At 38.1% G+C, this 72,089-nt stretch overlaps 3 protein-coding genes and 2 long non-coding RNA genes across 7 annotated transcripts; 3 read left to right on the top strand and 2 right to left on the bottom strand.

Annotated features, from left to right (window-relative positions):
- The first annotated feature begins 1,650 nt into the window (after positions 1 to 1,650).
- Positions 1,651 to 4,458, top strand: il19l (interleukin 19 like). Its single transcript, XM_017496614.3, has 6 exons — positions 1,651 to 1,785; positions 1,985 to 2,161; positions 2,765 to 2,827; positions 2,986 to 3,138; positions 3,560 to 3,634; positions 3,848 to 4,458. Exons 2-6 carry the CDS (start codon positions 2,006 to 2,008, stop codon positions 3,956 to 3,958), a joined length of 558 nt encoding a protein of 185 aa, XP_017352103.1. The 5' UTR covers positions 1,651 to 1,785; positions 1,985 to 2,005; the 3' UTR covers positions 3,959 to 4,458.
- A 5,296-nt stretch (positions 4,459 to 9,754) lies between these two features.
- On the bottom strand, positions 9,755 to 13,989 carry LOC128628908 (uncharacterized). The gene is made up of 2 exons (XR_008393167.1): positions 13,930 to 13,989; positions 9,755 to 13,156 (listed from the first exon to the last, which is right to left on the bottom strand). It is a non-coding gene; the product is annotated as an uncharacterized LOC128628908 (long non-coding RNA).
- il10 (interleukin 10) lies at positions 12,826 to 15,362 on the top strand. The gene is made up of 5 exons (XM_017450800.3): positions 12,826 to 13,116; positions 13,418 to 13,477; positions 13,734 to 13,895; positions 14,944 to 15,006; positions 15,101 to 15,362. Exons 1-5 carry the CDS (start codon positions 12,826 to 12,828, stop codon positions 15,194 to 15,196), a joined length of 672 nt encoding a protein of 223 aa, XP_017306289.1. The 3' UTR covers positions 15,197 to 15,362.
- A 7,525-nt stretch (positions 15,363 to 22,887) lies between these two features.
- On the bottom strand, positions 22,888 to 67,195 carry mapkapk2a (MAPK activated protein kinase 2a). 3 transcript variants are annotated; one of them, XM_017450802.3, is made up of 10 exons: positions 66,483 to 67,195; positions 33,637 to 33,776; positions 26,653 to 26,717; positions 26,485 to 26,564; positions 26,270 to 26,396; positions 26,066 to 26,141; positions 25,801 to 25,925; positions 25,585 to 25,670; positions 25,407 to 25,484; positions 22,888 to 25,073 (listed from the first exon to the last, which is right to left on the bottom strand). In XM_017450802.3, the coding sequence occupies exons 1-10, from the start codon at positions 66,693 to 66,695 to the stop codon at positions 24,927 to 24,929; spliced, it is 1,137 nt and encodes a 378-aa protein (XP_017306291.1). In that variant the 5' UTR covers positions 66,696 to 67,195; the 3' UTR covers positions 22,888 to 24,926. The 3 variants fall into 3 exon arrangements, with proteins under 3 accessions (XP_017306291.1, XP_017306290.1, XP_017306292.1); XM_017450801.3 differs by having other exon boundaries at positions 25,407 to 25,487; positions 66,483 to 67,194; XM_017450803.3 differs by lacking the exon at positions 66,483 to 67,195 and adding an exon at positions 65,312 to 65,449 and having other exon boundaries at positions 25,407 to 25,487.
- A 1,545-nt stretch (positions 67,196 to 68,740) lies between these two features.
- On the top strand, positions 68,741 to 70,662 carry LOC108281100 (uncharacterized). Its single transcript, XR_001815889.3, has 3 exons — positions 68,741 to 68,885; positions 68,997 to 69,072; positions 69,945 to 70,662. It is a non-coding gene; the product is annotated as an uncharacterized LOC108281100 (long non-coding RNA).
- The last annotated feature ends 1,427 nt before the right edge of the window (positions 70,663 to 72,089 follow it).

Genomic DNA, 72,089 nt, shown 5'->3' with positions numbered 1-72,089 from the left:
ACTAACAATCTGCTTCTGGACAGGATTTTTTTAAAATGAGGAAACCCTAAAAATAGGGCATTTGGTTGCACTGAGACACATTTAGCAATGCAAAATCAAGTCACTTTGAAGAAAAATGTGCCAAATGCATCCATGCAAATGGAATTGGGTTATAGGTGTGTTGCTCAGACCAAATTAGACCTAAATTGAGAATTCTCACTAAAACTGCTCATTTGTCCATAACTACACTTGATATGCGACCAGATTTTGAACATTTAATTTGCCCTTAGTAGTTTAATGTGCTATTTGTATTATATACGTCATAGTCCATACATACTGTGCATTATAGTTATACCCAAAAATCATTCACACGTCAAGTACATAAAATCTTTTAACATTTTAAACTATACATTATAAATTCAAATGGAAATATGAACACATGTAAATCTGTAACACCTCACCACTGTCATAGTAAGAGTACTTCCTGCCAAGTACTTACCACACCTCATTACGAGCATGAAGCAGACAGGTTTGATGAGGAAAGTTAATCAGTGTCATGATGCTTACGTCACTTCAAGTCAGAAAGGAAACCTCTGATCTAAAATCGGTACGGACTTTCACAGCAAGCAATTTAGAATAAGAAGGAAACATATGTCCATATATTAGACTTTACAGTGTGAGGAAATATTTTAAGAGGACATAGTGGTGGCTTAGTGGTTAGCACGTTCGCCAGGGTCGGGGTCCGATTCCCGCGGCTCTGTGTGTGCGGAGTTTGCATGTTCTCCCCGTGCTGTGGGGGTTTCCTCCGGGTACTCCGGTTTCCTCCGCCAGTAGGAGGGAGGTTGCATGGTAGGCTGATTGGCATGTCTAAAGTGTCCGTAGTGTATGAATGGGTGTGTGAATGTGTGTGTGATTGTGTGCCCTGCGAAAGATTGGCACCCTTTCCAGGGTGTACCCCGCCCGATGCTTCCTGGGATAGGCTCCAGGTTCCCCCGCGACCCTGAAAAGGAGTAAGCGGTTGAAGATGGATGGATGGATATATTTTAATATTAATTTATATTGGAAATGGTGTTAGTGATACAATTATACTAGCAGTGATGAAAATATCGCGCCTGGACGATGAGGAACAGACGTACAAAATATGCACAAGTCTAATAACATTAATTGGTACTGTTTCCGTTTTGTACGAATTATGTAAGAGGAAATCATTATAAGCAGGAAATAAAAGTGCTTTGCACAAGTTGTGTGTTTGCATTAGGAGAAAGACTGACAAACAGGTGAGGAAACCGGTTTGGAGGGGAAAAAGAACTCCACGCTTATATTTAAGCGCTTTGACAAGCAGAAATATGGAATGAATGTGTACAGTCATGACAAAATATTTACTTAATATGTATTTAAGTAGTAACTGTGCATCAACTGTAAGGTATATTTCTTTCCTTATATTTATGTTTCATACTTAACAGTTACTTTACATTTTACATGCAGCAAAAAATTCTAAAATTATATATATATATGTACTATATATATATATATATATATATATATATATATATATATATATATATATATACTATGATCAATTTTAAATATTTAAAGAATTTACTAAAGTGTATTATGCATCAGTAGGCTGACAATGGGATTGTCATTGTCTTTCACTTCCTCTTACAGTAAGCAAAGCTGAATTAGAGAAAGGTGAAACACCTGATGAAATTCCCCTTCCATCCTAATATAAAAGAGCCAGCATGGAGACACACAAACACACAGACACATCCATCCTAAGGAGAAACACTCATCAGACACTTCAAGGTAAGAACAAATCATGCACTTCTTTTATAACTATTATCTTTGAGATTTTTCGAGAGTTTATAACTTTTGCATTTTGATGATAATGTTCCACATATTAATAACGCACTTTTTGTATTTTGTTTGTGTATGGTATATTAATGAGATTAATAATTCTATTTACACTGAATTCATTCAATTGAACACCTGTACCATTTTCCAGGTCACACTATCAAATCTAAAGATGAAAACTTCCCTAACGTGCATCCTGGCTATTTGCGCCTTGCTGGCCAGCATTTGGGGCTCAGCCATGGGACGCAGGCTCCATCTGGGTTCCTGTGCGCTGACGGTTCACACTCACGAGCTCAGGCATCACTTCGAGCAGATCCGCCACAATATGGTGAGCAATGTCACTGTCTTAAGAGGCTTTTTTTTTTTTTACCAGGAGCAACATGGCCTGACTTGTAATCCTGACTGTGTAATATAACAAGATGTGAATACGAAAGCTCTTACAAGAACCAAGCAAAAGAGAGATTCACTAGAATAATTAGGTCGGTCAGTCAGTCATTAATGGCAAACCAGGGCATGATATTCATGTTGTTAGAGCAAAAATGTTACATAACCCACCTTAGGTCGTATAATTACGGCAGTTCTGAATCTAATTAAGCTTCATTAGTCTATTATCTAGCATAGAGAGAAGACCCATTCACAATATTCACAAACAATATACTATATATAAAATACAGAGCTGCATAATTACTTAGCACCTCAAAATTATTGAGGGTTTACTTACATAGTTTGTACATTCGGGATATCTGTGCAATACGTTTTATCTGACAGTATAGCTAAGGCTTGAAACTTCAATGCAAGAGTCGTGCGTCACAACATGATCCTCTCAAACATTAAAATAAAAACTGTTAAAGCATTTACTTCTCATTCTGATGTTTGCAGCCATATGTGTATTTGTAATTCACCGAGTACAATCTATTGATGTGATCCACAGATCACACGAGACAACCACAAGGGTGTGAGGTTGCTGAGGGGGGACATGATGAAGAGCTTGCAGGTGAGCCTTGCTACACTTATTTTCACTCAATTCTAGGTTTAAAACATAAAACCGTCCAGTCATTAGTACACAACCAACTGTTAAATAATCATCATTATGTAATTATCAAATCTAAGTGGCAGAATGGAGCTGAGAAACTGACTTGGTCTCTTTTCCAGGCTACAGACAGCTGCTGCTTTCTTAGGCAACTTCTACGCTTCTACATCGAGAAGGTCTTCAGCGGCTACACGAGCAGCCAGTCGCTACACCAGAGAACCACCAGCGTTCTAGCCAACTCTTTTCTCAGCATGACCAAGGACTTGCGAGCATGTGTATGTAGAGTCACTTAATAATTCATTTGATTTAAATACAAGTACAAACAGACCACCTTAGTATATAGGTTTTATACCACAGACGTGGTGAATTCTCGATTCTGATAATAAGGTCATTCTCTATAACAGCAGCTTTGAGAGTAGTTCTGGCTGTAATTCAAATCGCAAGTTTATATTAATGTGCGTGTTTAAAAACGTTATCATTTCTATAGTAACACCCTACACGGGGACCATGTAAACAAGTTTTTGAGGTGGTGAATTTTTCTGTGAGGAGACTTTTTTGTTTATTTAGCATTTTTGGAAGGAGTCTCCAGTGTTAACACTTGGTAATGCTTTGTAGCGCTTTAGATAAGGTCAATACGTCAGATGTGATACAGTTGATTTCTCTACTTGCTAATAATGATCTCTTACTTCCTAATAGCACGCTCAGATGCTCTGCCAGTGCAGCCAGGAAACCAACCTGAAATTTGACGCCATTCAGGAAACCTATGACAAGGTATACAACCCTGTGACTATAAATTAAAACTTTTAAATGCTGGGTGTAGATCAATGTCCTGTTTTTGACACCTTATTGAATATTCTTAGAATTAATGATTCCTTATGGGTCCTTAATTTCCTAGGGAAATTGTTAAGGTTCTTAAGAGATATCATCCTAGATACCTTGCCAGTACTGGCGATGTTTTCTCACTCTCCTCATGTTTTCACACAGCTGGAAGTTGGGGCTGCATCAGTAAAGGCCATAGGAGAGCTGGACTCTCTTCTGGAGTGGCTGGAGAGCTTCCATACGAAAGACCACAAGCACCACCATGATTCAAAATAGGATCACCATGGCATCTAAGTCATTATGCAGTGCTGATTCATGTATAGGAGTGGCATGAAACTTTCATTTAATCTCATAAGTATCATATTTATAGCATTTATAGGATTTTCATTTTTGGTGAAGTGTGATTGGCAGCTTGGGGTTAACTGGGTAGCGTTTTTTGTTACCACATATTGTTGACCACATAGCTGGAACTTGTTTGATGTTAACAGTAGGATGCTTTAAAGGCGTCTACTGAGGATGTATAAACTATGTCTTAATAGTACACTTGTTAAATATTTAATGGTTGCTTTATGCTGTTGTTGTGACAGCGTTATTTCTGACTACAATAATGCCTGTGGCCTTTTAATTTATGTTCATCTGTACGCATGACTCGAAAGAGTTGTGATGGAATGTAGACCTTTGAGGTCATTTTGTCTGAATCATGTTTAAATTCAACTGTAACTTAAACGAAAATAAATGTTTATCATCGTCAGTCCTTGTGTATGGTGTTTCCTGGTGTACAGGTAAGCTTACTGCACTAAACAGGTATACAGTAATTACTTTAAATCTAGAGATCCTGCTTCAAGAGCCCTTTCTAAGAGTGAGAGAAAGAAAAGGAAGCACAGCCAGAGGGACCAATTGAGACTAAGACTCTGTGAGACTCTACTGTCCTCTGGTGGCTAAAGATGGCAAGAGGTTTACCAAAGGTCAAAAAAAAGGTCTCCGGGCATGTAAATACATTAAGAAGGGTGATTTAAAACAAAACAAAACTAGTAAAAAATGTTACCAAGGAAATAAAAACCTGTAGACTTGGTCATTCGTGCAATCATCTGATCAGCCAATAATGTGGCAGCAGCACAATGCATAAACTTGTGCAGATACAAATCAAGAGATTTGGGTAATGTTCACCAAACATCAGTATGCAGAATTTACTGACCTAACGGTGGCATATTTGTTGGTGCTAGATGGGCTGGTTTGAGTAGATTAGAAACTGGTGATCTCCTGGGAATTTCACAAAACAGTCTCTAGCGTTTCCACAGAATGGTGCAACAAACAAAAATCCATTGAACAGCAGCTCGGCAGGTGGAAATGCCTTGTTGGGCCACCTTTAGCCAGATTGGTTTAAGCTGAACGTCTATGGTATCTCAAATAAGTGTCATTTTGAACAGACATGCATCTCAGAACACACATGGCAACCCTTGAGGCATATAGGCTACAACAGCAGAAGACTGCATAAGGTTCTACCTCTGTCTTCAAAAAACAGTAATCTGAGGCTATATTTGGCACAGGCTCACCTAAATTGGACGGTTGAAGATTGTGAAAAAAATGTCACCTAGTCTTTTTCCAGTGTTCAACTAGAGTTTTAATGAGCCTGCGCACAGTTCCACCCACAGAACTGCCGCTCTCTGGATGTTTTTTTTTTTTCCACACTATTCTGTGTGAAGTATAGAAACTACGTTTTCACACCATTCTGCACAATGTGCTGAAATCACAAGAGATCAGCAGTTTCTAAAATACCCCCCTGGCACTAACCACCATGCCATAGTTAAAGTCACAAGATCACATTTGTCCCCAATAATGATGTTTGATGTTAATATTAACTGAAGCTCTTGACCTGTGTCTGCATGAATGTATGCATTGCACCACTGCCACATGACTGGCTGATTGGATAATTGCATGAATGAGCAGGTCTGCAGCTGTTCCTATTAATGTGGTAGGTAAGTATACATTTGAAATGGATAACTATATCTAAGATCAGGCTATTTTAGTTCTGTTGCACAAATGTTTTTCTTAAACTCTTTCTATTCAGTCACTGAATCGCTGATAATATGCAAATAATACCAACAACCTGCAATTACAGTAATTTGCCAGAATAAATGACATTTTTAGATGGTGATATTCGCAGAACAAGGTATTACACAGGATAGCTTTGAAAGCTTTGCAATCTCTGATGACATGGTCAGTAAAACCATTCTTTGAACGATGCATGCTCATTGCCTTGGGTATGATGTGCACTGGTCCTATTTTGTTGAAGTTGTGAAAATGCAGCATGAAATGGGTGTTTTTTTTTTTCCACTTTCAAAACCATTTCCTGAAGTGAAAGTACTAAACGTTCTTTGAAAGACAGCCACATGAACAACTATATCAGCAGCTCATTAAAAACAACAGAGATCAGGGCTCTCTATACTCAAAACCTTTTGTCTGTTTGTTTGCATAGAACCAGACCTACATTAATTTGACTTATGAAATGGACATTTCAACACTCACTCACTGTTCACTGCATAGCAATGAATGAGACGCTGATGGTCTTTTTTATTTGGGGATAAAATGCATGGGGCTTACTGTTATAGGAAAATAATCAATGACAGGGTGGCATAAAACACACAATTGTCTAGACTGTCTTTGTCTGCAACGCACTACTCTCGGTCTTCCCAGCCAGCTCCATCAAACCCCTTCAGATGATTCAGAATGCAGCAGCACGCCTCGTCTTCAACAAGCCCAAAAGAACCCATGTCACACCCCTCTTCATCTCCCTCCACTGGCTTCCTGTAGCCACCCGCATCATATTCAAGACCTTGATGCTCACGTACAAGACCTTGTCTGGATCAGCACCCTCCTACCTCAACTCTCTCCTGAAGGCTTACGTTCCCTCACGCAATCTGCGCTCGGTTAAAGACCGATGCTTAGTAGTACCTACTCAGCGTGGCTCAAGGTCCCTTTCCAGAACCTTCACACTATCTGTCCCTCAGTAGAGGAATGAAATTCCAACCTCAATCCAGACCGCAGAATCTGTCACCTTTGATTGACAATTGCAAGAGTAATGCCATCCCTCCTACCCAGGGCGAACACTTTTATTTTACTTTCTTATACTCAGGATAAGGACATAACCACTAAAAGCTAAAAGACGTTTTTTTCTTTTTTTTTAAGTTGCTAAGGAACTTTTTTAAGGTCTAACCATCACAAAATATTACAATTAGTTAATTAACTAATATGATCACACTGCATTTTATACCTATTATCAGTCACCCTAGAGTTTTTCAACTTTAACAGGAAAAAAAAAACTTGTTTCATAAGAACTGCCTAAGTGAAAGTAGAGTCCTGATTAATAGACAGTATATGACAGTCTGAGTCACTGATAAAGAAATTTAAAAGAAAAGCCTTAAAAGTCATTCTTTCACATTTCACACATTCAAACAGATATTCCGATGAAGTAGGCACAAAATAATCGCAAGTGATAAATGCAGCAAAGAAAAAAAAAAATTTATGAACCTTGCTGGCCTTGCAAGGATTTTATGATTCACTCGCAAGTGAATTTGCATTTGGCAAATGGAAACCTGATGCGTTGTCATGGAGTCAGCTACATTTCAAATTATGTGTGGTTAACACAATCATCAAGTTTGAATCAAGAGCAGAAACTGAAAGATAAGTTTTGTTTTTGGCTAAAATATGTGCGATGATAATTCTATTCAGTGTTAATTGCATTGGTTTTATAGCAGAAATAGTTCTATAATGTTATATAACTACACATACAGCAAAATAACAAACTTTGTCATTGTGGTGATGAGAATAAAGAGCTTATGTCCAGTTTTTTGGTCTGAATATTTTTGAAGCGAGAACTATTGGTCAAAAAAAAAAATTCTTTCATGAGTTCATAACTAAAGGAAATGGGGGTAGTAATGGCTACTGTACTCTTCAACTAAATTGTACAGTAGGGTCACTACTGAGTGTATTAGAGTGCATTAAACCCAAGTGTCCATCTCCATGTTGCCACATATAGCTTGAACCTTTAGTGGCCTCGCACACTCGAACTTCCCCAACTCCTTGTTTTGAAACATGCAGCAGTCACAGGCTACAGGGAGTCCTGCAAGAGGTTTCAGAGGTGTTTGACACATAAATCAGTCCTTCAAACCACATCGAATCGTTCTCGTGTTCAACAGTGTCTGGTGTGAATCCCACAGTTGCAGGCGGAGACGAGCTTTAATTGGTCACTGGAAGTTTAAACCCATGACTTCTGCACACACTAGGATGGCACAAAACATGCTTTTGAGGCGCACCGCATCATGACGACAATCATGCTAGCAAACCGCCGTGCACCATCTTCCACAGACAGGAAACCAAGATTCATGCAAAAACATCACAGAAACATATATGCATGTTTGCATGCTGCAAAACGTATGTTCCCCCCCCCTTTTCTCTTTCTTTTTTTGTCCGAGTCATGTGCTTCAGCGCTGTTTTGTATGTAAGCTGAGACATCCGTTAGTGAACGCTCTCATCTGCGTCACTGGCGACGGAGGCTTTAACACCAGTCAAGTGTTGGTGAAGAAACGGAGATAGAAAAAGACTTGTGAAACTAAAAGACACCACAGAGAGCGATGTGGTATCTGTTACTGTTTAAAAAGATTATTTCCTTTAAAGGCCTTAGCTGAAGCAATTAATACTTCATCATCTGAGACCTACAGAAATACCTGGGAGTTCCTCTTTGTAACATGGCACCTGTAATTTCATTCACTCATTCTACAGTTAATCCAAAATGGCCAACAGCTCAAGAAAAACTAGTGCTCTTGGAATTCTAACCTACTGGTCACTGGCAAATGCTTTTACTTAAGTGGCCATCAATTAATGTTCAGCAACTCAATAGCAATTGTCAGGTAAATTAAAGTTAGCTAATAAAATAAAGACTTTGCTATGTAGAATTGATTAGTAAGAGTCTGGTAAATAGGAAGAACGTCATGACTAATAGTTGACAAATAAGTGTGAAGAAGTGAGTGCGTGTTGTCATGTGGTGGACTGATACCTCTTCCAGGGTACATTCTCTGCTCCCCCCCAGTGTTCCCAGGGTAGGCTCAAGATACACCGTGCCCCTTGTCAAGATAAAGCGGTTGCTGAAGATGAATGAATGAATGATGATGGTCGGCAGAAGTAAGTCATATCAAGAAATATATTTGTTATTTTTTCATACCATGTAACCTGTAGGACCTCTTCTACATTATTTCTCATTATGATGAATCATTAACTTGCTGTGCTGTAATATTCTCAATACCTTATGTTCACTACTGTGCAAGAAACGGCCTTTGCCTAGCAGTCTTTACATGAGTTTAACTTTTCACACTTTCCCATCACAGCTTAACGGACGCTTTTTTAAATTTCTGATGATGATGCACCTGACTCAAGGCTGAACTTATGAAAGTCTTCAAAATAACCTGAAATGGTGTATTGCAACATATTCAACAGCCAATTTTGGCAACCACAGGTTGGTGATTCTAAATTATCTGAGAAACGCTGACACAAAAGGGCATGATTTTCCAACATTACAAAGCTAAACATGGGATACTGAGTTAATCAGCAGCTGAAACAAACAAGTTGGATACATCTGATCTAAATTGGTCATGTCAGACGAAACTTACTGTTGCTTAACAGAAACTAGGCTCCCCTCGACTGGAAATTTGGGACTTCACTCAAGGACCTGAGCCAGTAATAATCGATTTATGCAAAACCTGTGGTGGGCAAGAATAAGTGAAAGTGCAAAGAGCAATTCGAGAGACAAGCTGAGAGTGATTACAGATAAATAAATCAGAGATAATTAGATGGGTTACTGTAAGCTTGTAAACTTATTCAAATAATTAGTTTTATGCTTACATTGAAATTCTCTGTAATTCAATCGGCTTCTGAGAAGCTACTGGCTGCCATCTCATTCTTTACATATTACATAAAAAAACCCATATTATTTAATCAAACCTGCTACACACCATGAACAAATATTTACATGAATAATTATATGCATTATGAGTGACCTTGGAGAGAAAGTGACAGTCATTTCCCGAAGCCAGCAACATATTGATACAGACCGGCAAAAAACACTTTAATCGCATTCATGGATGCCTCAAAGGACATTTGGCATTTAAAAAAACAAACAAACAAACCGAAAAATCCCTCTATTTAAATACAAAATATCCTCTAGTTGATTGCCATTTCTTTGTAAACACACACAGAGTCATCACTTCCACTCATCATGAACTCGCATTAACACATCTGGTGTTATGCATGGAATCGCATGTCCATCGCAACCTAGTGACAGCTTCCTGATCCAGCCATAGGGACGTTTTCAATACGTCCTTCTTTTGTCAAAGGCATTCTTAAAGGCTATCTGGAAAATATATATATTTATATATTATATAATACAAGTAAGAAAAATTTAGGAAGACATTTTGCTTAAAAAAAATAAACAAAACAAAACAAAGTGCTAATTTCCCCTATATATGGAGACTTTAGGACACCTGGTACGGACTGCACACTTTGTGATCTTAATTTCTGATGTAAAGGAAAATCAGTGACATCCTTCCATCCATCTTCTACCGCTTATTCCTTCTTCAGGGTCACGGGGGAACCTGGAGCCAATCCCAGGGAGCATGGGGCACAAGGCGGGGTACACCCTGGACAGGGTGCCAGTCCATCACAGGGCACAATCACATACACACTCACACACCCATTCATACACTACGGACACTTTAGACACGCCAATCAGCCTACCATGCATGTCTTTGGACTGGGGGAGGAAACCGGAGTACCCGGAGGAAACCCCCACAGCACGGGGAGAACATGCAAACTCCGCACACACAGGGCCACGGTGGGAATCGAACCCCAGACCCTGGAGGTGTGAGGCGAACGTGCTAACCAAACGTGAACGTGCTCAAATCAAATTTCTTATGGTCAATCTTTAGGTAAAATAGTCAATTGAGTACAATTCTATGTAAAACAAAGATTTGCTCGGTGAAAATGCGAGCACACGCATTTTCATTTGCTACGCAAAAAAAAAAAAGAAAAGGAAAAAAAAAAAGATGACGCCAGTTGACGCATACATTTGCTGATGCAGTTCATAGATATTCATCATGCTCTGACATTGTTTAAGATCCTTATCAATGTCGGTGCTAATAAATCTGGTTCATACCCTATTAATACACATTCCCATGACACACACTAAAAAAGAAGTATAAAACCACAAAGTTCGTCAAAATTATTCTGTGATTAATGCCTATGCGTTAAAAATGAGTATCTGTCACCATCCTGCTGCCCCTAATACCACCTTTAGCACCAAGCAAGTTCATTTTCATATCGCAACCACCTTGCAGCATTCTTTCAAGTCTCAGATTTGATCAGGAGTGCAAAGAGTCTGACTCATAAGTTATTACTGCAGGTAATATTATGAATGATTAGATTCTTGTAAAGTGTTTGAAATCTTTGTGGTGTTGACACTTGAGAAACACAACCTGATCAAAACAAAAGGTTGAATCTGAGGTTGAATTTTATCAGTGATGGAAAGAATTACTGATAAACTACCTATTCCAAATCCTCTAAAATCCACTACTTAAGAGACTGACAAAGGTGCATGTGGCATACACAGCTTATGACAGAGCAGAATGTGTATTTTTAAAGTTACCTTATTATATGAATCATGGCACAGCTCCAGAGTCCCTGCTTGGCTTTCAAAGATGCAGGAACACGCATCATGGGCACTTTTGCCCCACCAAGTGGCACACCACATAAGAGAGAGAGAGCTAAAAGATGACAAAGGCCTATAACAAATAATAAAAGTGATCTTTTTAAATGTGATGATTTTAAAACACCAAAATGATGGATACTCAACAACTTTGGAAAATGGTTCCTCAAAGGTTCTTTGGGTGGTTAATGGTTCTAAACCTTCTATTTATAACCAGTTGTAGGGTAATACATAGAATCTTTAAGGGAAATAAACTGAAGAGTCCAAAATTAAAAAGCATCAGGAAGTCTGAGTTCTCATACTCACACACACGTGAGCTGTCTTACAATCAGTAGTGGATTACAGTAATCAAAACCAAAGCCTTCGTTGTAAAGACGATTGCTCACCTCAGCACATTTGAGACAGCGGGAAGAGGTGTTTACATCATGGGCTGGGTTCACCACATTACATCTCAGATGCTAGATTTAGGGGTTAACCTGAACAGCGGCTGATTTATCACTAAGATCATGGAACTGCAAGTCATTCACACTCATTCTGTTTACCTAGATGAACTCCACCCTAAACCTCTTTTCTGTAAACTGTCTGCATTTAAGAGAATCAATCATATAGGGCAGATGTGGGAAATAAACAGATGTTTAAAAGGCACACCAATGAAAAAAAATGGCACCAAGTCTAATAATAATTCAGAATCTAATAATAGAACTCTTTATGAATTTGCTTAGCTATCATCCCATACACCATATAAGCTACATAACTGGAATATAAGACTGTTAACTAAATAAACCCTAGTGTCTATCCAAATCCAAGCCAAGTGGTGTATTAGATAACCTGATGCTTTTCAATGCATAAAGTTGTGGTTAATTATAAAACATGAGATCGCTCATTTAATGGTGGTATTCATAATCGAGGAATTATTCAAACATAAATGCCCTATTGTGACTCGGGTTTAAATACCTCCTTATTATCTACACCTGTCGCAAAGGGTGATCACCGGAATGAACAAGACTGTTCATTTATAAAATTAATTATTCATTGTAAAAATGAATAACCTGCTACATACTATGAATAGTTGTCCATTCTGCCATTAGGATTAATAAATCTAATGTAACACCAGTAATTAAGCAGGACAGCCTTTTTAAAAAATAATAAATGAAAGTAGCATCTAGAAAATAAAGGAATATCTAAATATAAATTAAAATGGCATACATCTAGAAAACTCTCTGTAGGTTTATAAAGAACAAGATGAGTTTGCAATTCATTCATGAAAATATTTCCAATGATGCAATACAAAAAATGTAAAATATGCCTCATCAATGAATGATGACGAGCCAAAAAAGAAGAAAAAAAAGAGATAAGTAATCAATTTTCCAGTAAATGCTCACACCTCCAAATGGGAAGGAATTTTTGGGCTATAAAAAAGGCACCTCTGAGCTTTTCTGCACTTCTCCTCCCCCTGAGGATTCAGCTGCAGGCTTACGAAAGGGTTAATACCGGTGTGACGAGATCTTCGAGAATGCTCCTGCTTAGGTTCCTCCTGCTTTCTTTGCTGACTGTTCTGCTGCTTAGGGCCGCTCAGTGCACAAAGATCATCTGCAAAGACAGCTGCTGCTCCTTCGTTGAGGGATTTCCAGTCAGATTGAAAGCACTTCGTTCTTCATACGCCGTGATCCGAGACTACTATGTGAGTAGCTTTCAGTTGCTTTCCTCTTAACAGGTTTCACCTAGTGACAAAAAAAAAAGTAAAGTCCTTCAGATTGGCGAAATGATTTTTACAATAATACTGAAATATTGGATGAGTAGTGGGGGGTGGGGGGTGGGGGGGTGCTGGGGGAGTAAGAACCTCATCTTAGATAGTGTCCATTAGTGTCAGTCATTGAGCGCTTACTGAGGATTTCTTAAGAGTATTTCACTCAGGTGACTCCAGATTATTACAGTATTGTTTGAATGAAGATCTGAACAGTTTTTTTCTACTGTCTGTTTAGGAAGGCAAGGATGACCTGGACACCTCATTATTCAACAGGACAGTTCTTGACCACTTCAAAGTGAGTATCAGACATCTATCCATTGGCTCTACTCCCTAAATACTACCAGTGTTGTAATATTACCAAGGGTGATTAATAAAGTGATTTTATCCAATGCGTAAAAATACTACAAGCATCATATCGAAACTCGGGCGCGCACAAGTGCAGCCAAACGTGCTACTTGAAATCGTTAAGCTTGTTCACCCTCAACATCTGGAAACACACACACACACCCCTGAAAACGGAAACTAACTAATAAGTTTTGTTTCACTTGCAGACCCCTTACGGATGCAGTGTCATGAACGACATTCTGCATTTCTACTTGGAGACAGTGTTGCCCAATGCCATCAGCGGGCACATGAACGGAAAGAATTTCAGAACGCCCATCGACACCATCGGAAGCTTATTTCAAGAGCTCAAGAGGGAGCTGGTCAAATGTGTAAGTAGCTCTACTGTTTGTTTCATCTGTTTACCTTTTTGTTGTTGTTGTTGCGTTAAGTGACTCAAATGAGTCATAAGCAGGCGCAGCTGTGAGCGCGCGCGCAAAATAAAACAAATTGCGTTCATTTGAGCACGTCTTCCGACGTAGCCAGCTATAGGTTGCACAAATACGTTTATTCCCCCTGTGAACCATGCCAGTGAATCACTGGGTAAGATATTGGGCAGTTGGTCATTAGAACGGTTCCTCGACAGCCGCACTAACGACTGTGTGGAAATAGTGTAGGGTGATGAGTAACTGTTTAGCAGCATAAAGGACTGTGAAAGACTCTCTAACTGACTTGTATACCAACACATTCGGTGTAGAAGTCATATCCAGCATGTACAGAAAATCCTCATACACGTGACTAAGAACAGAGCGATTTTTTTGGTTTGTTTTTTTTAAATCGTACTGGGAATGCGCATGCGCTGTAACGACTTTCACTTGGCTAGTTATTCATTATTAAGCTATCAAATACAGCAGGTGTTAAAATGATCTTTACCATAAAAACGAATAATTAAGCTATTAAGTTAATGAGCAAATTCATATAGTACTATTATTATTATTATTATTGTAACTTACCCTAGCGTTCATATTTAATCTATCAAAATTTACAGTGACGCTATTAAGAATCATTTATAATGGACCTAGCACAATTTATAATTAAGCTTCCACTCTCATACAGTAGCTACTTATGTAATGTCAATTTACCCTACAATTCATAATTAATCTATCGGAATTCGTAATTAATGTATTAAAATGTTCATAACTAATAATTATCCTGTCAAAAATTCAGTTAACTATCAACAAAGTACTAAATTCTGTCCTTCCTGTGACTCTTGGTGGGGTGTCAAAGGCTGTTAGTTACTAAATGATTCATAATTAAGCTATTAGAAGCCTGTACTAAACGACTGTTTAGACTTTGGTACAATATCAAAGGCTGTATCTTAGATGTGAATGAATAAATTGCTCATAACATCCGTTTAACACAGAAATTCTTGTGTTACAGAGGAGTTACTTCACATGCCGGAAACCTTTTGAAATCTCCAGCGTCAAGAACTCCTACCATCAAGTAAGAGTTCAAACATCATGCATGAAATGTCCATGATCATGATAGATATGCATGTCAAAAGGAGGTGATTGCTTAATGTGTGCTTTGTGTTTAGATGGGAGGAAAAGGCCTGTACAAAGCCATGGGAGAGCTGGACATGTTGTTCAACTACATTGAAGATTATGTAGCATCTCAGAGACATAAACGCTGAATGAATGGGGATAAGGACACACTTGATAAGCCAACGGGACCCCTATTTGAATAGTGTGGAAACAAGTCTGGAGCATAATATATATGGATATATAAATATCTGCATGCACAAATATTTATTTGTTACTACTTTTAAAAAAAAAAAAAAAAAAAAAAAAAAAACCAAACTGTTTCTGCTGTGCTACCACACTAAATCATTTGAAATTATTTTTTAAAAATTTTTTTTGTACTTGGCTGTTTTTTGCACAGCCCTAGAAAAGTTCCCGATGTGTTTATCTTCCTAGAAGAAGTAAGACCATATTATTTAAGTCATATTGACAATAGCTTTTCTATAATGTTGCTTTTTGCAATGAAGTGTAATAACTCTTTAAAAATGTCGACAAATGTTTATATTTATTAACAATGTAATTGCTACTTCTGCGCTTTTAATTTATTCTTTTGTATGTTGTATTAAATGCTGGTACTCCAGGTTAACTGAAGTATTGTTTGTTGGTTCATATTTCAAATAATAATAATTAAAGTATAAAAAATACATACAGACAAAGTCTATATTGTCTTATTGTTAACTATGTTTTAGGTTGTACTTCAGTTAGACTAAAGTAATTTCTTAAGTCTGGGATAAATAAATAAAAAAAGTCCACTAAACTAGTTAGTCATAAAACAAACCAAAAAGCAGATGGTGTAAAAGATAAATTAAAAAAAACATGCATCTTTATCATGGATCTGGGTGTATGATAGCTGTGTGTGTTAAAACTGGAGTATGTGAAGAATGAACCTCAGGAGTGACCTAAATAGGCCGATTTCCAGCAACGACATTGTCACCTCTTTACAGTAAATTCACACAGCATGCTTCACTTCGCACACGGTATCAGAAAGCAAAACATGAACTGCCATGCAACTCGCGGTTGTGTCAGCAAGACCGAAAAAGAGGTTTCGGTTATGACCGTGCTGAGTAAAGCTCAGAGCAGTTCAATAATGATGCGCTGTAGCAGTGGAAATCGAAAGCTCTCAGCACAAAACACTGTTTTTTTGCACAAACTAAGCCACAGTAACAGTGAAACAGTTGTGTGCACTCGTTTAGGCTACACAAGTCTTTGGACAGTCTAAGAGTCATCATACGTTTGTGTGTGGGTCTTAAATAGAACTGGTGGATGCTTCTTCTCAAGCCCTTAGAGGACGGAAGCAAAAGCACTGCCAGGGTTTGCGTCAGCACACTGCTAGTTTCCTCTATGGCACACATACAAGACATGGCAGATGTACAGTGGTATTTATACAACTTGAACCTTTCCACATTTCATAGTCTTACAGCTTAGACCTGAAATGGACTTAATTGGTTTTGTATGTCATGAATCTACAGTATACAAAACAGTATGATATACTGGGGAGGGAGGTGGGGTAGCTCAATAGTTATATATATAAAAAAAATTCTAACAAATAATAATAATAATTTTTTTTTTAAAAAGTCAAATATATGATTGCTAGTAAACGTGTCACATGATCTCAATATAAATGCATTTGTCAGTGGAAAGCTAGGAGTTTTTTTTAGAACATATGTAAACAAACAGCATCATGAGAAAAAAGCAGCGATCAAAACAAGTCCAGGACAAAGTTCTAGAGAAGATGCTAAGAGGAGGTTGTCCACCAAAAGTCAGTGAGTGAACTGGTCAATGAAACAAGCAAGAGGTCAAGGGTAACTCTGAAGGAGCTGGAGAACGCCACAGCCCAGAATAAGATAACAATCATAGCCCAAATACTCCACAAAGATGAGCTTTATGAAAGCGTGGTGAGAAGAAAGCGATATTGGTGGGGGAAGGATCGGGGAGCCATATGAAATCCCATTTGGAGGCTCAATCATTATTGGTTATTCTGGTCTCGACACAAAGAACATGTTTGATGGAAACCCAGCACTACTCTTCATCCTGAGAACACTTTTCCCCATAGTGAGGCATGATGGTGGTAGCATCATGTTGTAGGGATGCATTTTAATCAAGATGGACCGAGTACCTGGTCAGGGTCAAGGGCAAGATAGACAGAACCCAATACAGGGCAATCCTAGAAGCAAAACTGTTCCAGTCGGATAAGCATGCATCTTCCAACAGGACAATGACACTAATCATACTGTCAAAGTTATGCTGGAGTGGTGAAGACCTAAATCCAATTTGAAGAAGAAAAGACCTGAAAATTTCTGTTTATTAATGGTCTCCATGGAATCTAACCGAGCTTGAGCAATTTTGCTTAGAAAAATGTGCAAAAGCATCAGGAACCAGATGTGCTAAGCTGATAGGAGACATCTTTCAGCTGTAATTGCAGCCAAAGGTGTTACTGACCGCTTTATTGTACCTTGCATATAAATCCACCCATGTTTGGCTACACACAGCAGCATTGCTGGCCACATGGTAAAGACTTCAGCTCATTCTTTTCATGCACAGTAGGATATTCTCTGGTCTTTTATTCATCAGTGTCTGAAGACAACACAGACAGAAACAGCGAATTGCTTTATCCTTGTGTGGGTGTTACTCTGGGCCAATTAGTTTCTATTATAACGTGTTTGCAATTCACACTGAAACCGAAAAAGAGCACTTTTATGGAAAATGATAAGTCGTCAAACAAAAACTGCACACAAAGTTCTTAGAATCTCATATGGTAGTCTTTTCTGAGTATATGGATACTGAATATTGAATAAAGAAGCACTATTTACAATAAGTTAGGAATAAAACACAACGGGAGATGCATTAACACCCAAATAATGTTTATTTTCCAATAACAGCATGGGTTTAGTTATTCGTATACCACTGAAATTGGCCAACTATTTTATTATTTGAAAAATTTTTTTGCAAACAAAGACACTTTTATTCCTTTATAGTTATGTTCAATGTTGTGCAATGTCCAGGAAACAACCGGGTTTCTGTTATCCCTTATAAACAGCTACAAACAAATGTTTATCGGTCTCTCCTTAAAAAGTACTGACACTGGAGACTTTTTCCAAAAACATCTAACAGTCACTTCACCATATCAAAGTTTGTTTGTTTCTTAGCTCCCGTGTGGAGTGTCTGCCTTACAAGTCCCAGTGTAAGCTGTTACTATAACGCATGAATATAAACATTGCAGGCAGAAATAATCAACACCTACTGAGCAATCAGAATCGAGCATTAAACAACACTGTGGTGTCAAGAAATATTAAGCATGCCCTGAATCTTCATATTGCACTGGATTAACTGTTGCATCAGCACAGGATGCAAAAGAAATGAGTACAGAAATATATACACTTGGCTTTAATTCACAGAGCAAATACCAGGCAATCAGACAATTACAACACACACACACACACACACACACACACAGTGCTAGAGGTGTGTAGGTCAGATTAGTAATAGTAATGTAGGTGCAAGTTTCCATTTCACAGGTTCTCTATCCTCACTTCCTTTGAAACCCACTGGTTGGTACTGACGTAGAGTACCTGGCTATGTTTACCAACAATGAAAGTACTTTTGTCCTGTTATGGAAAGAAACCAGTTGCAGAGGTTGCTGTTTCCAGTCAAGCCATCAAAACGAAAGATGACGACGCAAACACTCAGCGACATCGTTTAAACGTTGGCCATCAGCAGTACTACTGATTATTACACATAAAAAGTTCAGTTATACATCAAATCTATTATCTATTCTCTAATTCAGCTAATATAAAAACACTACAGGCCTGTATTACTATAACAGTCATTTCATTTCCTCATTTTAGAATAGCACATGGCAAAAATAAAAAATCCAGAACTTTTACATTTGCATGACCAAGTGCACACTAAGTTTTCATAGACACCATTTATTTGATGCAAGCAAGTTCAGGCAGTGGAAATTTTGGGCAGCCTGTTAACACTTAATCAGCATGTACAGTAAAGTCACTGGAGTTAATGCACTTACCATCACAAACACTTTAAATAGCACAGGGGATAGTATGGGAATCCCTGAAACAAAACCACTCAGTAAGTTCTGATGCATTTTTATAAGATACAAGATAAAAAGAAAAAAAATTATCAGCTAAAGTTCAGATGTGTGACCAGATCTAAAGATGAGGAACTCCTCACAGGAAAGAGCTGCCTTGGTTGAGTAACATGGCGGAAGTTGTTGTTTCTTTAGTACAGATGATGTCATAATTTTATTTATTTATTTTTACATCTACAGACATGACTGCATAAGGAAGGTTCAGTGAAACATAAGACACAATCTTCAATACCACTGCTCACAATTCAAGCTAGTCCTTATACAGTAAGCTAAAGGGCTCATAGGCTTAAATTCGTTTTACAACAGATGCAAACAGAAGTGCGGCTCTGCTTAAAATACGCTTCCTATGTTAATCAACGTGGCATTGGACGCAGATGAGTCCAACGAGCATGCCCAAACCGAATTTCTATCTCGAGTTATATTTCCAGGTAATACAGATACACAATACAATAAATCATGCCATGTTCAATAGTGTATGCTCACAATCAGCCTGTAGCCCTACGATAGCAGAGCACACTCTGGCATCAATTTATAAAATTTATAATGCTCTAACTGCTAAACAACATATAAAAATGTTACTGTATTAACTTTAGATGATTGTATACAGTGGAAATGCATCACATCTGGTGAAATATGAGCTTCCACAGTGTGTGTGTGTGTGTGTAAACTGTGTAAAGGAATTTCTATATCCTCTGTTATAAAGAAATCTCTCAAATTAGTGTTCCACTTTCTCGACTTTTTTGGGAACGGTCAGTATTACAAGAAGGGTGTATTTCAGAACATTCAAATAGAGTTGCTTTCAAATGTGGTACAAAACCATGATGCACATTGACACACTGCCAATATTTCAGGATGAGTTGCAAAAATGCCAAACCCATAAAACCTCACCTCAGTTTACGTGTAACCAATCTACCTTAAGGTTACCCTCGTCATTGCCCGACAACCACTGACATTGGGTAAAGAGCTACCTACCGATCTATCTATATACAGTGTCCTCCACTAATAATGGTACCCTTGTTAAATATGAGCAAAGGCGGCAGTGAAAAATTTTGTTTAACCTTTTGTTAAAGAAAAAAAAAAAAAAAAAAAATCACAATATTCTGCTCTCATGGATATCAAACAATTGCAAGCACTTTTTTTTTTTTTTTTTTTAAAAACAACAAATAAACAAAAACCCCTCTTTGTTAAATATAGATGTGCAACAATTACTGAAGTCCTATGAGAAAAATACAGTTGCAATCAAAATTATTTAACCCTCAGTGCAAATCAGATTTGTCAATATTTACAGACTTTCAGCTGTTTGTAATGAACAAATCAAAGAAAAGAAATAGTTCAACACAACGAATGCTTCAAGTGGTTTCCCCAAATTCAACTGAAAATACAGCTTATAATGACTTCTCCAGTTTCAGAATTATTCAACCTCCTGAAGAGAATCCCTCGCAACGGCACAAATATGCAAAACGGGTGTTGTCTCAAGCACACCTGATGCAGCCAATCAAGGGCTTCATTAGTTGCACCAGGTGTGCTTGAGCTGGAACACATGAAATACCTGAAATGGCTAGGGGTAGAAAATATATTAAATAACCTGGACAGGGCAGTAAAAGGAAGCTGTCAACAGCTGCAACCAGATTTCTGAGAAGGCAGATTTTAAAAAACCCTCAAGTGACCTGCAGCAAGACTTGATGGCAACAGGCACTGAGGTTTCAGTGAGCATAGTAAGAAACGTAGTAAACGCAGAAAGTTTCCATGCCAGAACTCCAAGACGTACACCACTACTGAACTAAAAGCAGAAGAAAAGTCGGCTCAAAATCATAAAAAATAAAGCCAGAAATATTTTGTGGAGCGATGAAAAAACTGGAACTTTTCAGCATGATGGATCAGCAGTATATCTGGAGGAAGAAGAATGAAGAAAGAACACTCTGCCCACAGCCAAGCGTGGTGGTGGCTCGGTGATGCTCTGGGGCTCTGTGATGCGCTGGCTCGGTGATGCGCTGGCTCGGTGATGCGCTGCTTGAATCCTCTGGCAGTGGAAGCCTGCAGCGTGTGGAAGGCAAGATGGATTCATTGAAGTATCAGGAAATCCTAATAGAAAACGTCATGCCGGCTGTGAGGAAGCTGAAGCTTGGGTGTCATTGGACCTTCCAACAGGACAATAATCCCATGCATACCTCAACTTCCACCATGGCTTGGTTGCAGAAGTAGTCCTGGAATATTCTACAGGGCCATCACAGTCACCTGACTTGAACCCCACAGAAGATCTCTGGTGGGATTTGAAGGCGGCGGCTGCTGCACACAAACCCACGAATATTACTGAACTGGAGGCCGTTGCTCATGAGGAATGGGCTAAGATTCCTCAGGAATGCTGCCAGAAGCTGGTGTCTGTCTATGCATCTCGTTTGCAGCAGGTCATAACAGCAAAAGGTGTTCTACTAAGTACTAAAGATGCTTGCCATGAAGGAGTTGAATAATTTTGAAACTGGAGAAATCATTATAAGTTGCATTTTCAGTTGAATTTGGGGAAACCACTTGAAGCATTCACTGTGTTGAACTATTTCAATTGCTTTTGTTTGATTTGTTCAGTCTGTAAATTTAGACAACAAACCCAATTTGCAATGGGAGTTGAATAATTTTGATTGCAACTGTATATTTGAAGTATATTCCCATTGATATTGTAAATTTATTTAAGTACACCTGGGTGACTAGGAACAGGAAATTGTTCAACCATGACTTCCTATTTCACAGGTGTATAAATATGAGGTAACGAATTCCCTTAGTCATTCACAACAATGGGTAAGACCAAGGAATATAGCTGTGATGTGCGGCAAAAGGTTGTTGAGCTTCACAAAATGGGAAGTGGCTATAAGAAAATAACACAAGCATTGAAAATGCCCATTTCCACCATCAGGGTAATAATCAAGGAGTTCCAGTCAACTGGAAAGGTTATAAATCAACCTGGAATTGGACGTGTGTCTATATCATCTCAGCGCACTGTGAAGAGGATGGTTCATGTGGCCAAAAAATCTCCAATGATCACAGCTGGAGAATTGCAGAAGTTAGTTGTGTCTTGGGGTCAGAAACTCTCCAAAACTATAGTACGAAGTCACCTACATCAGTGGTTTTCAAAGTGGGGGCCGCCAAGGGGCCTCAACAAATTGGTGTGCACATCCCTCCCACTAATATGTTTTCTATTTCTCACTCTCAGACAACCACACACAATCAATTCCTAATGTAATGTAATGTAAAGATGTAAGATGTAATTATAACTAAAAAAAAAAAGGGGGAAATATTCAGAAGTCTGTATTTTTTGTGTTTTAAAGACATCTTGCAAAAGGGGGGCCTCAGTCAAATGTTAATGCCATTTGGGGGGCCTTGCCCTGAAAAAGTTTGGGAACCCCTGACCTACATCACCACAAGTTGTGTGGAAGGGTTTCAAGAAAAAAGCCTCTACTCTCATCCAAAAACAAACTCAAGTGTCTTCAGTTTGCCAGACACTACTGGAACTTCAAATGGGATCGGGTTCTATGGTCAGATGAAACCAAAATGGAGCTTTTTGGCAATAAACACCAGAGCTGATTTTGGCACACAGAGAGGTAACCATATGGAAAAGAGAGCAGTGTATAGTGAAGCACACAGAAATATTGCTATAAAGGAAATAAAGGGCAATATACATTCCAAGCTATGAAACATGACAAGGAGTGGTTTGTTTTCATGTTTTAATCAAAGTTGAAGCAGACCAAGACTGGTTGTACAGCAGCTGAACACTAAAAATACATTTTTGGTTCTGTGCTGCAAAAGTTAGCCTGGGACTCATAAATCTCTACATCATGTTTGTCAGATTTATACCCCCCCCAAAAAAACAAAACAAAAAAAAAAACAACCTGCGCTGAGGAAATAAGAAGAAAGTGAGAATGGCTTATAAATGAATAGCAAGGTTATGCAAAAATAAAAAAGGGGGAAATGAGGGCACAGATCTTTTGAATTTGTTAGCGGTCCATTGCTTCTACTCAATACTTTCAACACATTAACTTGTATCCATATTTTTAGATATAAAATCATTTAAAAAAATGAACCAAAAGGATAAATCACTATCCTGCCAATCAGTGCTATAGAAAACAGCAATGGCAGTTCGCTGGGATGATTTCCTATACATATAAAGATACTTTCTACCACCATAGTACTCAAGATGCTGCATTGGGTGGTTTAAACCTGATCTCAACCACAAAAGGGCATATAAAATAAAGAGGAAAAAAAAAACAGCACAACAGTTGCTGACTGAAGTCAGAGGATATGTTTCTCTGATTATTATACAAATGTTTTCACATAAGTTCATTCTTACGAGGTTTAGCATGGACAAAAAAAAACAAAAAAAAAACAAATGCATAACCATTGGAAAGAACAAAACTTTTCATCCATCAGTGTCCATATACAACAAGACATTCCCTTGTCATGCTGATTGATTCCTAAAAGGGTTGTGCATTATAATGATGAGGGCCAAAAACAGTGTAAAACTAACAGTATAACTTTAGATCATTTTAAACAAACACTGACCAAAGCGTGCATATATATATATATATATATATATATATATATATATATATATATATATATATATATATATATATATTATATATATTTTATATATATATATATATATATATATAAAAAGCTGGTGGGTAATATGCATAGCACTGACGAGGCAAACTGCAGAATGCTTAAAGCATAAAAATGAGTGTGAACTGGGTAAAAGACTTCTAAAACTTGCGGGAGAGAGGTCTCCTTGTGTAAACGGAGTCTGTTTAGTTAGGAGCCAAAAGATGTCCCACTGTCAAACCAGCAGAATAACCTCAGCAACACAGGCTACTAAAAACGAAATGTGAATCTCTGAAGAAAGCCGAACCCTTTGAATGACTGGACCTCGAGAGGCAGTGTGAGAGAGGTGTTCCAAGAGCTTCACAGTCAGGAAGAGAGTTCGTCTACAAGAGAGTTCGTCTACATTCTAGTCATTTCACGAACAAGTTTGCTCTGTCTGCACGTCAGTGATGATAGCTTTACCCTATTTTCAGATTAGCCTTTTAAACGCCGCATACAAGTGCAGGGGTGTTTCTGAGAAAGGGGAGTGAGGTGAAGGGGTAGGGGGTGGACACACTTTGTGAGAAAGCTTGCATAAGGCATGAGTTCCGCCGGTATCACAGGCACCTGAGAAATGCACATGTAAACTGAAGAACCCATCAAAATGGAGTGAAACTTGGTTTGCACATCCAAAACAAATTAATATGAAATTAAATATTAGTGACAAGTGTGCGTGTGATAAATGTAGCAATGGCTTTGATTTGACGGAGGGGTGGGGGAGGACAGAAAAAGCAAAACATTCCTTCACTTCTGTAGTCTCTCCACCAACACATCAAAATACCAAGTGAGAAAACACTAATCGTAAAATATGATCGAGCAACTCATCAGCTCTTTTAGGAATACATAACCTGAATTTCTAAATGCCTTTTCATGACACAGAGTGGTTAAATAGTTACAAAGACTGAGTAATAAAAAGAATTCTGTAGAAAACTGAAAAGGGAAAGAAAAAAAAAAAGGAAAAAAAATCATATGTAAAAGAGAGACGATTAAAATCTGTTTTAATTTCCTTTCCCTCGAATGTTGCCATTTTTCAAAATTAATTATTGCTTCCTTATTATAACCTTTTTGAACCTACACATATATGGATGCATTTGAGACCAACACTGTCCTCAGCTGTTGGATGTCTGATTTTCAGCGGCCATGTTTGCTTTCTTTCTCCTCTTCATCAGCAGTGGATTGGAGGAGTCCTCAATGGTCTTGATTTTGATCTGCTCGTAGTCCACCCTCATGGTGGCCAAGGCACTAGTCATTTCCTCCTGTGGTGAACGGCAATGCAGTGAGCCAAAATTACATATACAAGAAAAAAACAACAGGGTAAAACTGTATACTTAAGTGTTCTGATCATTCTCAAAAACAAAATGGAAACAATCAAATAATTCTATGATACGTAAATAATAAGCCTTTTCTCACAACTGAGCTCAAAGCACTTTGGTACACCAGGGCCAATTCAAATACTTCTGAAGATACTCCATGAAGATACTAATACGTGAAGAGAGTCCATGAAGATACTAATATGTGGAGACACTCCGTCAAGCGCCACAACTGTTATATACTGTCTGTATAAGGGGAAAGAAAAAATAATAATTCACCTTGACTTCCTCCCAGACATCTTTCTCTTCTTTCAGAACACGGCTGGTGTGCAAAGGGGTCTGTGGCACTTCCATCGACTGCTGCGTCACCACAGGCACAAATCCACACAAGTTACTTCATGTAGTCCAATAATTACATAGGACAAATCTGCAATAGTTTGCACACAAATGTCCTTACATTGATCCAGGGATGGTTCATAAACTCTGATATGGTTATCCTCATTGAGGGCTCTGTCTTTAGCAACCTCTTGATGAGATGCTTGGCTTGAAAAAAAAACAACAACCCACAATTAGCAAGAAATTTATTGTGATGATTAAAAGGGTAACAATATTCAAAACAGATACGTCAGCATGCCTTACAGCAGACATTTAAGAATAACATGAGAAAGAATACCTTCTTCTGAGACTTCGGACCATTCGGGATTGGGAAACTCGTATTGTCCCATGCGGATCCTCTTCTTCATCCCAGGTGATATGGCCAGTCCATGATTGGAATAGAAAGGTGGGTAGCCACAGAGCCTGAGAAATTCAAAAGGTGCAAAATCATTAAAATGGACACTGTGGCTCCTGATTAGTCCATTCACGGGTCTTCAAATCAAGATCCAACTGGAAATCAAAGGAAATGTTTGGAAGACAGGCTATGGGGCAGAGTCACTTACAGAATATACATGATGACACCCAAAGACCACATATCACAGGACTTGTCATACTTTTCTGGACCAAGCACCTCAGGGGCTACAACATGAAAACATAGCAGTTACATTTAAAAATGAGAGGATACAAGTAACACACACAAAGTAGAATGAAAAGCATGGAAAACACACACTGCTTTAATGTGAGATCTTGGAGACCATGAACCTTACCGACGTAATAGGGAGTGTAACATGGGGTGGTCAGCGAATTAAGTGTGGTCGTCTCTTTGGCAAACCCAAAGTCTGTGAGCTTGAGGACAGCGTTGGGTCTTTTTGATGTATACAAGAGGTTTTCTGGCTGAAAAACCAAGGAAAGGAATATAAACTGATGTCCAACATGCAGACTGTTCGGCTGAACTGCCGGTTAGAGGGATTAAAGTTCACACCTTGACGTCTCTGTGTGCTATATTGATGGAGTGCAGGAACAGGATGGCTTCTCCAATACTCTTCATGATATCTGAAGCCTCTGTAATGAATTAAGAGGAAAAAACATCAATAACCGTGTTTCAGGACTAGTAGTAGAGGTGGATTTAAAAAAAGAAAACATGCCGTACCTCTCTCAGTGAATGCCTGGTCCCCTCGGTCCTGAATCCGACTGAAAAGCTCCCCGCCATCCATACTGCAACAAACCAGCAACAAAAAAAAAATTAACTTTTTTTTTTTTTTTTTTTTTTAAATCAACCACATAACATATATACTGTACATTATACAACAATTTCGTTCCGACCACGCAATCTGAAAAGCGTTCAAGCTGTGAAGTTATATCTGATAAGGCCGGTTTTTTTTTTTGTTTTGTTTTTTTTTTTAACACGAATCTGCATCATTGTGTTGTTGGGAGGAGGGGGACCAGGGGGGACATAACTGGGACCAGTGAAAGATGTTATAGTTAAGCATAGTTAAGCATGTTAACATAGTTAAGCATGTAATATGCTTAGTTCATGTTTCAACTGTCCCTTGAGGAAGTAAATGAATAGAAATACAATTTTTCATGCATACATTGCTGCTAAAATGTGAACCAATGCAATACCAATTCATTCCCTCGTTAGTTTGTATTAAAAAAGGAAAACCTGTGTCATATTTACAAAGGAAGTTTCTACCCAGTTTGGAACAACTACATGTTCAATTTGTAAAGTGACGCAGTGTTCAGAGAATATAATGTCACTCTGCCTCTTTCTACCAAACATAACTATATTAGCTGATACTGGAGCCAGCTAATGAAGCTTTCCAGCTACAACCAAAATGTAAAATGCTACATATCTGTCCTTCTACAAATACTGTGCACAGTTACTTTGTTCCAGACCAACAAAAAATTGCTGATATAAAAACTACATCTTTTAAACAATTGTTGTAGTTTCTCTGCTTATTAAGTTTTTTTTTTTTTTTTTTTTTTACCTTGTATACAAGTGTATAGAAGCCTGTGTGATAGAACATCACACAGAATGTCATTTCATGGTCATGATGTTATTCACAAGAACACTGCCTCTAATCTTAATTATAGCATATACATCTGTCAAATAGGTTCATCTGGCTCCTGCTAGAGCTGTATTAGGAATGTCCCGATGATCAGACACCCCAGGGAAATCCAGGACCTGCTGGAGAGATTATATCACACAGCTGGTTTGACAACATGTGGGGATCTTCCAGGAGAAGCTGTGGCCATGGATAGAGAAGTCTGAACTGACCTTCTCAGCCACTCAACACCAACAGGAAAAAAAAGTAAAAAGAATGAAAAAAGGAGGCCAAATATAAAATGATGACTATACACATACAAAGTTAATTGGAGATTTTGAATTTCTGTTTCTTCTATGAAGAGGGCTGTATGATGTTTTAGCATGTTTTGTCCACAGGGTGCATTAACTCAACAGAAAACATGTTTTGTTGTTGGGGTTTTTTTCTTCTTCTTCTTCTTCTTCTTCTAGAAGAAAGAATCTGGCTGCATGCTACTTCTAAGGCCAGTAATTAAGTTGTCCATAACCTAGCAGACTAGTAAAGCCCTAAAACTCATAGACCTGCCTCTTACTGTTAATAGGGGAAATAATATAGTTGAACTATGCTCTTGACCTTCCTTTCAAAGAACTGTTCAAAGCAGACAAGAAAACCCAGGTAAGCTCTGCAGATAAAATCTGGCACACACCAATGGGTGTGTTTTCCTGTGCAACACTTATCCTCATCTTTATTCATTGTGGTTTTCAGATGCATAAACCACTCAACAGTGTTAGCCCAGGGGTGGTTGGGTGGGCTGCCCTTCTTGGAAGCCTGCCAGTTAAGAAGAAATGAATGAGGTCATCAAGTCTCCAAAGTTCATTGACAAATAGAGACAGAAATAAATGACACAACATGTAGCAAGATGACTAACGAATATCAGACCGAGTAACTTGCAAGATGCTGCAGTAAAAATGACCAAATTTATAAATTTAATAAAATGTAGAAATGTAAATTTGCCTACTGCCTATAAACTAATTTTATTTTACAAAGTAAGATGATTCATTGAGGGATTGCTACTTTTATCGCTAATGCAATAAAGATAGCCCTGAATATAGCCTTCAAACGAATTAAACGCCTCAGCAGTATTGTAGTGAAGATATATCCTTGATGACCTTTGCAATGTAAGTCTCGTTTTCTCCACCAGTATCCTTTAAAACAGGCAGTTTCAGAAGAAATCATCATTTAGCCGACACAACGAAAGAAATGTATAATATGTGGATACGGATACACTTTGCTAAAACCTCACAAAAAAAAACCCCTGAACAAACCACATGTCACTACTTTCAGTAGTAACTTAAATCTTTTTAGTCAGCTAGCATATTAAACAGAAAAGAGAGAAAAGCTCATGGGTAACATTAAATATAAATGTTAATTATTGAAAGTCTATAAAACATTCATTTTCATTCTCTCTCTCATGTGTGTGTGTGAAAAAATAAAGTACCTAATCACTAGTACTATCACCTTATACATGTGAAAATATAAGTACCTCTTCAGAAATTGTTGCTTTTTTGACAGTTTTACATGCAAACATTTGATCATCTTTGAAACAGTGCCTATTAATAAAGTTGATACACTCAAACAAAACCAGAAGGAAAATGAGCCTTTTCAATCATTTATTCAACAGAAATATCAACAGATGTGATATTCTTCTGTGGAAAAAAGTACATACACCCTTGGCCTCAGAAGCTAGTATTGCCCACTTTAGCAGAAATAACTTCTTGTAGGCTTATAGCATAACTGTCCACCAGTCTCTCACATCGGCTTGCTGGAATTTTTGTCCACTCTTCCATAAAACATTCTTTCAGTTGCAAGAAGTTTTAAGGTTTTCTTGCATGTACTATTTGCTGAATTCACTGGGACGGCCAGTCCTGGACTCGTGGGCAGTCGTTTGAAATCTGTGCCACTTGTAGATGATTTTTCTTACAGTGGAATGATGTATTTCAAATTATTTGCAGATCTTTTTAAATCCCTTGCCAGACTCCGGCATCCACAACTTTTTTTTATGAAAGCCTTACATAACTCTTAAGATCTTGGCATGATGACTCACACACACCTCAATAACAAAGGGAACACAAGACACTAGATATGAGAGAAGTATAAATAAGACAGGTTCCACCTGCACTCCCTAAGCAGGTTCTAATTACTGGCACCCAATCTTCAACACCTGAGATTTTATATATTAGGGCTGGGTATTGTCACCAATTTGGCATTTCGATTCGATTCTTATTTAAATGATTTTGATTCTGTTCAATATCGATTAGTTATCAATATTTCATTTAAAATGTTAGTTTTGCAGACATGGAATATATATTTTAATATAAATGCTGGTAACTGAAACCCTCCTACTTTGCTATATTACTCAAATACACATTTACTTTAACAACTGGGCCCACATGATTATGTTTAATTACTTTTTACTTTTACTTTGAGCAACAAACATTGTAACAAGAAATCATAAATGTGCATACAATGGACACAAGGTAAGCACAAACTGCACAATAATGTAAAAAATATATATATAAAAACATTGTGCAACTGTGAAACTCATTAACAAATTGAAAATGTTTAAGAAATAAAAACCGTTTTCAAAATTCAAAGTGTGAAAGATGGCGGCATCTCAGGACAAGAGGCGAACTACAGATCATATTCACATCTTCTCAAGTAAAGCGCGCGCATTAAGAATCGACATATTAATGTGTGGTGGTTACTTCCATAAATACTTATGCAAGCAAGTTATTTCAGTTTTTATTTTTCCTAAAAAATATTTCCCAACACCCCTAAATATAATACCCGTCATAATGTGGGTTATCCACCTCAAAACAATCAAATCAAAACAAGTCATGGACCCCATAGCTCTGCTTCATGGACCCTCGGACCCCACATTGAGAACAACTGCCTAATACTATGACATCAATGGTGGCACAGGATAGAAATAAAGATGGCTAGAAGTGGACCAGTATCACCATATCAGCCTATAAAATGCGACAGTGATCTCAATCAAGCTTACTGTGCTCCTGACTAAATCTCTCAAAGACCGATACGGACACTGAGAGCCAAAAAGCATCTAATTAACCAGGAAAAACAGCATCGCTCACAAAACTAGTAGGCCCCTTCACCTCTCATCCGGAGAAATTATCAGATGAAAGGACCCCAACACTGCATCCAAATATTAGTTGAATGATTTTAAACTTAAAAAGTAAAACGTCTCCAAGGGGCTGAGTTTTCACCCTGACCTATTATATATTACAAATATATTACTTTTAATATTAGTCACAATGTATATGAAAGCTTTTGTCTGCAATTTATGAAGGGTGCCAAAACTTCAGTATATTTTGGACATTTCCTTGCTCAGAAATGCCTCCTAAAACTGGTAACTCAAGAAATCAGGTCTGAAACTGGGCACCCACATGCTACACCTACAGTCTCTTGGGCATGTGCCTATATTTTGTCTGTATCAAAGAGACAGAATGAATATAAAGTGGTGCGCACACAACATTTTTGACCACATTTTTTAAGTAAATTTCCACATCAAAGGTTTTATGATTCTATTATAGCAAGCTCACAGAGGAAATGTGTGTAAGCACTAAAAAGATAATGTTTGCAGTTTCCATTTCTACCTGTGTGCTGCTTGACTCCTTTGACCTGCACATTCTGTTCCTGTCATACCTCGTGAGTTTGGTTTCTTGTAATCTTTTTGAAGCTGTAATAGATGGCTTCATGGAAGCCTGTGAAAAACCACTGAGGGGTAATCATCTATGTTCGTTTTTTTTGTTACATTTTTGCCATGTCGTACAAACGGTTAAAAGATGCAGCACATGCCTTTTAACCACATGTGCCACATCCGTCAATTTCACATGAAGAAAAAAAATCTCAGTAACCTTCAGATTACTCTGTCTACAGTAATATTACTAGAGTTCTCAATAAATTAAAAAAAAATAAAAATTACTATGAAACTGACAGAGTACCTCGAATATATGAAATGTAAGCAAAAAGCCAAAAAAGAAAGCTAAAGAGTCAATTCACGCGAGCAGCTTTTGCATCGGGGTTTCCAGTTCTGCTTGTTCCCTTTGAACTGGGTTTGCATTATCAGTAAATTTATGATGAATCAGCCATATAATGACAAGCCTCTGGAGTGGGGTAACCACAGAACTCCCACAAAGGGGGAGGACCCGTCAACCCAACGGTCAATCCCCCATAGCGCAAGGATGTCTGGTGATGATGCATCATCGCTCTGCGGGAGAATATCCTTCGTACACGCTTCATGTTGCGAAATGTGTGACATTAAGTAACTGGCGTTACTCTAAGAAGAAAACTCCGATCACCTCAAAAAACACTCTGGAAATGATTGGGAATGCTGAAGGGACACTAACTGCATCAAAACCCTACTGAATGTGTCATCAAGAACAGTGTGTAAAAGCTGGTTCTCAAAATCAGAATCTAAACAAAAGAGTGAGGATTTTTAGACTAATACATAACAGGTTAAAGCTAATAAAAACGTTGCGATTTAGTAACTCTCTATCAAGGAATAATTAAGGAAGTTGGGAACCGAAAGTCAACTGGATGCATTTTTCATTCTCCACATTAAACGCTGAACGGACGATGCAACACTAACACAAATGCTTATTCTGCATTGATTTCTTCTAGAAATGCTCACATTATCGTGCAACCGCAAACTACCCGAGAGAGAGAGAGAGAGAGAGAGAGAGAGAGAGAGAGAGAGAGAGAGAGAGAGAGAGAGAGCGAGCGAGCGAACAACTTTATTTCATTTTATTTTTTAACTGCAGACTAAACTCAAATGGAGAAGTCTAATGAGATGCTGGCTCTCGCTCTCGGTCCCAAAGATTTCCAAGGGAATGGATAAGGGAGGGAACCATGCATCACAACCATTGTGTAGTCCTTCAAACAATGAGTACAGTGTCTAGACATGACCGGACTTGGGAGAAAATACCTGTCATTGGAACTGTATAGAAGGTAAACCGAAGACTTAATAAAGCGTGATGCTTCCCTTCTCTAGTGGGAAAATAAACAAAAAGTGTCAAAACATTTGTGGAAAGTAAGGCGATACTGAAAAAAACTACAATACGCCTCAGCGTACAAGAGTCTAGAAAGGTCATATTTATAAAAATATATTTATAAAAGGGGGGGGGGGGGGTGGGTGGGGTGAGACAGGTACAGCTTGTGAGAATTTTGTGTTCATTGCATTTAAAAGCTCATTATATGTGCAGGTTATGAAGTCTGCAATTCGTAGGCACTAGGGAAAACTGCAGTACTATCAAACATCACTGCAGAAAAGATGCGGGGAAGGGAAAGAAAATACAACAAACATGAAAGATAACCCCCCTTTTTTTGGTCGAATCAGAAATAGGATGTTTCACAATAACATACTGAATTTAAAGCTTCGCACGGTTTCAAGAAAACACCACTTCACGTCTCGTGTACGTCACCGTTCAAAAGTTTGCAGGCTAACATGGATCGATTCGTGGCGCTTCAGAGCATGTGAAACAAGCGTACGTGACAAATTAATCTTGTTTGTTGTGTGTACTATATGGAGAAGAGGTCACGCTCTCAGGAAACATGCGTTTCTATATGCTAAAACTGAGGGGGCCTGTTTTTTCCCCTACCTCACTTATGCTAACAGCAGTTCCAGATCATGCATTTACTATAAATCGGTGGTTATAAACATCTGCTAGTACTTGTTTTACGCAGACAGCACAGTGAAACCTCCTGACAGCAACATGGCACCAGAGATGAGTTGGTTCAGAATTGATAATCAGGTACCTAAATGATTCAATAATAGAAAAATTACTTTACTGCTTGCAATAGGAGATGAAAGTGGCTTGCAGTCATTAGGCACTGCACAGTGGAGGAATAGAGCACTGAGCGGGAAGACCACGCTGAATCAATATCAGCGGTGTGCCAGTCAAGAACGCACTCAAATTTCGTTATTGTGGACTCTCAAGCAGGCGCACTTTGGGTTGGGGGATGCACGTCTTCAGCGCATTCACTCATTGCGATAGAGACACAGGTAAGACTGTGGCAGACATATGACTCACCACTCCATGACGATGAGTAAGCACTTGCGGCCCTGGTATAGGTTCTCGTATACATCAATGATACGCACGATGTGAGTACAGGGTGATGCTCGCCAGTGCAACTCTACCTCACGCCTGGCTTTGGGACAGTCCTGCAGCATCTACAGAAGAGAGGAAATCAATCATTTAACAAGTGTGCTGACATTAACTGCAAACACAATAGCAAATGTGGCAAGTGGTAGACATTTTCCTTATAAAGTGCTGCTGGATAGCAAACGTGTGCATTCAGTTCGCAGATGGTGGAAGTGACTGTTCATATGATACATCAGTTATGTGACTAGAAAAGAAAGTGAGAAACTGGCTAGCCAAGTTTGCTAGGTTACAGTAGAAAGTGTTAATGAATTCTAAAAGAAATGCATAATTTCAAGCAAAAATTCAATGTGATTAAGCATCACATGTGTAAAGCACAATGCATTTTGCACTTGAACCGTGGTAAGCTTAGGAGCTCTCAGTCTTTGCCTGGTCAATTACATTTAAAAATTATTATTTTTAAATGTCAGAAAAAATGTGTGGCTAAGACTAAATGTAAATGTGCAGAAGACTGTGTGGGTAAAATGTACAGTTGCTCGGTAACAAATCCCAGACACAAAGCTCCCAAAATCTGGCACACAGCATTCAAATAATTAACAATAAACCATTCACACCACTGAAATAAATAATAAATAACAATAAAAGAGCATTCAGGCCATTGAATCATGCATCACTGTAATATTAATTTGGAGCGGTTAGAACCTTTAAGCAAACTTCTGAAGCAAGTTTCGATTTTAGTGTGGACTAATATGGAAAAACTGATCTCTTGAACGACATTCAGATGATATGTAGTTTTGGCTCCCCCTCTTGGACACCTCTCATCATTACACCACGCACTTGGCCACCGTGGCCTGGCTTAGAAAATGTCCACAACTGCTACAGTGACACGTTTCCTTTATTAGCGCCCTTTTATAATTAAATCAGGAAAGGCGGGGTAGCACACAAGGAGAAGTGAAACTCTGTACAACCCTGAGCTAACAAGCATTTCAAAAGGTTTCATGGCAAACTACAATTATGGGATTTAGGTGCCCCCCCACACTGTACCCAGTCTGTTTTCACTTATGGATTGGTTATATCTGGTCAAGCTTGAAATCTGCTTGAATCTGTGTGCAGTTCGAGAAACTGATTTCATGTCTGGTCATCTGGTGTTCGGCGTCGAGTGTATTTAGGCGTGGCCCTGCACCGTTTATGAAAGTGATCCAGTCTCACACAGCAATGTGACTGGATGAACTTGCCAGGTTACTTCCCATTTGAAGTTTCACAATGGTTCGACAATTGACAAAATCAAACAGTGCTCTGAAACCTAATTTAACTATGATTCATATAGCAGTCATGATGAAAATGCAAATTCAATGCCCAGGAAGGTCAAACACAGGCTGCTTGAACTCACTTGAATAACTCTGAGACAAAATGTCTAGAAGACAGCATCTTTAATGTTCTTTTAGTTTATTCTATATATATATATATATATATATATATATATATATATATATATATATATATATATATATATATATAGTAGATTTAGTAATGCTCTCTTGTAGGGTTGTCACGGTACCAAAATTTCAGTAGTCGGTACCAATACACAAAAACATGCTAATTAAACAACACACTATTTTATTAACAAAGTTAAATATCAACATAAAAACGTATTTTTAAAAATACCATTCTGTACTTCAAGTTTATCACTATTAAAGCTGCTAGAGTTATCCAGGGTTAGGAACATCTGGTACCGTCAACTTTTTTTTTTTTAGTACCGACTTTTGACAACCCTACTTTCTTGCTAATATGCTGGACAAGAGGTATGGGACACCTTCACGAAGCCACTGTTTCCAAGCAATTGTCCTTCAGAATATCATGAACACAAAAACATTTCCGAAACGATGAGACATATTAGCCGCTTGAGGGCTATGAAGAAGTCTGTAACTAATAATGCAACAAACATAATTAAAAGCTGTTGCAAAACATTTTAAAGTCAAACACAAAGCTGCAGAGAAGAGCTACTCACTACCTTTTTAAATACTGTTTTAATCAAAAGAACAGGGTTCAGGTCACTGAATTAATTTTATTTAATGGAAAAATGAGAGTAAAGAGATTAGTACAGCAGTATTCAGCATCACTGCACTATTACATTGTTTATAGCTCAAATAAGAGGATGAGGCTATAAACTACAGCGATAAAGCTGTAAGTAATTTTTGCCAACTTCCTGTTCTCCATTCACAACTTCTCAATTTGATATGCTTTGTTTAGACTTTTTTTGGGTCACAAAAATCATGCACTACTACACTATACAGTCAAAGCCAAGATACCCAGAGAGTAAATTCTACATTTTATGTGCTTTTTATTGAGAAAGGTTTAAGACCTCCACAATACTTCATCCATGAGAAGCATTTGGAAGTGTTTGTCATGCTGAAGGATCACTCAGAGGATAGCCGAAAACCAAAGGGGAAAAGTAGAGATGTGACAAATAGTGATGCATGAAAATTAATATTCTTGGTTCGAACCAAATTCAATAAAAACACGCTAAAAAAACAAACAAAACAAACACTTTTAAAGGTGGTCTTATTTTATATAGCGCAGACAATGCAATAATAAGATTTTTATTCGACTACGAAAACAGAAGTTGAGACCTTAGTAGTGGATATCAGTGCATACACTGATGCATGCTACCGGTTCGTCACAACCATGTTTGTGGGCGGAAATCAATTTAAACTAGAGACGCACCGATACTACATTTCTCAGCCAATACTGATAACCGATTATTCAGAGAAATATCGGCCGACATGATACCGATACTTCTGCCTTTTACGCCTTCTTTTAAATTAAGGATAATTAATTCCACAATTCTGAAGGAAATGCACATTAAAAACTTTATTCTCTCCATTTCAACAAGTTGTTTCACAGTAACTGGTCTCATAAACAGAACACACATTACGCTACTTCTTTCTCACAAGTTCAACTCCAAAAGTTTAACACATCGTTCTCGTTAAGATCAACGCAGCAAAGGCTCGAACTCAGTGGATACAAAACAGTCCTTGTAAACATGGCCTTTGATGAAGTGTAAGTATGAATGTAAATGGAACACAGACATGGTGCTAATCAGGAAGGGAAGGCTGAGCTGGCAATAACTTGCCCACATGAAGTCCAAGGCTGCCAGATTAGACGCGGTTTACTGTAAACTATTACTGATGCAAATGTGTCAAATTACAACTACCTTACCAAGAGCATTTCATTCATCTGAATGCAGTTACAACAGCTTCACTGCAACAGATCTGATACTATATCTACTTCCCATTATGTTTGATGCGATTTGTAAATAATGTAATTTTAATAAGCACTATGGAACTTTTTTTTTCAGCTTTTTCTTTAAGTTTTGGCAGTTTTTCCTTTTTTTTGGCAGGTGGATGTTTGGTGCATCCTAATAAGATTTCTCCAAAGACATATTTGCAGTATGTGGTTTTATAGCAAACATTTTAAACAAAAGATTATTAGAAAAGCATAAAGTTTAACATTTTATTAACTGTACAGTTTTCAGTGATCATACATATTTAGTACATTTCAGCTAAAGATGTGCCTTTATCATGGTGATATAAAAAAGCACAAAACATACCAACAAATATTTGCATATTTATGAAACATGCGATGCACCTCCAACTTGGGCTGACCTGAACACCATTTTACAGGCTATCCATATCTGTTAGTGTTTCTAAATACTTGTTCTTAGAACAACAAAAAAAATTCCCATAATTACCCATAATTCTAAACGTTTGTTGCTGCAATTCAAAATATAACCAGTAGGTGTCAACTATGTATTAATATTGAATATCAGCCATGTACATGAACCAGGACGGCAACTAATTATTTTCATAAGCGATTCAATCGCCTGATAATTTTTCAATTAAAATCGTTATTTTCGGATAAAAACATTCCAATAACATTTTTTCGTTTATTTAAAATAAAATCCACATACATAATTATATATATATATATATATATATATATATATATATATATATATATATATATATATATATATATATACACATATACATACATACACACATATACACATACATATATACACACACACAAAATAGTATTTATGGAGGCACAAAAAACACTGGTAATTGAACTAGTCCTAAATTAATAATAAAATCTCCCCGTCACTGCATCTTGTGGTCTCTGTTACTCACTGCCTTTAGAGATTGTTTTACTTCGATCGTACCATTTTAATTAGACATTACAGATCTTACTTGCGCTACACGGTTTACTACACTGTTTATCACAGCGTCTACATTGTGAGTGAGGAGCAACACGGCCTCGTTCCTAATACATCACTTACAGATTGCTCCCGTTATAATAAACAACAGAAGTTATACTGCAAGCACGCAAATACAGTATAATAATGACAATAAACTTGATTTAAACTGAACCCATTAAGCAACGTGCACCAGTTTCCCCAATTCCTTGCACACAGTGGAGCATTTTGGACATAAGCATAAGTTTGTGCTCGTGCATCACTGTCGTGCTTCCGTGCTACACAAGCTCCGCTTTGTAAAGATTGCAGGTTACAATCTTCTACACTTGATTACGCCTCTGTCTTGATGGTGGCTGAGGTTATGCTGGGCATAAAAGGTAATGTTGACTGGGTTTTCTGCTAAAGCTAGCAGCATTACGTCGCGTTACATGCATATGACATGTGCCATCGTCTAGGAAGCAGCTTATACTTTTGGTTAGTAAAAAAATGCTTGTGTTCCATTAGAGACGATACTACCCTTTACCCCATACACTAGACGACAGCATACATAGTGCAGTGTTCGTGTATATTATTGTCATTTGGGATACAACTTTGGTCTGTAATCTCCGATGTGTGTTTTCAGAACAGAAGTAACGCAATGAGTAAACGCACCCCGTGCCACGCACAGACCAGCTAATCGATAATGAGTTCCGTTGACAACGATTTCCATAATCGATTATTATCAATTAGTTGTTGCAGCTATAATATGAAATAATACCAAGACTATTCTTTCATCATCACACAAACAGAAAGCCAATAACTCAAACATTACACCTGTATGCTATCCATTTCATACGCCAATAGCTTGCTTTTTTTTTTTAAAGCAATAATACATCTGATTTGGTATCAAACATATCTTATACATCATAAAGAACATTTTTTTTAAAATCAGATTCAGGGATACACATTGACAGACTCAGGCTTGATGCTGTCTTCAATCAAGTTTATAAAGTAGCACGTGATTTAGGTCACATGACAGTTTACCTGCCAGTTATCTGTGTTTGGGTGAACCTGAAGACTCCTAAGTGGAACATGTCGTACACTATACAGGCTGGTGAACCCAATATTTCCTTGCCTATGTAGAGCATTTATATAAAGGGAGTAGGAAGTTAAAGATGAAGAATGTGAATACTAAACAGGGAAATGAACACCGATGTAATCAGAGCATGTGAGCGGAGCGAAGTGCTGATCATTCCATAGGAGTGAAGAGCACCTTTCTTAAGTTCCTGCTCCGCTCGCTCAGGCTGCTTGCTCAACCCAAACTGCACTTTGTGACATGCTGAAACAAAATAGCAAATGAACTTAAAAAAGCGTTCGCAGAACATGAGTGGAGTGTTCGCTGGGGTCATGAATGACTGAGCAGAGTGTGAACACAGAGCAGAATATTGAGTGGAGCATCGCCCCGCATCGCTCACACGCTCTGGATGTAATGAATGACTGCCAGGATACCGTTTTAATCTACAGTATATAATGCAACAAAGGCATGTGAGGCAGTGGGGGTGTGGTCTAGTGTCAGTTACAGAAGTAGAAGCGGAGTATGTGGCAGTGGAGGTGTGGTCGAGCATCCCTGCTTCCACAGCATTATAATCATTTTGTGATTTCATTTGTGAAATAATCCTAAATTGTTCTATTTGAAACTTCTGCATATACTCACTCATCATGCATTTATACAGGGCCATCCAAAAAGTCAGGAACCAATGAGAGTAAAGGGGGGCTCTCACACTGGGAGTTTAGTCTGAAATAGAGCATGAAAAATCGGTAATGTGAAAGCTGAATAAGTGCATCATCCGGGTACTTGAAGTGCACGACTTGTTGTAATTTTCAGTGTGAACACGCTACTCACACTTTATACTACAAAATGGTGTAGAATACAGCATAAGACTGCAATTTGGGATGCACTTTATATACCTTGTGTAGGCTACCTATATACTTAATTTTATATTCGTTATTTATATCATATGCTCTACATGTTGAGGTTTTGAGTGTAAAGGTGAACGTCACCATAAAACACAAAAATCTTACAAGGGACCACCAGGTTACAGCAACTACACGAACATCAGGAAAGCTAACTGAATTAGTAATGTAAAGTGGGCGGGGTTAAGAGGCTGAGGTAAATCCGTTGCCGATAGCTTGGCCGGCTAAGGCATGATGGAGATCACAGGTTTTCCAATGCTGTGACAACTGTTTTCTTGTTTAAACCTTTAACAAGTTAATTTATTCAGGCATTGTTAAACAAGTCCTGCTTAACTAGGATTTAATACTTACAAAGAGCTAACCCGCTGCCTTCCGCCATGTTTTTTTCTGAGCTCTTTCGCACTAGTCCCGTTGCATTATGCGATTTTTGACAATCCTAGTTTCCATCGTTTACATATTGCAAAATCTCGCCGGAAGCAGTACGCCATCCGGGTATTTATCACCTACTGTTTCTCGCCTACTGAGAATTTGGACATACTCCCCCTCTGGTGTTCTGCTTCTCGTCTACTGTGTAGTAGGGTACTGCATGATTTCTGACGCAGCACCCAACATGTGTGAATCGGCATTTGTTCAACACATTCCCATTGGTTCCTGACTTTTCAGACACCTTGCAGACTCGTGCATTATTTTATTTTACATTTAAAAAAATATCCACCTTCACTTTACATTACCTTCAATAAGCATTCATGTTTGTACATTCAGTACAGTAGGAAGTACTTGTAAGCAAGCCTTTACCATAATAAGAAAGTGCTCATCTGCTGGTGCACGCACAAAGGCTTGGTATACTACACCACGCAGCTATTCATGACAGGCAGTGGAAAGAATCTCATAGCGCTGGCCTTCACAGGGAATCTCTCTCTGAATCGCCAACATAGTGGACTCGGGATTCCTCTCCATGCCCACCAGTGTGGAAGCTCTGTCCAGCAGGGGGGTGCTCATCTAAACTGAAATCAACCCGAAAGCATTCACTCACTGTTAATGAAATCTTCAGGTTTCTCAAACCTTTCATTCTGTTCATGAAAATCTCAAGCTCAGATGCATACCATCATCAGGTAGTCTGACAGGTACTTTCCACCCTTGCTGTTTTTTCACTTCAGCGTGTACTTGGCGACCCACAACTTCAGATGATTTGCTGAATGGAACTTCACCCTTCAAACGATCAAGAAATCTTCATCACATTTGTGTTCTCATGACATGCATGAACCATGGAGTCGTTCTGCCTACTCACAGCAGACATAGTGAACCCTGACGGTGATGCGCTCTAGCTAATTTATACCACCGATTGAGAACAAAACAAGTTGCACAACTCTGTTACGATAATGACTGACCCCACAGTCTAAAGAAAAAATAAAAGCGTGAGGATGAGTAAAGAATGATTGGTTTATTGTGTCAATCAGACGTTACACAACATTAAATCTAACACGGCATTAAATACAGCTAATTTCCTGTAAACACACAGTAATAGCCACAACATCCTTTGTTAGTGCAATGTTTTGCTCTATAGGAACACTAAAGTGCACCTGCTCTTGGGTTGTTACAGTGCCAAGGTTACTCACAGTGTATGATCAGACAACTAAATCACTGCTGAATTGTTCAAAATACACTTTAGATAGATTTCAATCGTTTGCCCTGGCTTAGCTTGCAACGGTTCCTTACAACCACTCTCTCTTTCAGCTTCTAACATGATTTTATAGAAAAGTCATTCTTCAAATATACCTTTGTAAATTCCTATATAGATTAGACTACTTTTTCATTGAGTGGAAGGATAAATCATCACCAGAGTACATCTGTGAATCCATCATGTCAGGAACCTTTCACGTACTATGTGAGCATGTGTCTGGAAAGATTACTCTGTATTTGATATGTTTAGGTGGTTTAGTATGTTCACCTCCAGGGTGGGGGGAGGGGGATCAGTTCCCGCCCCTTTCATGTTCTGCCTGTGCTTCGGGGGTTTCCTCCGGGTACTCCGGTTTCCTTTCCCAGTCCAAAGACCTGCATTGTAAGCAGATCAGCATCTCTAAATTGTGCAGTATGTATGAGAATGATGAGAGAGAGAGAGTGTGTGTGTGTGTGTGTGTGTGTGTGTGTGTGTGTGTGTGTGAGAGGGAGAAGAGAGATTGTGCCCTGCGATGGGTTGGCACCCCACCAAGGGTGTCTCCTGTCTTGTGCCCAGAGTTCCCTGGGATAGGCTACAGGTTCCCCACAACCCAGTGTAGGATAAGTCGCACAGAAAATGGATGGTTAGTTGGCTGGATGTTCCCTTTTGGTTTTTGTTAGATATACAAGGAAGCGCTTTGCACACAAATTTCAGAATAATTTTTATCATGTATTTACTCGATTAATATCATACCATACAAAAAGGCATACAATAGTGCTTAAGTGTGCGATTTGGGATGCACTACAGGTAACCATACAGTGAAAATTTAAAACCATAAAACCCCTAATCTGCTCTAGGACACCATAATAATAATGGATTATAAATAGGCCTGTGGGTTTTACAGAGGAAGAGAGCTCTTCGGTTATACATTTCTTCTGTTTGTTGTTCAGCTGCTCATCAGTTAAACACTGCAGTGAGTGGGTGCATGCCTTCCGAACAACTGCATCACAGGAAGGTCACAGAGTCCTTGCGCACATGCTTGTATCAGCAGGCTTGGGCAGTAACTGAGTACATGTATCTGCGTTACGTAATCAGGATACATTTTGTAAAAAATGGGAATACTATTAGAATTAATTTTTGTTCATTTAAAAGCCAAGAAATTTTTGCTTTTGACATAATATAGACAGCTGCTTGATTATAGTTCTGGTTCTCTCTTGCCAGTCGTGACTCACATGCGCAAATAAACTTTGCACAAAATTATCTTATTAGGAATGAACAACTTGTTCGCTGAAACGCTTTTGTTAGGGTGACCATACGTCCTCATTTTCAGACCTTAAAAACGCGTCCAGCTGGGATTTCAAAATTTGATAAAATGTCTGGCTTTTAGTTTCAGCTTTAGTTTCATTGTGATGTGCTTATGGTCTAACACTGCATCATGTGTGCGCATGTTCGCATTGCTTTAACCGCTCTCTGTAATTCCCGCCTTCTCACACACCAACTGCTCGATTATAAAAGACTTGCAGTAACTACTTCCTGACTCTCAACCATTAGCCTACTCTCAGCAAACACGCGAAGGTGAAGTGTTGTTGTATACGGCGTCAAACAGCTGCTTGACAATAGCAGTAAATAATGTCGAACAATGCCCACCGCCATATAAGGTCATTTTTAATTTCATGTTATCACATTCGTATTACATGGCCATTCAAATGTGTAAAGGATGGAAGATACTCTAATATTTTATTTTATTCCATGGACATTCAATGGAATGTACGATCCATTTCTGTGATGATAATAGTGCTAATAGTGTGTCTTTTTCAGTTTATTAAAGTCTGCATTCATAGTAAGACTGTTTTGAACACTATTAAGACAAAAAGGTGCCCTCTTTTTGGAAACCAGAATATGGTCACCCTAACTTTTGTGATGTAATGTTACCCACGCCAGGGACAGTGATCTTTTATTCATTCATTCATTCATTTATTTATTTATTTTCTTAAAACAAATCCAAACATTGAACATGTTTTTAAGCTCTAAAATAGCATTTTAGATCATATTGCTTTTCTCTTGACTTTATTTACATATTTGAACTTGAGGTAATAAAAAATATAGATTACATTCATATAGAGGGTGTGTACGTGAGGTCACGGTAGCCAGTACTCACCGCGGCCAGAATGTTTATTGGTGTTCTTGTCACTTTAATTTATCCGACAAATCCTGCCTTGAAATAGGACCAAGTGTCAAGGTTTTTGTATGCCTTCAGGCTTTGCTTAGTGTATTTCCCCGGCGTCCAAATCAGGTACGTATAAATGTCGGGAAAACTGATTATGGCCACATGCCAATGTCAACGTCTTGAGCAAATTGTAAGGGTCACTGTCGAGTCCAACTGCCTTTAATTTAAGCTGATATTCATTAGCCAAAATGGGATTTTCACAACTTCCCCTATTAAAACCAGCCATTTTGCTGGATGTTTTGCCACTCAGTCTGGCCGAGGGGGCGTGTACCAGTGGGAAAGTGACATCAATGTATACCCTCTATTGTGATACTTGGATTACGTTACTGATTATATTTTTGTATATTTTTTTTAAATGACTGAAGTGTTAAGAGATCAGATATCTAATAAAGCTAGCAGGGATTTTTTACTGATGGCAGTGAGAGAGAGTAAGGCAGGTGGCATGACTCGAGCTGGAATGTGAAGTTGGAGGCACATGTGATGTGGCGTGAGAGACAGAACTGGCAGAAAGCCACCACCTATGAATCGCATGGCGTCGTCTAAGAGGAGGGCTCTTTCCCAGAGGAAACTAAAACTCTGAAATGCTGCCAAATAACGACTAACAAAATAATACACCCTCCTGTCACCAGTATTTACAGACAAAAATTCTGGGAAAAACTCTGATAACGCATTTGCACAGAGAGCTACAAATATTAGCTGCATGTGTAATGTTAGACAAAGCTTTATAAAAACAGACAACTTGGGGCACTTAGAGAATCTGAATCAGAGTGAAATTGATACTTTTGGTTCATTTGTTGCTTGGTTTTGTTTCTCATGGAACAAATAATTACTAACTAAAATAAACAACAACAAAAAAATAAAAACCACATTGCCTGAGGGACTGTAGACTGAAGGCATACTCAAAAGCTCTATCACGCATTGGTCAGAAATAAAACATTACAAAGGCACGGAGAACACAGAGCTGGGACTCAAACGACTAGATAATTATATAAACAACTAGCTTAAGACATTTTGTGTACCACATCCACCCTCTATTCATTTGTTTGCTGGTCCAAGGTCCAGGATTGTATGTTGTATTAAAGTTTAGCAATGGGGTGTCAAACTCAAATTCTGCCCTGGTCACATTAGTGTTTTTGAGCCCATAATGTAAAGATTATTCCTTTTGTACCATATCTATTCGATCAATTAAAACAATTAAAATAAGCTCTGAAATTAGAATATGATGTTTCTAGGTAAAAGACGGGCAACAGAAGTGATTCAATTGTAGGCCCTATTAGGCCTATTAGATATTGTTTTACAAATATTGAAAACATGCAATTTAACACAAATAGCTAAAAGTAAAGGACATTAAGAACACAGACTTACAGTGCCCTCCACAAATATTGGCACTCTTGGTAAATATGACCAAAGAAGGCTGTGAAAAATTGCCTATTTATTAACCTTTTGATTATTTGTTTAAAAAAAATAATAATTCACAAAAATACTCTGCTCTCACGGAGATCAAATAATTGCAAACAAAACCGGTTCACATATAAAAATAAATAAATAAAAAACTTTGTTAAATATTCTATGTTTCTTTGCTCAGAACATACATGCCCTTAGTCTACCAACTCTTTTGTATTTTTCTAACATATCTGGAGCTTAGGCCTCTCCTCTGGGTGATATATTCCAGGATTTGGATTCAATAACTCAATCAGACTAAAGGCAAAACACCTGATGTGTTTCTGAACCTTTTTTAAATGCGAGGCGGACTTGCATGAAATGGAACATGAAATGTGAGACATGAGCCTTGCACTACAGCTCTGCTTTGAATTCTAGATTAATTGTTTTAGGTACTACAGGCCATTATTAACGGGCCAGTATTAATATTTAGAACGTAGCGTGGACTGAATGAAGTGAGACAGCAGGCTGCGTTTGGCATGTGGCCTGTGAGTTTGACAGGTGGTTTACAAGCACTCTTGAAAAGGGGGGGGGACGACACAAAGTGCTGCCCATAGCCTAAAATAAAAGTTTGGCTCACTTCCTGCAGTTGGGTCGATTAAGAATCAAATTGTTTGCAGTGATGTGGTTCACTTGGAACCAGACCTAGACCACCATGCTCTGGTGGTTCGTACCATGGCATGATTGCTAAGTTCTTGTCTCCCCAAATGAACCACACCAAGGGAGAAAATGCACCAGAGATCCAATCAGACTAAACACTGCATTTGTGAAAGGAGCCTTAGAATCTAACATAACGTGAACAATTCAATAAGATTTGTGTAAAAAAAATAAAATAAATAAAATTAAAAAAAAATTGTTGTATCCATAGCCCTGTTGGCCACTCTTGGTACTCTATAGGGCCAAAAGTTTGTGGACACATGACCCTTACACCCATGTGTGTTTTTTTCCCCCCAATTTAGTGCCATGACATTTGAACAGAAATGCTTTTGTATGCTGTAGTATTGCAATTTCCCTTCCCTGGAACTAAGAGGCATAAACATGTTCCAGCATGACAATGCCCCGTGCACAAAGTGAGGTTCATGATGACATGCTTTGCCAAGGCTGGAGTGGAAGAACTTGACCTCAACCCCACTGAACGGCTTTGGGACGAACCGAAACGCAGAATGTGCACTGGGCCTCCTCGCCCAAAATCAGTGAATGATCCACAAAACCCCGTTCCAAAATCTAGTGGACAACCTTCCTAGAAGTGTCGAGGGTATTAGAACTCGAAAGTGAGACTAAATCTGGACATACGAATGTGACTGTCAGGTGTCCACAAACTTGTGGCCATACAGCGTATCTGATATTGGCTAGAATCAGGAACAAGGAAATTATATTTTTGTTGTCAATGTTAGTTCAATAAGCCAACATATTGGCACATCGTCCGTGTGCAGCTATAGTTATTTCATTTTATTTCAAAATAAAGCTAAAAAGTTAAGACTTATGAAGTGCAACACTCTAAACCCAAACTATCCACTATAACAGTCATTATATCACAAGAACTGGCAAAAACTGGTCAATTTAGTCTCTCACATAGAGTAAAATATTGACTTACTAACCAAACTGACAGCAAACATCTATGAGGTGGGTTATTAACATACAGACACACATGATCAAACCAGATGCAGTACCATCCTAACCCCTGTAGATTATTACAAAATATAAAAAGCAGCTCTTTTGGCCTGAAATGCCAGCAAATCTGCAGACAATCTCTGCCCATCTGCTGCCCGAGCCCCTTCAGGCAGCCCGTCATGCACTCAGTGGGAGGACAGCAGATGTGGCCCATTCACCTTCCAGAGGCTCAGCACAAAGAAGCCCTTCGATGATTTCACAAAAGAAGCAGGGTGAGGGGCTTCAGGAGAACGGAGGAGGGGGAGACGCTACATATTCCACCTGCTTCTGTTTAGCAAGGTTGGAGACTACAGGCTGGAGTGAGTGTGCTAAACTTCTTGATCTGGTTGTATACCTCCGGGTGTTAAAATCCTCCCTGTAGCTGATCAGTGTCTACGCAAGTGTGCATTCCACTGATAGAGCTGTAGTTCAGAACATTGTCCATGTTAAAGCAAATGTTTAAGCTGGTGTCTTGATTAAATTAAAGACATCTATTAGCCAAATTAAGACTGAACCATTGGCAACTAAAGATGCCTGTAACTAAGGAAACCTTATCAGTATTACAGACTAATATTAATTAATTCTCCTTCCACTGTTCAAAAAGTGATAGTGTAATGACTAATGTTTTTGAGCCAATTAGAAAAACTGTAGAAAACCATCCATCAATAGGGAGTCTTTAGCTTTAGCAGAGACATTAGGAGTAGGCTTATTTGCTGAGATGATGCAGCATTTTTCATCCCACACAAACACAGGGAACACAATGTAAAAATGCCAGCACAGTGCTGAACTGTTCTGGACTGAGAGAACTCCTGTGATGGGAGGGCAGTTTCTGGTCTAACATTTAAGCAGGGTTTTAGAATGCTCCAGAAATACAATCCCTCTTCCTAGCGTTTCACCAAGCATGTGTGCAGCACTAGGGTAATGCCCCTCGCTGCACATCCATCAACAAGCAGATGAAAAGACACGCAAACTATGTAATGCAACTCGAGTTAGCGTTGCAAGGTGACAGTATTTACTTTACAACATAATCCACGCTTCATAATCACTCAAGGATATGAATTAAATAAATCCTTGTAAGGTGGATTGATTTTTTTTTATTTATATTAACTACTATGTAACAACTCATATATAAGGGCTTGTATGGCAGATGCTCCACATAATCCAATCAATAAAGAAAAAAAATTTAATGATGCGTTTAGCAAAAAAAAAAAAAAAAATTTAAAAAATTATTATGTAACATTAAAGGACGGAATCTTGTGTTTTCCCGAAACAGTAGTGCCTTCAGGACAGAGGAGTTTCAGTTTCTCAGTCACCTGACAAGCTGTATTCCCCGGTCCCCCCTTCATCTCATCAGCTTCAAGAGAGAGAATACAGGAGAGAGTGGTGAGAGAATAACTACATATCCCGTAAGCAAGAACAGGAACTGACTTGTATCATGGACATTCCACAATAATAAATGTAACTACATTTACGGCATTTGGCAGACGCCCTTATCCAGAGCGACTTACATTTATCTCATTTATACATCTGAGTAGTTGAGGGTTAAGGGCCTTGCACAAGGGCCCAGCAGTGACAGCTTGGCAGTCCTGGGATTTGAACTCACGAGCTTCCGATCAGTAGTACAACATCTTAACCAGTGAGCTACCACTGCCCTATAACTATTTAAAAAAAAAAAAAAAAAAAAGTGTTGACTTTTTTTTAAAAACGGCGATCACTGGAAAACTCATTACATGCTGCTATATGAAAATAATCCAGGAAATGTTTCCAGGAACCCATCGTCTGTGGTCAGGAAGAGGCTTTCACCTCCGGATCTCACAGCTAAAAGCACATATAGCGTAGCTGACTATATTTCATCATAACAGCATTACTCATCCTAACGACTGAAACAGTCTGCCCCCCGACAACTTGAAAATTCAGTTCAATTATAAAATTCAATTATTATTTTAGCATGGTAATACGAGTTTCCATTGCAGGCAATACACACTCGGTTCTTGATTTGAAAGCAGACTACTACAGAAATCTATTAGAAAGTAGTCAGGACTGTTGGGGGAAATTATCATTTCAACCAATAGATTTATCTCACATAAGTGAAACTAGCAGGCACACGGTGGCTTAGTGGTTAGCACGTTCGCCTCACACCTCCAGGGTCAGGGGTACGCATGTTTGCATGTTCTCCCCGTGCTGCAGGGGTTTCCTCCGGATACTCCGGTTTCCTCCCCAAGTCCAAAAGACATGCATGGTAGGCTGATTGGCATGTCCTGCGATGGATTGGCACCCCGTCCAGGGTGTACCCCGCCCTGTGCCTGATGCTCCCTAGGATAGGCTCCAGGTTTCCCCGTGACCCTGAAGAAGGATAAGCGGTATAGAAGATGGATGGATGGATGGATAAATGAAACTAGTAAGAAAAAAAAATTTATTAAAAAAAAAAGGTAATTGTGAAGAAATTAAATGCAGTGTACTCTTACACATCACTATATAAAGACACCAAGTAAATTTGTTGCATGATAAACAATAAAAAACAAAAGTGGTCCATATCAGCCAAACTGATATGGTTTATACTTTGGTAATAGCAGTTAAATAGAGGTTTATTGGAATAGCTCAATTGGCTGTTTATGGAAGCTTAATGAACGCAGGCCTGGAGGAATTACGAACACATCCAGCAGATGTCCTTCGACACAAAGAGAACGCAGACAGGATGAAGACAAAGTCTGTCAAACGGTTTCACTGTGACTAAGCTGCTACACGGCAGACCACGCAGAATGACGACTTCCCACACTCACTGTTTTTTCCACAGCTGATTAGACTTTGCTTTACAAACGCTGAGGCATGACGAGTGGATCCCCTCCCCTCCCCCAGTCAAGTCATCAGATGACACGGAACTGTCGAACGGAGCCAAGCCAAAGATAGTGACCATTATTAAGAAAGCTCTTCCTCGTTGGCAGAGTCATTTGATTCCCATTGGGGTTTTTCCCACCTGTCATGTTGTCCAAAGATAGGAAAGTCCTCAAAGGGTGTGAGCTAATCACCTCATCGGGAAAAAAAGCAGTGCATCTACACTGTAAATGATTTAACTAATCTAATAGCAACATTCATTTTAGCAAATATAAATAAGCCGTAAATTGTATCTGCGTGTGCGCTGCCATATTTTCCATGGAAGATAAAGCTGAACAAACAAACTGTTCATATTAACCAAAACGGAGGAATTTCAGAGTGGTGGAGTAAGAGTTTTGTCAGGATGGCCAAGAGAGAGATCATTGGTTAGGGTTATGTTCATTTATACAGCTTTCATTTAAAACACAAAATACCCCACTCACAAAGATGACAAAAGACTATGTGATGTGCTGTTTGAAATGTTGTAAAATTAAACTTTAACTCCTGCTTCCTCATAGAAACTAGTCCTCATAGAGTAGTTCTGAGCAGTTCCCTTTTCTATTCTCAAAGCATTCTTTCACTTTTTTTTTTAAAAGCCGTTTTCAGTTCCTAAAAGAGGATTTTTCGTTTTAAGGGCAACTAGCATGTGAAGTTAGCAGAATGAGTTAGTAGATTTGTTTAAAAAAAAAAATAAAAAAAAAAAAAAAGTAAAAAAATTTAAGTTACAGACCACCTTTTTAAAATGCATGTCATTCATTTTTATTATAAAAATCTTTATTTATTTAGCACCTTTTCGAGTCCCACATCTCACTGCCTTTAACAGAAAATAACTGCAATGTAAAAACTGTTCTGATTGAGATTTTAACTTATTCCTCCTGTACATGCACCATCACTGTATATGTTTCAGGCATATAAGTCAGACATTTTAAATAATTTTTTATGTAAAACATTAATAAGAAATGTAATCTTTAACTTACATTAATAGGGCGGCAACTACCAATAATTTTTGATAATTAATTAATCTGTCGATTATTTCGATTAATTGGATTTAAAGGCCACTTTTTAATTTCTGTATTTTTTCGGGGAAAAAACAAAACAAAACAAAACAAACAAACAATGTTTTTTCACATTCTGCCTGATGATGTCCTTCAAACATTGTGCAAATTGAAGGCTATGAAAAAGGTATTAAATATATATGTGGGCTATGCTATACATGTGTAAGGGATTTAAAAAAAAAAATTATTATATTTTGAAAACAAAATAATTGACCACAAGCTTTAATGCAGAAGTGAAATCACTATATTAAATGCAAAAAAAACAAAAAACAAAAACAAAAGCACACACAGTGTTAACTGGTAAGATGATGAATGTTCTGCAGTAACACACATTCACTCATCTGAAAACAGTAACATGTTACTTTATTCTGTAAATGTATGACATCTTACATTTATATACAATTACGTGTTATAACCCCATTACAGTTACTGCTCTCATTGAAACACATTTACTTGTTTTTCTAAATGTATTTCATCAAAATGAATATTTTATTCAGAGTTATTGCACTTCCTTTCGATTGCGTGCTGTTTGACGTGCATGCGTGGACTCGCGCTCATTCAGTGAAGTTTAACGGAGACTCACTCGCTTGTCAGGACGAGCCGTTATGTAAAATGGAAATAAAAGGTAAAAATGTCATGTCTGCGCTGAACAAAAACGCGTCTGGAACACATTAAACATCACACGCTTCTGTCACGACGAGCCACGTTAATACACTTACGAGTTTGTTTGAAGTGTGTAACATAAAACATTCTCATGTTTTGGACGACCTGGATTGTGCACTTTTCCTGCAGGGGCTCAGTCTGTGACCTCCGCTGTTTCTCAGATGTGTTTAATTCATAGAAATGCATTTTTCACCATTGTGAAGTGACAGCACTGATGGGGGGTTATCCGCAGAGACGTCACAGACCCGACTAATCCATAATGAAACTCATTGATTATTTTAATTATCAAGTATTATTGATTTTATCGAATAGTTGTTGCAGCCTAGACATTAATAAAAAGAATTCACAGACATAAAACATTTGGTCACTGCAGTAGTTTCAAATGAAATCCTGGAAGGAGGAGGAAATAAAATTAAAAAAAAAAAAAAAAAAAAGGGAAATGCCTCTCTTGCCTGTTTGTTTTTTTCCTACCAATGTGTGTGGTTTATGTCCATCTGTTCCACATTGAAATTTTACTTTGAACAGATATTGTCCTAAAACGGAAACGTCCTCAGTTCTCCTGGTGTACAAATCAGTTTTAACCTCATTGCACGCAGCCGTATATTGAACAATCACGGTTCCTTTATTGTATTTTAATTTAAGTGTTACAGGTGTCTGAACACTCAAACTAGCCACAAACAGAAAACCTACAAGACTGGTTTGATCATGTGAAAAACCTTCCTTGTATTTTCATTTCACTTTCTGTAAATTGTGAAATTACTGGTATTACTGGTTTTATTCTTAAAAGTTACTGCCATTGACTACATAAAATGAAAGAAGGCAAAAAGCAATTGTGACCAAATCCATGTGGACGTTACACATCAGCCTAACGGTATGGACGTTATTCAGATTTTTTTGCCCAAGTTAGTTCTTCAGTGGCACAGGTTTGCTTTCTAATCTTCACCCACAACATCCTCTGACCAAAATGGGGACCTCTCATTTTTCCACAGGAGCAGTAATGAATTGACACGGAGAACTATTCGACTACATTCCTGCTTTCAGTGTGTGTTTATAAATGGCAAGCAGCGTAAACAATAAACATCCTCGAGCCAACCTTTAGGTTTGAAGGTGGGTTTCAAGACTGTTTTGCCCCCCCCCCGAGATTCCTTTCCTCCTTTAGATTCAATTTTGTTCAAGTCAACCATAATTCTGAAACATCCCACGTCATGAAAATATATCACATCCATCACACACACTTCTCATCATATCCTTGACAGCCTCAGACTAACCTTACACCCACTAATCTGGCCCCAACCATCAGAATGCTGAAGGCTGCAATCTAACTGGCTCCATGAACTTCCGTGCACTAGTTTCCAGCAGAAAAACAAACTTTTGAACACAACAAAACAATGAAATTTTTGAAGAAATATAGTCACTGAACTGAAGGGAAAAAAAATTCTCAGAATCCTGTTAAGTTATTAAAGCATTTTTCAGAAGCAGACAGCAGTGTGTAAATGTGATCAGGGGCCAGGATATTGGAAAAGTGGTTGGTCATATGCCCTGAAAGTCAAAGTGCCCCTCTCTATGAAAGCTGGCAGGTCCTGATCACGCTTACTGACAAAACATGTCAGACTCTCTAGCTAAGCTACAGGTCTGGAATGTGAGCCTATACAGAAGATAACATGCTATAGATTGTATGGAACACTCACTGATATCCGTGGAAGGGAAGAGCGGAATAGACGGAAGACGTCTTTGTATTCGCAAATAAATGGTTGTTGGTTGTGTTGCATTAGCCATACCCCTTAATTAAATAATTTGTGAGGTTAAACATTCAGAGGTCTTGTGGAGGCCATGCCTATATGGGTCAGGGCTGTTTTGGCAGCCCAAGGGGGACCGAGACAATATTAGACAGGTGGTGTATACATACACTATATGGCCATGATTTCTGACCATCAAACCCATATGTGCTTGTTGAACATCCCATTACAGATTTAGCCCCTCTTTGCTGTTATAATAACTGCCACTATTATGAGAAGTAATAGAAATTAACACTAGATTTTGGGGCATGGCTGTGGGGATTTGAGCTCACTCAGCAACAAGAGCATTAGTGAGGTCAAACACTGACATTGAGTGAGGAGGTCTGGAGTGCAGTCAGAGACTCAGTTCATCCCACAAGTGTTCAGTGAGGTTGAGGACAGGGCTCTGTGCAGGACACACTTCCAACTACAACCTTGGCAAAATATGTCTTCATGGACTTCGATTCATTCACAGGGGCAATGTCAGGTTGCAACAGGAGGGGCCCTCTTAGTTCCAGTAAAGGGAAATTGTAATGCTACAGCATACAAAGACATCTACACAATTGTGTGCTTCGAATTTTGTGGTATGTTGGCCTTACCCAAAATGTGACAAGTGTGATGGGCCACCAAATTCCTCTGCCAATTTGCAGATTTTATCTCAAAACTGGCTGTTTCTCTAGACAAAACATTGATTGTTGGGTTTTTTTAATATTCATTTTGATAACCCAAAAGACTATCTGAGAACAGTGGTTGTGTCCATTCTAGATTCAGTAGGGGTTAATCAAAGTGTGATAGGAACTACTCATAATGGTGGTCACACTCTTACAGACTAAATATAGAAAATGTGGTAACACTCCGTCAGTCTGAAGTTGTCTCAGACCATTATCTCATCTCGTTTAAATTGCGCATTGATCATATTTGCTCCTCGCCTCGCTACTGCGTAATACATTCACGCAATAAACTTGCAGAGACGTCAGTTATATTTGGATCACCGTCTGATCCCAAAGAACTTGATCAGGTGTACCTTAAAAAACAGACCACGAGACAATTAGAACGTAAATGGCATCAAACCAAATTGGTAGTATTTCAAACAGCATGGAAGGAGAGTCTACTGAACTACAGACAATCTCTTAGTGATGCAAGAAAAGTCTCTCTCGCCACTTTAATAAAAGAAAACAAAAACAAATCATAGATTTCTATTCAACATGGTAACAAAATTAACCAATAATTAAACCACCACAGAAACGGCACACTTATTACATATCAGCGATGATTTCATGAATTTTTTCATTGGTAAAGTTGAAAATGTTAGATGTGAAATTCAGGCTATTAAATTAAAACCCAGACGGTTTTATAACTAACTAACCCCATAGATGATAATATAGCAATATCAGATCAATGTTTAGAATGTTTTACTCCCCTTAGAGCAGTGGTTTTCAATATATATACACAAATATATATATATATATATATATATATATATATATATATATATATATATATATATATATATACACAAATATATATATATACACAAATATATATATATATATATATATATATATATATATATATATATATATATATATATATATATACACACAAATATATATATATATATATATATATATATATATATATATATATATATATATATATATATATATATATATATATATATATATATATATATATATATACACACAAATATATATATATATATATATATATATATATATATATATATATATATATATATATATATATATATATATATATATGCATTACTATACATTTTATTTGTAACAATACATTAAAATCACATTTGCTACACCTAACTTTCTAATTGCTAAACAGACAAAACATCAACGTAAAAAAGGGGGGGGGGATATATTCAGAAGTCTGTATTTTAAATGTGTTTTAAAGACATCTTGTAAAAGGGGGGGTCTCGGTCAAATGTTAATGCCATTTAGGGGGCCTTGCCCTGAAAAGTTTGGGAACCCCTGCCTTAGAGAGACCGGATCATCAACTTCTAAGGGATCTAGTATACCTACATGTTTCTATAAACACATTTTTTTAAACACTTCTAAAAAATAATCAATTCTTCCCTTAGCACAGGTTATGTACCTAAAATCACTTAAAGTAGAAGTTATAAATCCCCTGATTTAAAAAAAAAAAAAAAAAAAACCCACCACCACTAACCTTGACCCTTGTCAGCTTTCCAGCTATAGGCCAATATCAAATCCGCTTTATCTCCAAGATTTTAGAAAGGGTTGTAGCACCGCAGCTATGCTCGTACTTACATAGGAACATCATTCATGAAATGTATCAGACAGGATTTAGGCCTCATCATAACACAGAGACAACGCTGGTTAAAGTGGTAAAGGACTTACTACTGGCCTCTGATCAGGGTTGTGTCTCCTCGCTTGTGTTACAATGACCTTAGAGCAGCTTTTGATACTATAGATCATATTATTCTCCTTGATAGACTAGAAAATGTTACTGGCATTAAGGGAACGGCCCTCTCCTGGCTCAGGTCTTATTTGACCGATCGCCATCAATTCGTAGATGTAAATGGTGACTTCTCCATGCATACCGAGGTAAAGTTTGGGGTTCCACAAGGTTCTGTTTTAGGCCCACTGCTTTTTACTCTATATGCTACCTCTAGGTCAAATTATTCATAAAGTTGGAATTAACCTCCACTGTTATGTTTATGATACACAGCTGTATGTTTCAGCAAAGCCAGACAACACAGAGCGGCTTAATAAAGTTGAGGAATGTGTAAAAGACATTAGATGGCGGATACTTATTAACTTCCTTTAACTTAATTCTGACAAGACAGAAGTACTTGTACTAGGTCCATGTGTAGCCAGAAGTAAGCTTTCTGATTACACAGTAACTCTGGATGGTCTTTCCATTTCATCATGTGCAGTAGTAAAAGACCTTGGTGTGATTATTGACTCCAGTCTTTCATTTGACGCTCATGTAGATAATATTTCTGAGATGAAAGAAGGCTATCCTAATATTAGTAGATAAAATTTTTAAAAAATTGTCATTACATGATGCAGAAATATTAGTTCATGCTTTCGTCACTGCTAGACTAGATTATTTCAATGCCTTACTGTCTGGATGTTCCAGTAGGAGCATAAACAATCTCGTTAGTCCATAATGCAGCTGCAAGAGTCCTTACAAGAACCAGACAGAACAACATCACATCACCCCTATCTTATCCACACTGCACTGGCTCCCAGTAAAATTTCGCATTGATTATAAAATACTATTATTGATTTATAAAGCACTGAATGGTCTCATGCCAGAGTACCTGAGCGAACTTTTGGTCTTCTATGATCCGCCATGCCTACTTAGATTAAAAGGTGCAGGCTATTTGTTGGTACTTCGAATAGTGAAGGCTAAAGCAGGGGGAAGAGCTTTCTCTTACAAAGCCCCACAGTAATGGAACAGTCTTCCTATTAATGTTCGGGACTCAGACACAGACACAGTCTCAGTGTTTAAGTCTAGGCTTAAAACGTATTTGTTTACTCAAGCTTAACATGAATAGACCTTCTTTTACGCAAAGTACACAGTCTTGGACATTACGGGATAGTAAGTATACCTAACAATCTCTCCCTCTTTTTACCTCCCTCTCTCCTTCTGTCGAGCAACACATGATATTATGGAGATGCCAGAAATCCTGACCCTTTCTGCTCTCCAGACCTGCCTGATCCATCCTGAAGCCCCACCTCTGGATGGAGCACTCATCAACTGGATGCTACATTCAGTCACTGAGGATGACCCCAAGCAGTGCAGCCAGGAGCTTGCCGAGGTTGGTGCCGCTTGAAGTACCATGGACTGCAATTCCACATGGACATTCTCGCTGTGGTTGCTGGGACTACGGTTGCTGCTATGGCCTTAGGACTGCAATTTCCACATACAATTTTGCATTCAAGTCTCCTTTAGTGAACAGTGGACTAGTTCAACAAAACAGACTTCAAATAAAAACCATAATGAACTTTTCTTTACTTTCACACTATCTGTTGTTACCCAGATGAGGATGGGTTCCCTTCTGAGTCTGGTTCCTCTCAAGGTTTCTTCCTCAAATCATTTTGGGGAGTTTTTCCTCGCCCCCCTCACCACTGGCTTGCTCATTACGGATAAATTCACACACTTAAAATCTGTATCCCGTGTTTATATATTTCTGTAAATCTGCTTTGAATCAATGTCCATTGTTAAAAGCGCTATACAAATAAAATTGAATTGAGGCATTCATTATAAATATAATAAGCCGATGTTAAACACATAGTTTTTAAATAAACCATTTATTATAAATAATAAGGATTTATTATTATTTACAATAATAAAGATGGGCGGGTTCAAATCATTCCAGATTAACATGTTGATTGACTCCTGTGCTGTTTTATTAGGGAGATAATGTGTGCTCTTTTGGCATATTTTTGGTTGATTAATATTACTCGTGTTACCTTTACTGATTTCCATCTCCAGACTGCAGTTAGGAGGCTCCCCGGTTCTCAGAGAGCTCCAAGGCCAAAGTATGTGGCTTTTACTTGATGGTGTTCTTTGATGAAGTGCTACAATCAGGTCTACTATAATCAAGCACTACAATCGGCTCTTCAGTGAAAACAGACTCTCTGCAATCCATCATGGAACAAATTAACACATTTGTAACATCCAGTGCATATAATATTTATTTCTTGGATTTTGCTGCCTTGTCAACATGAGCGAAAGCAGATGAGGCTCAACGAATATACAATCTTTCAGCCTAGAGGAATCACAGACCTAATCACAAACCTGTCTAACAAAAATTCATGCGAAACCTCTATACACGACTTGACAAAATTGACGACCGTGCCATATGTGTGTGTGCAATCACTCGTGCTGGAAAGAAAATAATTTTAAAAGAATATAGGCTGGCTGAGCAGATGCAGACAGCAAGGATTGTCCATCGTGTACAGTAATGAGAGCTGCAGGTACGTCATTTTCAACGCGATGTGTTGCCATGTATCAGATTGACAAGGCATTTCATGGAATAAAAATCAATGAGCAATCTACAGTTTGTAACCTATTTTCTTCTTTGACAAGAGATACAGAAAAATCTGCATTTCTGAAGCTGTATAATATTCTGAACATATAATATTTTTCAGAGTGATGCCAGTTTCAAAAAACTTTAACATGCCCATGCTATAAATCACTGACACAAGTGCAACCTTGGGGAGCTAACTAAAAACCGTCGACCGCAATACTATATCATAAGTACGACCATATTAATAATCAATGTTTCACCAGATGATTTCAGGCAGAAGGATCAGCATGAATCTGAATTATATCTGACCAGCCCCTTTGTCAGAGAATAACCATGCACACTAGCAGTTACTTCCACAAGATAAAGTCAAACATAGATGGGTACATTTGTCACGTTTCTGGTCTGACAGGGCTTGAGAAAATTTTAAAACAGGTAAAGATCAAAAGAGTCTTTCATTATATAAATGAGGAAATAGCAAGGTGCTCCAAACAAGATCGCTCTCCAATTCAGAGTTTTTCTGACTGTCCTCATTCTGCAAAAGTTGTGGTTATACAGGAAGTAACAGGCTGAGGGGGGTAGGTCGGGGCATGCAACAAATGTGTGTTACAATACTGAAAGTGCATGTGTGCATGCAACGTAATGTATATGTACCAATGCATTATGAAAACAGTACAGCCACCGGAGGTTCAGCTGCAGATAAAGAGGGAATCCACTCAATGAACATGACAAACGTAGATAAGACACATTATTGCTGACTGACTCCACCACAGACGCTCCACCCATAGGCTTCTTTTGTACTCTTTTTTCCAGTCATATGCTTCAGGATCTTGAAGATTGCACTCTGACCGACTTTCTGCAATTTCAGTGTCAGTCTACAATGGGAAAACACACTTTTATTTGTTGTAACAAACTTAGATCACAACAGTCACCAGATTGACAAAAAATACATGCATTCTTGAAGTTAAAAAAGTTCTTAGAAAGGCTTGTTGGAAACAATGAGCAGTGAGAATGCTGGTTATTGGATGGGCGACAGGAAAATGTCTGTGGTTGATTGTTTGCAAATTCAGAGAAATGGCTTCTTCTGCGAAAGCATGAGGCCACACTCTTACTGCATGCTTTATGAAAACATACAATTGTTTTGCTATTTATTCATGTTTATCCAACCAAAGATAAAGCCAATATTTCCCCTCCACAAATAAAATGAATATTTTGCAAAGGGCACATAAAAACAACAACCAGTAGGCTTCCGAGATCATTGTGTGATATGCAATCATATTATTATGTCCCTTAATTATATGACATCGGTGGGGGTGGAAGGGGCGGCCAAAAATGTGTTACACGGGTCAACTACATCTTACCTCAAAACAAAAGAAACAAAAAACACCTGAACGTGGTTACAAATCATCTGTAGCTGCTAGTCACAAAAAATTAGCATTTACACAGTTTAGAATTAATTATAAAAAATATTATTATAGTACAGTGGATATAAAAAGTCTACACACCTGTTAAAATGGCAAGATTTTGTGATGTAAAAAAATTAAACCAAAACAAATCATGTCAGAACCTTTCTACCTTTATTGTGAAACTGAAATCTATTAATTAAAGTGAAAAACAATAATCAATTTAGGGGAAAAAATTAAAAATAAAAATAAAAAAAGATGCAAAACCCTAGTTGCATAATTGTGCATCTTGACTTAGCAATATCTTTTGGTATTATGGCCAAAAAGTTCAACTTTTTACCTGCTTTGTAAGCTCTTCTGCGGCCCATGGCTTTTCCAGTTGGATGTTACCAAGATGATGTCTATAGGAACAGCTGTAATTTATTTGGGGGTAATCAGTCACGTTAACTGATGGCACGTGTATACTAATAAGTATTTAAAATTAGTTTAAATGTGACTGGTTGATTCTGAAGACTGCCATTCCCAATTATTAAAGGGTGTGTACACTTATGCAAGGTGGCTATTGGAAGTTTTTTTTTTTTTTTTGCTTTTCTTTTTCTCCCCTAAAACATTTCTGGTAGTTTGTTATGTGATTTTTATTATATGTTGCAATTTCACAGTACAGGCGAAAAAGGTTCTGGCACGATTTAACTTGGTTTCATTTACATCACAAAATCCTGCCATTTTAATCCTGCCAAACCGCCCTAAATTTTCACAGGGGACACTTTTAACGTGTAAAGAAGTAAACAGCACTCCTTATTAAAACTTCTACTGCATGCACAATCTGTTTAACATGCTACGTAGTTAAATGTAACCAAGTTAGCATTAATTTAGACATTTAAATGTAGGCACGTGGCTTCTGGGCACATATTTGTGTTAGACAGATGAAACAGTGGAAATATTACACACAGTAATAGCTTTACTCAGTTAGCTCCATATTTCGGCAGTAGCCGTGCGCTCTGGGGTCAGCGGAAAATTCTAGATGTCAGAACGTGACATGAAAACCGGATTAAAACTGGATCAACCAAACTTTAAGATCAACGTATCATTATTGTAGTTGGACTTTCTAATAATCTGCATGTTTATAATCGCTAAAACTGCTATTTGCTATAATTGTTGTGGATGAAAATGCAAATAAAAGATACGCCACACAGAAAAATCAATATCAATATAAATACGATTAACCATGCAACCCTAGAGCTGTGAGCTGTGTATACCACAAAGCTGATGCTTGACACCTGCTGTCACTGGTTAGTAAGCCGAGAGGTACTGAAAAGGTCATGTCTATGGCTAACTTCCAACATGACAGTTGATTAGAAGGACAAACCAGCTTTAACATTCACCCTGAATGGAAGCGATGTACCAACTACTAAATAATAATTATAATAATAATAATAATAATAATAATAACCACCAAAACCAGCAGGAAGCATAACATGGGTTGCTTTCATAACAGCTGTTACATGCACAGAAAACAAGAGGGGGAAAAAGAAATAAAAGACAATGTGGAGGAAGAATTGTTTGTAGGGACGTGAGCAGAGATGCAGAGACGACTGACCGGAAAACTGGTGCAGTATAAAAAGTAATTAGCTGTTTTCATATGCTGCATGTGACATGCCTTGCAAGTTGTCATTTGACTGCTTGGCACATTTGAAATGAAAAAGAAGCTGGCCACCTAACCGTGATGAGTGATTTATATTTTCCTCCTCAAGCAGCAAACTGTATAGTCAGTGTTTTAGATTCAACAAGCAAATATTTCTGCATGTTCATTGGTCTAAAGCAAAAACTTATGCATATACAGTATAACTCATTTAAAAAGGTATGTTGATGTCACTCCAAAAACTGGGAAGAAACGTAGTTGAGAACAAGGTTGAGGACGCATTTTCTTTGGCTTATACTGGTTGGTTTTACAGGTTGGGAATTACAAGTTGTAAACGGGAGTCATGTAATTATGTAACTTGAACATGTTATGCATGTCTGGCCCACCCCTCACCCACCCCTCACCCACCCCCAATCACAAGTGATACCATCATCAAACAGTCAGTACATTTACATGGACAACAATAATCTGATATTAACCCGATAAAGACAATACTCTGATTAAGAAACCAGCATGTAAACAGCAATTATTGATGACTTTAATCCGACTAATGTCATACTCGAAGTAAACACAAATTGAATTGACGTGGAGTATTCCAATTTTAGTTGCATTATCGAAGTGTATTATAGACACGTACACACCTTATTCACACTATTAACGTCGTGTGGGAGTTTTGACCACATTTCGCGACAGGACACATACACACACAGCAGTGCTCAACCGTTTTACGGCAAACAAAGCACAGCTGCACCCGAAACCGCGTACTTACCTACTATATAGTAGGTGAAATACACATTATTTTCTAAGAGTAAACGGTTAATTCAGAAACCACCATCAGCAAAAATGATTTCTTCTTGAAGGCTGCCCTGTTATCTCTAGCAACAAGCATAACTGGCTCGAATAATAAACAGTACAGTGCTCATCACTGAAAATGAGCATGAAACTGTAGCCCAAGTAGATTTTCTAAATATTTACATTTACCTCTTACAACCTGTAAAAAGTACACACCTGTTGGGTAACTGGACACTTAACTAGTTGATATGGACCAACCATGCGAGCTGATGTAAAACATCAGCCTGTTGACCTCCTGAGGAACAGTTTGGACCCCAGGCAAGGACAAATAAACAAGCATGATCACAAGATCCCACTAGAAACAAGCTCACATCTCAATGCAGCAGCACAACTAAGAGCAGGAACACAGACACCAACACACCATTTTCACCAAGAGTTAGTCATTAAGTGTTTCAGTATCAGGTAGAAAAACCTTTTGCTCACAAATTGTGTGGCATTAATTACGCAATGCCATTAACACCAACATACTCGAAACTAATTCAAGACCATATCTGAACCAGTTAAAGAAAACAGGAATAAGCACTGACTGAATCTACAGGTTCTAAGCGTTATCCAAATCTATCCTGATCTTCAACTTTCCCTCAATTCTTTTCGGACAGTGGTCTTTTAAAAATGTTTGAGTGTATAAATAAAGGACTCCTGTAAAAGTAGGTATGACCTGCAGTGACCAAGTCTGCAGCAATGACAAATCATGAATAACTGTGACAACGTGCCGTTTGTTATTTGTTCATTCACCTCACTCACTTCATTAATAAAATGAAGTGTAGTCAATGTGAAACTACTAAGTTACTAGCGCTGTAATGCTGCGGGGATGTTAGTTAATCACTGTAACTCCAGCGTTATTGTTATGGACCTAACAACTGAATGCACACCAACTTGCAAAGCATCTCTTTGTCTGTAGCATCATCAATGGAGAGTTTGCATATCATGTAATGTAATCTTTCAGAGACAATTCAGACTACCAAATATCTACTAATAATCCAGATAATCATTTTCAACTATGCAAATAAATATCATCATGCTTGTTTTTTTTTGTCTACATTTGTATACTACTTTACTCTTTCAGCAGACAACAATTAACCGTGGAAACGCTTGACTGCTAAAAACTGTCAAATAATCCTTATTTATCCTTAAATAAATAAACCAAGAAACATAAGATAAACTGCAATCCTTTACCTGAATTTCAGTTTTTTTTTAAATCCCATAAAATTAACCCAGATCACATCAAAACTGAACTGTTATTCATGCTGCAACGTGGTCTGAAGACTGAACAGCATCCTCCGCAGCATTGCTTTTGCTATAGATAAATAACACGGACAGACACACAGCTGAACACCAGGCACCACATGGCTGCTTAATCTCCTGCCTAATCAGATTAATAGATCCGAAGATGTACATGGGATGAACTGATGTCAACCTTACCCAAAAAACAAACAAACAAAAAAAAACAACCCTCTGATAATAATGTAAAATTACTTCTTTAATATACACTCAGACTCTTAAAAACAAAATTCTGCAGAAAAAAAAAACACCCCGGAATAAATATAATCTGCATTGCTCTGAATAAGGTGTCGCACTGCACATACCCAAATGTAGTCATTAATCAAGAAGAGAAAGGCATGGGCATACACAAAACCTGTCACTCTGACTCTGCATGCCTGCACCAATGATGTCCATGTTCAACAACTGAAGGTTTTCCTCATGCTCTATGGCGAAGGCTTCAGTTCAGAAGAGCTTTGTTTTTACCTACAGGGCTTTAATTTGCGACGTTAAAACTGCATTCACAAGTTTAATCAAGGCGCTACAAGCACACACACGTTTAGTCTTGCCTGGAAAGAGCAGAAATGTTGCATAAAACGTGAAATCTGTCCTGGATATTTAAAGTAGACTAGGTTACATTTAAACCATGTACCAAAAATATTACTTCTACTCTTTGGTCATAATAAAAATCAGCACCAGTAGATAGGCATCCAGTTAAGCAGCCTCCAGCAAAAACAAACTCACAAACACTTAGCCATAACAAATCCTGAATAGTCCTCGTCAAAGCCGAGGGTTAGAGAGCACTGAAATTTCAATGTGCTGAGGCTCTTATAGTTTATCTGTACACTATATGGCTAATGTACTGTATGTGGACACCTGACCATCACACCCACCTGTGGTTCTTCCCCAAACCGTCGCCACAAAGTTGGAAGCACACAATTGTAAAATATGTCTTTGTATGCAATAGTATTACAATTTCTCTTCACTGGAACTAAGAGGTGGCTTAGTGATATGCACTTTCGGGGTTTCCTCCAGGTTCACCCGTTTCCTCACCCAGTCCAAAGGCATGCATTGTAGGCGGATTGGCATTTCCAAATTGTGCGTAGTTTGTGAATAGAAGTGATTGTGCCCTGTGATGTGTTGAGCCCCATGTACAGGGTGTCACCCGTCTTTGCCCCGAGTTCCATGGGATAGGTTCCAGGCGACTCTGAGACCCTGCATGGAATAAGCGGTATGGAAAAAGCGGTAGGGAAAATGGAGGGATGGATGTAACCAAGAGGCCCAAACCTACTCCATACATGACAATGTCCCTCTGCACAAAGCAAAGTCCAGAATGACATGTTTTGGAGTGGACAAGGTTGGACTGGAAGACCTCCTCTCCAGACCTCACTAATGCTCTTGTAGCTGAATCCACACAGCCACGCTCCAAAAATCTAATGGAAAGCCTTTCCAGAAGAGTGGAGGTGAATATAACAGCAAAGGGGGATGAAATCTTGAATGCGATGTTCAAAAGGCACATGTGGGTGTGATGGTCAGGTGTTCACAACTTTTGGCCATACAGTGCCTCTTAAATGCTGTACTGAATTGATTTACTCTGCAGCTGTAACTTTTTACAAACTTATGTAACTAGTTTAAGTCAAACTTATATAGAATAGATCTCGTTAACACACAGTGTAATCTCAGGTCGAGTGTAATTCACTTTTCTCTCAGTGTATTGATTGAAGACGCACACACTGTAATGGACAGGGGGAAATCTTCCCTCCTCTGCTCGCTGATCATTCATGTTCTCTCCAAGAGGCTCCACTGTCTACATCTCCCCATTACCCATCTAATATTTCTCTCTCTCTCTCTCACACACACACACTCACATGTGACATGCAGCGCTCTTCTGCAGCTAAAAAGGGCCAGGCCAAAAGAAGGAGATGAATGCTGCCTGGTGCCAGACCCGACATCGGAGAGGACACGCTTCAAAACAGAGACACGAAGTGACGCAGGACACTGACATCATCAAAGTCCCTGGAAAAACAACGTTCAGGGAATCCCTTTAGCACCACCTAACATGCCATGCCAACTAAGTTGGTATAACTGTTTGCCTCATCAACTTACAGAGGGGAAATCTCCCCAGTAGCTCAGGTTTTACTCATACCTTTAAAAAAAAAAAAAAAAAAAAAAGAAAAAGGCACTAGAGATCACTTGTCTGCCGACAACACTTCATTCAGAAGCGAGGGAGTGAAAGACGCCTCTGCGCTTCTTCTCACTACGTCTGACGGATAGTGGGAGGAGGCAAGCCACAGGAGAGCAAGTGCTCTGACCTTTGAGACAAACAAATAAAATTATGTTGTCTGCCCTATTGTCTAACCTTTTCTTGCGTAAGAACGCCCAAGAACAGAAGCGGCAGGGTTAGGGTAAACACGCTGTTATTTCACTGTTATTTCACGAGTGAGTGAGAGTAAAGTAGTTCCGCTCCATGAGAAGATAGAGACACTCTCCAAAGCCAAAATACGACAACAAAAGTATGTTTTCTACAGTGTAGTGATTTTTTTTTATTAGCGTTTTAATCACGTAAAGAGAGTCTGTAGGACTATGTAGTAACTGTATACATGGACTGAATAGTCAAGGGGCAGGGCTCTGGTATACACATTTATGTAACTGAATCTGCATGACATTAAAACAAACAAACAAACAAACAAACAAACGTCATTCTGGTGGCTAGAACCTATTACAGCCTCTACGTTCTAAGAAAGATCAAATGAGCAACTGAAGGTTTAAGGAAGGATCAGACAATAATAAATCACCGTCCTTAAACGGATCACTAAGTCTGTCCAAGTCGGATTTCCTTCCTAGGGTTAGTCCAATCAAGGTGAAAAGAAAAAAAAATTATCCAATGAGATGTTAAACTAAGATCTGAAATAATACCAGACCATTATGATCACTTCCTTCCTTTTTTACCCTGTGTTGCTAACCTGGTTTCGATCGAGAGCGAGAGAGCGAGAGGTGTGAGTTTTAGCCGCTTAGCTAGTTGGCTAAGGCTCTTCTCACCTTCAGCGCGTACTTCTCCCCGTTCTTCTTCTGAACGATTTCCAACACCTTCCCATTGATGCCCAAACCCAGGACCTGGTTGGTGACCTTGTAGTCGTCCGTGATGGCGTTTTTCTTTATCTGAAGCGCGGGTTTGGCGTGGAACTGAAGGTGCTGCTGTTGTTGTTGTGGCTGGTTGGGGAATACCAGCTGGTTCTGCGAGTTGGACAACATCGCGCCCGGACACAGGCGAGGAGACCGCGGCTCCTTTTCCCCCTTCTTCGCTTTCACAGCCCTAATTTATCTGGTTTGTTTCCCTAAACTTTAGGAACGGCCACTCAGTGACCTACTCTCACTAAACTTGTATATTATATTAAAAAAAATAAAATAAAGTAAAACTCCACCTTTAAAAAAAACGCCTTAGGCTAGTTTCGATAACTTTGATGCTAGCTCGAATGTGGCTTGTCAGCTAGCCGGCCAGCTAATATCCATTCCGCCAACTCGAGAGTCCGACCGAGGAAAACACTCTGTACAATGTATTTTAATGAGCTAATGGTATAACACTGAACGTTAAAAATACTGACTGACTAACATAAAATACTTAAATTGTTTTCTTTTTTTAATCCTTTTTTTTTTTTAAAAACAAAAAAGAGACGCCAATAGAAAACGCTAGCTAGCCGGCTAGCTCCTCAGCTCACGCTCAGCCCCTCCGTTACTTTGAGCCAGTGTCTCGCGACTCTCCCTCGACACTTTTTTTCGTGACGTCACGCTTCAAGCTGGAATGCTCCGGTTCTTAAAGGAAACGCCACGAGAAATAAGCTAATAAAACATGTGTCTGACTTTCACCAGACTTTACACAACGGACTACTATTTCTTTCATGAATAATAAATAACTTATTATAGAGAAGTGCTTCAATAGTTTAGGAAACGTGATGTTTCTTGATTAGATGTTCGCCATGTGCCACGCTTTTCTTCTTCCATATCACAGTTTTCAAAGTGTATCACCACAATACATTCATTTAGTCATTTTCAGTAGCTCTGGAGCCTATCTCCTATCAGTGAGGTAGGAATACACCCTGTTTGGGACATCAGTCCATTGCAATCCACCATGAATGCACACATAAACATTACAGCATGGGAGTAGCTAAGGGGTGGCCACCCTAGAGTGAAGCATGGCCACCCCTCTGGCCACCCCAATAATAATAATAATAATAATAATAATAATAATAATAATAATAATAACAATAATAATAATCATGCACAGAGTTTGCATGTTCTCCTCGTGCTTCAGGGGTTTCTTCCAGGTACTCCAGGTCCAAAGACATGTGTTGTAGGCTGACCGGCATTTCCAAATTTGTTTGTAGTGTGTGAATGGGTGTGCGATTGTGCCCTGTGATGTGTTGACACCCCCTATGCAGGGTGTCCCTGACCTTGTGCCCCGAGTACCCTGGGATAGGCTCCAAGCTCCCTGCGACCCTGTGTAGCATAAGCGGTGTGGAAAATGGATGGATGGATGGTATTACTACTGGCTTGTAGTGCGTTTAATTGAGATGACATAAAAATGTGAAAAATAATTTTCATGGTTTGCATGTGTGTACACATTGTGATAAGATATTGATGGAAAATATCCAAGCATCACATTTTTTCTCCACAGTGACTGGCCTTAAGGAATTTTGTTCTGTTATTTGTGTTCTTTCCTCCTGATCCAGACAAATGACAAGGTAGTTTTTTTCTGCAGTCAACTAGTTTTAGACTTTTCTAAACACGTCCTCCACACCAATAGAGGTCACTGCAAAGATGACTAGGACTTTCCATGACGTTGAAATATTAACCACCTTCCCACCAAGAATATTGTTGTAGCAATCTGTTCAAACCTACTGACATAACCAGATGTTCTGTGCCTAGTTTCAAGATAGTCTACATACTAGAGATATAGTCTAGTTTAGTACATATAGTAGAAATAAAGAAACAAAAAGTAGTCAAAAATAAAATAGTGAAGTAAACAAATTATTTTTAAAAAAATAACAAATAATAGCAGTGCCACAAAGAAGAAAATAATAACAATGTATTATGTGAAAATATGGCATTAAAAAGTGTGTAAAATATACTACTATTACTACTACTACTACTACTACTACTAATAATAATAATAATAATAATAATAATAATAATAGTAATAATAATAATAATAATAATAAAAAATGTAAAAGTAGTGAAAATTTAAGTAACATGCCAGTAAAGGTAAGGGGGAAAATAATAAAATATAGTTAAATGCTAAAATGTGCTATCAATTTTTTGTTTGTTTGTTTGTTTGTTTTTAAATCAGTGATATATGCATGGAGCCAGAGGAATGGTTTATGGTGAAGGAAAGCAGCTTCAGTTTTGTGACCCATCTGTACTTAATAGTAAATAATTTGACCTTTGGTGAGAGAGCCTCAGTTATTACTACAACTGTGTACAGTATAAGATTTTTTAGATGTGTCTTTAAGCTGGCTCATGATATATAAACCGATTTTTGTTTTTTTGTTTTTGCAGTATACATTTCACCTCACGATGGCGCCATCTGCAAACATAACCTTTTCATATACTCCGCTGCGTTTCAACTACCGTAGTAAGTAAACAGCCATAATGAAACATGTACATGTTACACATACAGTACTGGTTAATTCTTAGGCACATGCAAAGAAATGCTGTAAAGTAAAGAAGGCTATCAAAAATAATGAGGTTAAATATTTCTACTTAAAAGAAAAACACTACAACATGCAGTAAATTAATTAATTAGAAGAAATGAATGAATGAATGAATTGTCCCAGGTACAATTTGTGCAGTTTTATAAGGAAATTAGATGGTAAGTCTCATTGAGCATCTTGCAGAACCAGCCACGGTTCTTCTGGAGACTTTGACTGTCACACTCGCTTATAATTTTATTATATATATATATATATATATATATATATATATATATATATATATATATATATATATATATATATATATATATATATATATATTTCTGCATTTTAGTTCTGAGACATATAGCAATAGTAACATATCTCATGCCAAAATCAATTATGATTGGCTGCAGACTTCTACTAAGGGCTGAAAACACTGTTGTGCTTTGTACTGTTGATTGACTGCACATACATTTCTGCAACACTAGTGTCTTGAATACACTAGTAGACCTACCACAGTCTGTTTGCACACTCTTGATATAACTTTATACAGTCTGTGGTTGCTACAAATGAATGTGGTTGTTACAAATGCTTGACTTCATTTGAGAATTTCTCAGGCTTAAACAGTTAGGATAATATAGGGATTAGATTATGGCTGATGTTAAACTCATAACACATACAGGCAGATGCACTATGGGCTTGAGTCAGGCTTTGTAGTGCACAGATGCTTTACAAGCTAATTTCAGAATTAGTGACACGTATCATTATATTTCTGTATTTATTCACTGATTAACCACTTTATCCTGGGCAGGGTTACAGTGGATCTGGAGCCACTGGACATAGTCACACCTATTCACACCAAGGGATAAATTAGAGACATCATCATTGCTGTGGTACCTGGAGGGTGACCACAGAGACCCGGACAAAGCAGGTGACACTCAACACAGACAGGAACCTGAGCTCAGGATTGAACCTAGGGTTGGACATACAGTCACATTTTTGTTAGGAGGAAAAAATCACACTAAATGTCTCATTACCATAAATGAAATGTCTGTCTTCTTTATTTATGGATACACAAACTTTTGGACTTAACTGTGTTAGTCTTATTATCTCAGTCACGACACCTGGCACAAGTCAGCAATTCAGACTTGCCCTTTGCTATTAGCACCAAGGCTCTAATACAAGTCCAGGTTTGAAACTATAGTTGTGTTTTTGTTCTTGTATTATTATACAACATTGCCAATCTAAACTAATCCTCCGCATTGTTCCCTGGGATAGGCTCCAGTCTCCCCATGACCCTGTGCAGGTTAAACAGTACTGAAAATGGATGGAAAACAGACATCAAATCTTTAGTAGCACTTGATTATCAAGTAGCGCTGGGCTATATGACAAAAATATTACATCACGATACTTGAGGACATTTCGATGATGCACAATGCGCATCACAATATATAATTTAGTTAACAAACTGTCTGCAAAACGGCAGTAAAATAAACAAATAAACCATTAAACCAAGTTCAGTGATTCTATTCTTTAATGCCTACAAAAACAAAGTTTTCAAAAAAAGATTACATCAAATCAACACCATCCTTTCAGTACCATTTAATTTGTAATTATTAAAAGCGTAAAAAATACATCATCATACCAATGATATCTCAGAAAAGTGTATCACATAATCATATCGTAATCACGATATTATATCTATATATCGCCCAGCCCTAATATCAAATCATTTGTTCTTGAAAATGGATCTATGTACTGTACATACATATTTTCCTTTATTTAAGGACCATGTGATGTGCTTCTCATTTTTTAGCTTCTTGCAGGACATGTTGAGCACATGACAAAGAATATAACTGTACTTGTTAAAGGACCATTATGCAGCAAGGTTATTTCTTGACTTAAAATGGCCTTTCCATGTGTCATCTAAGCGCCACAGAGGTGTTAAATATGATACGAGATTTTTTTTTTTAATGTTAAGATCGAGCTTTTAACACACCAATATTAGCTGAATATACTCATCACCAAGCAAGGTGTCACTGAATCCCAAACAGATACACTGTTGTTATAAAATACTTTCCACTGTGTACCCCCTGTTGACAAGATGTGAGTGTTATTCTGGCAATTATGTAACCAAATCTCTCAGGCCTTACTAAGCACACAATAACACTTTTTCTTTCCTTTTCCTCCTATTACATGCTTAGATTTTACTCTTCAACCCCAACATACTGCTACACAATGTAATACACAAAGTTTTCCTGCCCATGTTTAATATTTACACTTGATAACCGGTTTCTTTCAGGAGCTAACGCAGTAAGAAAAAATAACACAATGTACTGAACAGAAAGACGACATCCCTGTCCGAGGTCCCACGTGTGTCTGGACGGGAATTCTTTTGGAGGGTAACGGGGAAAGGATGGATAAAAGCATTTACACATACAAAATTATTGACAGAACAGGAAATTCACTGTAAAGACGTTAAGGACACTGTTTATCGCACATCATATGAGATATTAATGCAGCTGCATTAAACCATGGGATAATGTGTTAAATTATTATTATTTTTTATCATCCGTGTTAGGGTAATTTTCCAATAAAAGCACTTCTCAAACGTACAGCGATTTGCCAATAATACATTTATTAAAGAGCGACACACTGTACTTTTTTTTTATCTATTTATAGATACAATTAATGCTACAGTCCACAAACACCCACAAAACAAGTTAATTCTTGCTATCACTTACATTACAGCAGCTATAAATATAGGCTATAAACTCAATAGGCTCTCTTTAAGTTATAAGAGGACAAAAATGTGGCTTGTCATGTCACCCAGAATGATAAATGATAACGTGTTAGAATGAGTGCATTAATATCAACTTGGGATTTTACTTGCAACCCGAATTATTGTCAGAGTTGCTGTTATATAAAAGTAGAAGTGTTATATAAAAGCAGTGTT

This window comes from Ictalurus punctatus, chromosome 21 (genome assembly GCF_001660625.3).
Source record: "Ictalurus punctatus breed USDA103 chromosome 21, Coco_2.0, whole genome shotgun sequence".
Classification (NCBI taxonomy): domain Eukaryota; kingdom Metazoa; phylum Chordata; class Actinopteri; order Siluriformes; family Ictaluridae; genus Ictalurus; species Ictalurus punctatus.
The sequence above is the reverse complement of the archived record's forward strand: the minus strand, read 5'-3'. Positions and strand labels throughout refer to the sequence as shown.

Excerpts from the sequence above, each read along its gene's own strand:
- il10 (XM_017450800.3), top strand. The coding sequence starts at position 12,826 with ATGGGAAGGAATTTTTGGGCTATAAAAAAGGCACCTCTGAGCTTTTCT. Across the intron at positions 13,478-13,733 it reads CAGTTCTTGACCACTTCAAA|ACCCCTTACGGATGCAGTGT; the intron begins GTGAGTATCAGA and ends TTTCACTTGCAG. Across the intron at positions 15,007-15,100 it reads TCAAGAACTCCTACCATCAA|ATGGGAGGAAAAGGCCTGTA; the intron begins GTAAGAGTTCAA and ends CTTTGTGTTTAG.
- il19l (XM_017496614.3), top strand. The coding sequence starts at position 2,006 with ATGAAAACTTCCCTAACGTGCATCCTGGCTATTTGCGCCTTGCTGGCC. Across the intron at positions 2,162-2,764 it reads AGCAGATCCGCCACAATATG|ATCACACGAGACAACCACAA; the intron begins GTGAGCAATGTC and ends TGTGATCCACAG. Across the intron at positions 3,139-3,559 it reads CCAAGGACTTGCGAGCATGT|CACGCTCAGATGCTCTGCCA; the intron begins GTATGTAGAGTC and ends ACTTCCTAATAG.
- mapkapk2a (XM_017450801.3), bottom strand. The coding sequence starts at position 66,695 with ATGTTGTCCAACTCGCAGAACCAGCTGGTATTCCCCAACCAGCCACAA. Across the intron at positions 26,718-33,636 it reads TTACTCATCGTCATGGAGTG|TATGGATGGCGGGGAGCTTT; the intron begins GTGAGTCATATG and ends GGTTTGTTGCAG. Across the intron at positions 26,142-26,269 it reads TTACACTCCCTATTACGTCG|CCCCTGAGGTGCTTGGTCCA; the intron begins GTAAGGTTCATG and ends TTCATGTTGTAG.